Consider the following 72,089-nt stretch of genomic DNA (forward strand, 5'->3'; position numbering starts at 1 on the left):
CAACGGATCCATATCCAATTGAGGTAGAGTTAATTCCTCTCCAAAACATGGTTGGAAACAAGAACCTTTTAATGTAGTATAAACAGATTGGATAAACGGGGGCTCCACTTGTTTGGTAGGAGCTGTTAGTGCAAACCTTGTGTTAGGACGTTGCAAGTTCAAAACCCAATGGTACGGTCTATAACTGGTGGGGGGTCTGCTTAACCCCAGCTTGCCAATCTAAAAAATAATAATAATAAATATATTGGGATTAATCCAAATCTGAATATAGACCCAACCAGGAATATTGATCTGGATCTGATTGTCAAAAAGGAAAGATTGAACCCCATAACTGTGCCCGGTTCAATTACATATACCCATCTTATTTTAAGAACCATATCCAAGAGAACATGTCTGATCCACATCACATTTCTGACTGACTATGGTATGTTTGCCCTATAGTTAGCAAAACTTTGTTTTAAAGATATCAACAAAAGAACTTATTCGTTTGAGAAAACCCAATACTACGGTTGCATGCTGGTGGCAACTCCCAGATTTTTTTAAGAAAATGTGTATTGTAATTTCGTGGTTGCTCGAGTTGTGCTCCATCAAAGTGCATTGAGTGGTGAACCAAATTTCTTAATAGATATCTATGTTAAATGCTTAATGCAATATCCAACATGAAATCTAAGAAAAATGCGGAAGACGACATACTTTAGCCCCGGGTGCCTTCCTAAGATAACAGTCAATTATGTTTTCTCTCCAAACTCATCAAAGTGTATGAATTAGTATTTTAGGAGCTCCAAAAATTAAGCTCATGACTCCTTGGACTCCTTATCTACAACGGCAAATGATACCGAAAACATCTCATCACAAGAATCAATACTATGAGCAGATAACAATATACTTATGTATTTTACTTTTAAAAATGTATTGTCTACCATAAGAACTAGAGGAAACTCTTTTAAAAATACATCAATGCATAGACAGAAGGATAAGAACATGCACTTAAATTGATCTTTGTTATTAGTCTCAATGATCTCTATTGTTCATGTGTTTCTCGTCATCAAATTATCCAAATAGGCAAAAAGCATCTCGAAGGACTCTTCATATGAACCATATGGTTGTTTCTTCGTGTATTCTTGTCTATGTCATGTTTGTTTGCAACTAAACTCCATACTTTCCTCGTGAATGATGACATTGATAATTTTTCTTATAGTCATCTTCGGGTTATTGTGCAGACATTTACGAATAACACCCGCAATCTACATGACAAACACTTTTTTCACTCAAAGGTTGCCCAATGATCCACCACATATATGCTCTCTTTCATACTTCTTCACTTGAAAAAATGTTGCTCATTTTGTGTAATCGATTTTCTAGGAGAAATCACCCATAGTTTGTGAGTTTTTTCTCATGTACACGACAGTGACTCTATTTTTGCAAATCTTTAAAAAAAATATTTATAGTCTTTATTGATCACATAATCTTTCAAAAGTGCTTTAGATCATTAAACTTTTAGTCGACAGCAATATCTTTATCATTTGAGCTTGTTGTTAGCCATTGAAAAAAATCTTGATCATTAAGTTTTTTATTATGCAACTCGTCAATCAACTACGATGACTATGCTTCAATGATCTTCATTATATGAGAATTCATTCAATGAGAACATATTCAACCATGTCTCATTAGTATAAAAACTGAAAACAATTCTATTGCCTAAAAAATGTTCATATAACTTGTATAACATACCATGAGTTTGACTTTTCAATTGTCATGTGTGCATCATTTGCATCCTCCATTAATTGTTTTATCATAAGTGTCTTGGTCATCTCTTAGAGTTTCTATGTCATCCTCATCTGATATGGTATAGTTATCAGCATCATCTGATTCTTCACATTGCTACAACTAATTGATTGTTCAAATACACAAACTAAATAAAAAATCTTTGTATTTATCACTTCATTTACTTTTGTGCATGCAACATTCTTGCATTTTCAAATTTCATGATTAACCATAAAAATTAAACATACATCTCCAACATAAATTACAAAGTTCAACAACTTGTACCTAGTTATGTCATCTACACTATTATACAAATTATTACAACAAAGATCAATAGCATTGCTTTGCTAATGCAGTTTCACATCCTTTGCAGTGATCGTTCAATCATATATTACATCAATTAATTATGAAAGTTCTTTATTATTTTTATGTCGAACATATATATATCTCCAATTAGTTTAAACAACTGCATGCCCTCTACATGGATGTTAAGAACATTAATCTTGTTCATTGTTTGAGACAGTTAGATGTTCGCCAAAGAACTGAGCTCAATAGATGGTGTCAAAGCAAGTACTCTTTATTTAACTTTGCAAGCATTCAAGTAAATATCATCACTAAATAACATCGCTTCTATATCATCATCATTCAAAACATATATTCAGATTTGTTAGTTATCTACGTTTGAAAAATAACTATATCGGAGGCTCAATAACTCTTCCGCACATCCAATTTCATGAGACATCAAAACTATAAATTCCTTAAAGCTATTGTTTTTTTAGACCACTACAAATCTTTAATTAGGGTGATCAGTGTTATGATAGTGCAGTTTAACATTTTCACAAACCATCATTAATTGTCTATACCAAGCATACAACATATTATTCATTTAATAGAAATGGCATGTGACAAACAGGACATCCATATATTCTTCATACATTCAATTAACAAAACTACCTACAACTACTTATAAAAAACCTAACCCATATTGAATGTTTGTGCACACTCAATCCCAACCCCATCATATCAATTGAATGCTTGTACACAGTCAACCTTAACACAAAATCATCAAATATTAAATAAAAGACAAGAAAACAAACATAAATAACCTACAACACCAACAAATATATATATATATATATATATATATATATATATATATATATATATATATATATATATATATATATATATATATATCCTAAACAGAAAATTCAGTGTTAAATTTTATATAAAATATAAGAAACATAAACATACATAAATCATCAATGACAACAACCAAACATAAATATTATAAGGTCGTATTATATATATATATATATATATATATATATATATATATATATATATATATATATATATATATATATATATATATATAAACTTATAACATGAATATGAGAAAGTAGACCAAAAGGATGTTACAACCTCGCCAGAATGTTGCATGATTTCACAGGAATCATCGCAAAGGGAGAGGAAAAAAGGTTAGGGTTCTAACGAGAAACAAATAAAATAATAAAAAAAATGATCATAATGACTTTATATAACTTTATATATGAATCAGCAAGCATGAAAAGGTACAACATTTGCAACATGTATTTGTGAATGTCAGCACCCATTTGCGAACATACGTTAGGAGTATTTAGTTAAAGGATTTGTGAATGTCAGAACACATAAATCAACACACATTTGTGGGGTTTCTTCACTAGGGTTGTACTATATTTGGAAAGTTATTACTATATTTGTGGAGCTCTAATCAGAGTGTGAATATCTGGGACATTCACAACAAGTATTTGTGAATGTCAGTAGACATTTATGGGTGTACATGAGGAGTATTTAGTTAAAAGACATTCACAGGTTTTCTTTGCAAAGGTTATCCTATATTTGAGAAGGTGGTATTGTATTTGCACAGGTCGAATCAGAGTGTGAATGTTAGGTACATTTGCAATAGGTGACTACGAATGTCAACACACATTTGTGGAGCTCCTTAAGGAGTATTTACTTAAGGGAGGTTCGCAAGGCATTTTCGTGAAGGTTGTACTATATTTCAGAAGGTATTAGTATATTTGTGAAGCTCCACATGTGATCTCCTTTTTATTGAAGGGTGTGAACATCCTACAACGTAACTATATATCGTGTGAACCTCAATAAGTTCTTATTTGTGAAGGGCAAAAATGTCCTACAATAGTCAAGAATCAAATATTTTGTATGTGGCGATTTTATCAAATTACTCGGCATTTTCAAAAGTGCACCATTTTGCAAGGATAATACAGTCTTTTCTATTATAAATTTATCTAACGATGACGTAGATGGTACTCACTTTTGGCACCATTCCTTGATTTGGCTTAGACTAGAGAAATATGTCAAACATGGCAAATTCACTACTCAAAATATGTCAAAAACGGCTACTTGATTTTTGCTGATGATTTTACCCTTTTGTCATCTAAAAAATTAGACGCCTTGATTAACCACTTGTCTAAGTTGTTGCTTGAAAAAATCAGACACCATGTAAGCGTCACTGGAAAAAATTAGGTGCCATGTAAATTGTCTCCTATATAATCATATGCCTAAATTTTCATGCAACAAAGTGCAAAAGTATCAAGTAAACAATAAATTGGTCATGGTTGTTATATTTTTTAGCTTGCAGTTAGTATTGACATTTCTAATAAAAGTAAGGACCATCAACATAATTACCTATTAATTTATTGAATAAGAAAACTGTCAGATGATATACAATAAGTTGTTTAATAAAAAAGATAAAGTTAAATGTAATTTTATGATACAAACCCACTTTTTGCTTGAAATTTTATGTTAGATGTCACGTTTTCTAAAAATCTTGATATAGTTTTAAGTTTTTCTAATAGTGGTCAAATAAGGACCTTGAGTTTATGTAATACCTGACCTAGCCAGTCAAGTGGGATCGAGCCCACATGGCTTGACTGGGTCAAAGAGGAGGGTGCCCTTTCCTCTCCCACGCTAATGTGGTGGGAAAAAGAAAAAAAGCCCCCACATTAGAAGCTTTATTGAGGGGACCCTTCCCCTCCTCCACACATGGAATAATGGAGGAGAGAGAAATGTTCCTCGTTAATGAAGGGGGGGGGGGGGGGGGGGAATGAAACCCCAATACCATGAACCTATAAAATCCCATGGGTTCCCTCTCTCATTTCCCCCATTTGTTGTGAAGTGAGAGAGAGAGAGAGAGAGAAACGGATAGGGAAGGAGAGTGGGTGTGAGAGAGGAGGCTCAATCAGACTGTGGAAAGTGACTTTGGTAAGTCGCCTCTCTTTTTTTCATTTTTATTTTCTATTCTTTTTCTTTTTGTTTGAGAGAAAGACAGCAAAACAGAGAAGAGCTCTTTGTCTCAGCCATTATGCTTGTGGCTTGACTGACTCGGTCTAGGTTAACCCTAACCGACTCGGTTTGGGTTAACCCAAACTGAGTTCAACTACACTAGAAGCAAGACCGAAAGATGCCACTCTCTATCTTGGCTACTTGTGAACCGGCTGCCAAGCCAACTCGATCTGGGTACCGAGAGATGTCTCTCTCTATCTGGGCTAGTTGTGAGTTGGCCGTCGAGACAACTTGGTCTGGGAAAACCCAGACCGAGCCCAGCCAATGCAGTAGTGAGACAGAGAGTCAGACCTTCTCTGTCTCAATCTATGGTGGGGTGGCCATCAGGCTGACCCAGTCTAGTTGAGACCAGATCAGACCCTGTCTAGTCAAAAGCTAGGACAAAGAGCTGAGGCGCCCTATCTCAGTTGACCAACACCCAGCCGACTCAGACTGGGTGAACCTAGACTGAGCCCGACTGGGAATAGAGGGAAAGAGAGATAGAGAGTTGTGCTCTCTATCTTAAAGTAGTATGGTGCCAGACCGACTCAGTCTAGGTTCGCCCAGACTGAGCTTGGTCACTGGTACAAGGCGAGACAGAGAAGCTAATGCTCTGTCTCACAAACCGACTCGGTATGGGTAGTTTGGTCATTTAGAAGCTCTTTGTCTCAGCCAGTTAGCAAAATGAGTTTGGTCAGTTTTGGGGCGAGACAGACAGCATGTTAGCAAACTGACTCAGTCTAGTTAAAACCAAATTGAATCTGGTCATTTCAGGGTTGAGAGCTCTCTGTCTCAACCTGTTAGCATATTGATTTGGTCTGGTTAAAACCAAACTGAGTATGGTCATTTTAGGGGTGAGAAACTCGTTGTCTCAATCAGTTAGTCGACCAACTCGGTTTAGTTAAAACTAGACCGAGTCTGATCAATTCAGGAGAGCTAGACAATGAGTGAAGGCTTTTTGTCTCAGTCTACTCACAGACTGACTACCAAATCAAGTATGGCCAAATGAGGGAACGAGACAGAGAGATTTTCTCTTTGTCTCGGCCTGTTTTAATAGGAACTTAGATGACTTGGTCTGGGTCTGAACTGAACCAAGTCAGGCGGATATCTCGGTCCGAGTATGGTCAAGAGGTTTTAAAAATAATAATAATAATAATATAATATAATATAATATAATATATATGTTTATATATATAGGTATGGGGGGAAATTGAGTCAATGACTGTCTCAATGTTTTCCTATCATGAACTGGATTCAGATTTGGGTCTAGATTGGATCGAATTTGGACTAAGTAGGGTTTGGGTCCAGATTGGACTAAACCAATGGTAAATCTGGGTTTGGATTCAGTCAGACCAAATCGAGTTCGGGTCTAGATTAGATCATACCCAGAACTGAATCAAGTTTTGGACCTAATTGGACCAAACAACTAAGTATTATAAGTAAATGGAGCTCGGTTGTTCAATCATTTGATAACCAGAGTCATTCTTTGATAAATTATCACTATGAGTCAGTATGATTAAGGTTTTGGTCCAGTTTGGACCAAACCCATACTGGATTAGGTTTGGGTTTATTTGCTACCAAACCCGAATCGAATTGGATCTAGATTAATTATACCAAACTGGATCTGGATTCAGTTTGATTTACCTATGTATGAGACACAAACCAGATCTCAGTGAATTCAAAAACATGAGTGAGTAAAGAAAAACAAAAAAATATATTTATGAGAGGGTGGGGGATAGGATTTGAACTCTCAACCTCTCATAAGAAGGGAACTACTCCTAACCAATAGGCCAACCTAGCTCTGTTGGTTAGGAGTAGCAAATTAATTTTACATATACCTATTTTCGATTGGAATTGTGGGATATGGATCCGGGTTAGATCATTTCCATAATTAGAAAAATAAACTCTAAGGGTCGGATGGAACCCTCATAGTTCTGTTATTCAGATTTAGACTGTTGGATAGGTGAAAAGATTGTTTTGCCCTTGTTATACCCAATCAATAAATTGAGCATAACTCTTTACTCTGATATCATATTCGAGTGATTTTTTTATCCCTGAACTTATCTTCTTGAGGGGGGGTCCATTAGCATAGGACAACATGGCAAACTCTAAGAGTTTGACATCAGAGTTTGGCAAAATCTTAAGGGTGTTTACATAATTTTATACAAGCAGGGACTGTAATGATATTTTTAGTGATTATTGAGATTTTTGCTTATTTCATATCAGGATTTTCAGAAAGACTAAGGTTGATCCTTAGTTTGAGATTCGGGTGATTCGAAGCAAGTGAACATTTACAAATAACTCCCTAGATAAATAAGATACATGCTTTTTCATAAATTGCATCATATTATGTGATTCTATATGCTTTAAAAGTATACTGAGTATTTCATGTATATGAATAGATCGATTGGATTGCATGATTAATAATCTATATTTTTTTTATTTCAATAAGATGCACGTGGATTATGATATATATTACGTGTTTATCTTAATACTTGATCATGCCATAATGTTAGCAGATGATATGACTTGTATCATGTTTATGCTTGTTATGGAAATGAAGATATTGGTTGGATACATGTATATGTTGTACAAAGTAAAAAGTTATGATAGACTTTGAGAAAAATGAAGTAGAGTTTCAGGGTTCTCAGAAAATTGATTTATTTTGAGAATGTCACGCTTATACCTTGGGAAGAGTATTGTAAGTGTTGTGGCATGAGTGATGTGTCTTTGTGATAGATTATTATCCCTAGAACTATATAGCATGTATATGGGATTACATGTTGAATATTAGTTAGTGAACATATATTTGCAACTGTATAATACACTAACACTGGGAAAGAAAATGAAAGAAAATAAATAATGCACCTAGGGTAACAACACGGAGAGTGATAAAGAACTCTACTATGAAAGACACGATCTAGGGCTTTGTTGGAGCTAGGTGTACCTCGTTTGTGTTTGAGATTTTTTAGAATTTCCTTTGTAACCCTTAGGAGTTAAAAACATTGTCTATTAGACACATATAAGAAATAGCATAAACCACAAACCTTGGGGATAGGTATAACGCCTCTGACACCTTAGGGTAGATATATCCATTCGAGCTCTTCGGCTAGCTACCAATGGGCATATTGGGTTCTCCAACTTGCAACCGGTGAGAAAAGCTGCAATAATTGAAAGTCCATAATCTGGATTGGTTTGAATTATGTTGTTGTGGAGTGGTTAGTATGTATGGTCAACACTCATAGACTCTGGAGTTGTCTATATGGGTTGCTACGTACTAGGAGTTTATTTCCAAAATAGTTGATTAGTTTAGAGGACGACATTGAGAAATATTTACTCTAGAAATAAGGAATGGTTTAGAAAATGTAAGGAAAATGGTAAAAAGGAAGAATAAAATATGTAAACAATATGTGTACTTGTTAAAAAAATGAACTCAGATTTGGAACTTAGAATTCACTACAGTTGTAATGGTCGTGTCTTATATTTGTAAATTGCTTGGTTACAACTATAGGATCGGGAAGCACTGCGATGAAGAGGATGTGACTTGTGGACTCAGACACAGCTACTATTGACCTTGAAGTATTTGGGAGTACTTTACTTGATTTAAAGAATTTTCATATTTTGAACTTGTATCTAAATTGTTTAGTATTGATAAAAATAGATGGTTGGCATGTAATGTTGGATGATAAATTTGATATTCATATAGACCTTGTTATATGTTAAAAAAAATGGCTTTTTTTAGGTTATTTTAGTAATTTTTCTCTAGAAACTAACATCCACGAACGCGGGCTCTAGAGGCCCCGATTCGGATTCTTTACAGTTTACCTCCCTCACACACAACAGTAGGAAATGTTTTATAGTATTCTAAAATCTCCATTTTACACTTATTAAAACATCCACCTTACCTTTAAATATTAGAATAACTAAAATGGATATGAGTTCTGACCCAAGTCCAAAATTAACCAAACCCATTTTTTTGTTTTTGGGTGTCATATATCCATATTTGGGGACAAATCTATGATAAATATATTCAACTAAAGTATTTAAAGATACTTAACTCAAGTTAACTAGTTGAGAACAAAGTAGAAGGTTATTTTTGGTATCTTACAATATTTAACTCAAGTTAGCTAAGTGAGGGTAAAGGTAGGTTAAAGTAGGTCCTTATTTGACTATTCTTGGCAAAACATAAGACTCCATCAGCAATTTAAGAAAAGGAAATTTAAGTTAAAGGTGGGACTCAATAAATAAATTAGGAAAATTTTCAGTTTCAGGCCAACCTTTTGCTCCTAATTCCTAATATGGGCCACACATTTTTGAAATTTCAAATATAGCCTAAACTGTTTTTGAAAACTGTTAGATAGTGAGCTCAAGTAGACACTTGGAAAACGTAAGTTCTTTTTTATTTCTTGTATTGTCCTTTTGAAACTAAAAAGTACTTATCCTCATAAAAATAAAAATAAAAAGTAAACAATGCGAACTTTTAATGATGAAGGTCACTGTTATAATTTTTGACTTATGATTTTAAGTGAGTTAAAGGACAATAATAAATGCACGGCTTTGTTTGGTAGTTTTCAGGAAAAGTTTGTCCTGCATTTGACATTTCTGAAACGTGTGACTTATACTTGAAATTAGGACAAAGGTTGGTCGTAAATGAAATTTTCCCATGAAATTACCCTAAGATTATCCATTTAAAACTTGTGGCAAGCATTTAAAATGCCTTCACATAGAATAGTTGGTTAAATGTAATAACCCAAATGTTGGGTGGCCTTTTATAAACAATTGATTATATGACTTGTGCTTTTACTTGGCGTACGTTTTCAAGATTTTGATACTCAAAATATTCATCATACACGTAAGCGTTATGCGGTTAAAAAGTGCATTTTCAGTATTAAATAAGTTTATTTAAATATAGATGCCAAGGTACGGTGAATTTACATATAGCAAGCTCAGTTTTCTCACGTATTTAAGAAAAATGCCCTTTTCAAGAAATTGTTCGGACATGCCCGGCCTATTTCCTAATGGGTCGGGTTTCGGCTTGGTTCTTTAATGGGCTCGGGTTTGAAGAAAATCTCATGACCTTGACCATTGGCTCAAAGGGACAATGTGATGTCTGGCCTTATCCAATCTTAAAATGCATAAATGCTTGACTGAAATTATGGGTTAATGAGAGAATAGCAAGTTCTCATGCAACTAATTCTTAATTAGTGTAACTAATTCTTAATTAGTGTAATTAATTAGATAAAAATAATAACTAACAAATAGCAAGTTTTCATGCAACTAATTAGGTAAATAATAATTATTCAAGTAACTATGTAATAGTTAATTTTTAAAAAATTTATATTATTACAAAAATTAATAAATAACTCAGGCCAACTCGATATATAGCCTACGAGTCGGCCCGAGCCTGGCCCACTATATAATGGGTCAGGTTTTGGCCAGGTACCTAACGAGCCCGAGCTTAAAATTATAACTCAAACCCAGCCCATGGCGAACCGCCCGGCTGGTTGCCCACTTGTGTTGTTTTTGCCTTTTAAAATAAATTACTTGCCCTCAAAAAAAAAAAAAAAAAACGGGTTAAATGTGTCATTTTTAAGAGTTAAATAGAGTTACATGATATAAAAGGTAACTTGATCAATTTTTTGAAAAGCAGGTTCCTATCTTATTTGAGCAATTAGATGAAGAGGTAAGCACTTGTCTATTTGAAAAGTGAGGCTAATAAACCTATATTTTTCTTACAGGTATTTTTTTTATTTCCAAGACAAATCTCGTGGCTCACTAAGTTCATTTGGGAGCAAGAGAAGAGATGAGAGGAGTGATGAAAGTGGAGATGAAAAAATGAGAGATGAGGTTGGAGTTGTCAACAAAAGTTTTTTTTTTTTTTATGTAGTTGAAAATGCATGGCCCATCTCCACCTTCAACATTAACCTCATCTCACAAAACACCTGTGACAGCAAGTGGTATTAATTAATTATACCCTCATTACCAACGGGTGCCTCGGCTTGTATGAATACAGCCACGAGTATTGCAACTTCGAATCCCAATGGTATCATTATAGCAGCTTGCCTATTATAAATCTCCTCTCAAACAGCGCCTATTATAAATCTCCAAATCCCCCTTAAACGCCAGCATAGTGGCAAAACGGCAAAATATGGGCAGCCAAAAACTTGTGAGAAATAAATAAAATTTGTGTTAATTTTCAGCAAAATATTGGTAATAAAAATAATTTAAAATATAAAAAAAATAAGTTTTTATAAAAATACAAATAAAATATTTAAAAATAAAAGCATGGCTTTTTACGATAAGTAGCCAACAAAATACAAGTGTTTTAAAATGCGATATTTATTTTTCTAAAAAAATCTTGATATTTTGAAAATATTGCAAAAAATTAAGTTTTAAAACTTTCAAATGATTTCTAGCAAAATTTTGGCATGCATGGATCACGTGATATTTGTCACATTAGCCACCACATAATACACCTCAGCTTTGGTTTTTACAGCAAAGGACACATGATCGGCTGCAAGGGGGTTTGGCCTTGTGGGGTGGGGTCTTGGCTGCTATACAGTCCATCAAGGTTCGATTTTCAATGCATAGCATAGTCCCCCGGCGGCTAAGACAGATGAACCGGTTACACATACACTACACTTAGGGGTGTCAATTGGTTGGGTTTGACCAGACACGACCAGGACCAAACCCTATAGGGTAAGGGTTTAATAATAAAGGAGGTTCGGTTATAAACCTGTTTAGAGTCAAAGGGTCCGATTAGTACATGGAGCTGGGTATTATTTGTGAAGTTTCATACCAGACACGAGTCTGACCCAAATTCCGATTGAGAGACCATGACTTTTTAATATAAGAAAAAATGAAAATTGTTATTTTACGTGTATGGACCGGGTCTGATTCATGTAATCCTTATAAAAGTTAGGTATGGTTTTTCTTGACGCAGACTTGTTCAGACCCAGGTTCGAACCCAATATCAGCAGTAGGGGTGTCAATGGGTCAGGTTTACCCAGACCCGATCCAAACCAAACCCTATAGAGTTTGGGTATGGTGACAAATAAAACGACCCTATTAAGACCCATGTCTGGATCTGAAGGTTCAATTAATACATGGATCCGGGTATAGTTTGTGAAATTTTATACTAGACCCAGGCCCAACCTGAGTTTCAATTAAGACCCGCAATTTTTCAATGTAAAATGATAAAAAATATTATTTTACCGGGTATGATCTGGGTCTGGTTCATAGAATTCTTATCAGGTCTGAGTATGGTTTTTCTTATAGTAGACCAGATTAGACCTAGGTCCGGACTCGATACCATACCCGAAAAAATGGTTCAAGGCTGGTTCCACCTGAGTCCGAACCAAACCCGACCGGATCCGGGTTGGCCTGAACCACGTCCTCCACGTTGACACCCGTACCTGCACTGCACTAAAGGGGTTGTCGGTGGCGGGTGGTGTTGGCTGTCGTCATGCAGAGTGAACCCCTGGACTTTCCCTCCGTCTCACATGCAAGAGAGAGAGAATGAATGCCCATATTTTTACTTTCCAAGTTTGCAACGCGGATCAATTAAAAAACTTGCAAAAAGATGACAAAGTTGTGGGGTAACGCAAACTCTCTGCTGTCAAAACAAGGATTTCCAATCATAAACATCACATTCACAATGGTTTTGTTACCACCCCACAAAACCATTAAGGCAAAAACAAGGAGAGACTAGATTGGTGTTTCTGTGGTTCCTCTTTCCACGTTGGGTTTCCTTTCACAAGAAGGTCCGGTTTTTAGTCTCAGATCTTGGTATTGCCAGTGATCCATTTCCTTTTGAGGTGTTTCGAGTCAAATTCCAATGGCTAGGAGGCCAGACGATGAGTATGACTACTTGTTCAAGTTGGTATTGGTTGGGGACTCTGGAGTTGGGAAATCAAACATCCTTTCCAGATTCACAAGGGATGAGTTTTCTTTGGAGTCAAAATCCACAATTGGAGTTGAGTTTGCAACTAGGACCATTCAGGTGGGTGTTTTTTTCTCCTTTGTTATTGGTTTCCTATGAAAAAAAAATTATTGATGCAGGGGGATATGGTTCTTTTGATTGTTGGGTTTGATGGTGTTCTGTTTTCCATGGAATTTGGTTGAGAAACTATGCAGGTTCCTGTTAGGTTCTTGTTTTGGGATTTCTTTTGTGAGATCTACTGCAATTTGTGCGTGCTTGCTTGTTTTCTAGTTCTGGTATTTGATGGATCTGTTGAATTTCCATGATCCGATGGGTGTTGTGGATTCTTGCTTTGAAATCTATTCCTTGGTAACATTGAAATGTGGATGTGTTTGTTGTTGGATGGGTGTTGGCTTTTTGAAGATTAGAGTGGGGATATCTCTGGGAACTGTGATGATATGATCTATTAATTTGAACATTGTCTTCTTTCAAAAAAATATAAATTTGAACATTTTCAGTATGGGATATATGATTCTCACTGGTGTGAGTTGTTGAATTCTTATTGCCTCTTTGATGGCATTTGAATCGAGTTTGTGTTGGTGACTTTATTCTTGTTAATTTTGATTATGAAAGTGAGTTGAATTTCGTTAGATTCCTGTTACATTTTTATTAAGTTTTCAGTTTCGGAATTGCTGCCATGTGATTCCTTGATTGGACTTTTCTGTGGAGCTTCCATTGTTGGCTGGCTTGTTTTTCTTGATTTACTGATCCTTGAGTTGTGATTGAATTTTGTTGGGTCTTTGCTTAGAGATCTCTTCCTTGGCATAAGATGTGATTTGATAATCCTAATGTGAGAACCTAATGGAATTCTTTGTTTTGAATTAGTTGGGAAAACTTGGCGGGCTTTGTGTGCTTTTCTATTGTGAGATTTGAACTGTGCATATTGTCATGTAATAGTAAATCTAGATCTGCCAACAGTAGACAATTTTCTCAGGCTATAACCAGATTTTGAAGAATTGGTTATGCAGTTAAGGGCTTTTGTCAATTCTTGGTAGGCATTTTTTCCTGTCTTGTTTCTATTGAACAAGATTAGAATATCTAGAGTGTCTAGATATTGCTCAAAATTCAAAAAATGTTTAATATCTTGTAGTTTTAGCTTGTGCTATCCCTATTGTATTGGCATTAGCAGGTCTTGAAAATCTGTGAGGATCTCAATTCAGATTTGTGAACATCCATCTCATTGTTGTGTATTTGTTGTTGGATGTGTGGAATCTGATTTAGAACTTTAGAATTGGAGACATTTGCAACTCTCAAATCTGCTTAAATGGGATCCTTGAAAACTTTGGATTGAGATCCACAATGAAATCAATGCCCAACTGTTATGTGTTCTGCTTCCTTTTTTGGGGATTGGGAATGCAGGGGTATGGTCCGTTTGTTTAGTCAACACAACTCCACATGCTAGAACCTTTCAATTCTTCCTTTTTTTTCATTTATTCTGTAGCCAAGCTAGTCATTACTTTTAGTGTTCAACTAACAATTCTCTGTTGCTTACAAATACTTTGCTTCTGTTTCTTGTGTTTCTGCATTTAGACTTTCATAGATTGACTTTCTGCCTGTTCTCTTACAAAACTGATGTTCACATTTAGCCCCTGTTTTATGTGTTTTTTGTCATTACACTGAAATGGCTAAAAAACTTTTGAACTTGACAGAACTTTTGTTTTTTCTTTAAATTTAGGGATTTTAGTTTCTCATGTTTGGTATGTGGAGAATTCTTAAAACTCTACATCGTGCATAATTTGAGGATGGTTTATTTTCTCCATCTAGATTGGTACTAGAGCCCATCTTAATATCGGACTACTTTACATGGATTTCATGAATTCTGAATATGTGCTATTTTGTATTTCTACTTTCTGGCTCCTCTTTCTCCACAGCAACATAATCATATGAAGGTTTTCCTTTAGTGGATTTAGAAATGCTTTCACCAGTAGTACAAGTAGAATAATATAACCAACACACAAGCTTTTTTCTCAACAATATTTTATTCTTGTGATCATAGTATATTTAGATAGTTTTTGTCATGTCAGTATTTCTAGAAAATTCACTATTCAGCTTCACTAATTAGCAACAATGACTGAAAGTCTTGGTGGATGAACTAAAACTCTTGGCCGGGATAACCAGATAGCCCACTTGCATTGAGGCCAAGTCACAATTGGTTTCATATTCCCTGGTAAATAGATTCTATTAGCTGTATGTCACTATTGAAAGAAATGTAACTAACCAGATTGAAACTTAGCACATCATGTCACCACATTTTTATTGATATTAAATAATTAAGTTCAGAGAATAATTTACACATTCTATAATCTTGAAATTTTCAACATCACCTTTTCCAAAAAAGAGCCCATGTAGAAATAGTGCTTATGCCCTTAATTAGCATTAAAATGTTGAAAACTAAAAAATAAAAACCATTAATTTATGAGACACAATATGGTTACAACTAACTTTACGAGTAACTCAAACTGCATTTTCCTCCAACTAACAAATCATCCATTTTATTAGCCTTCATATCACTATAGGGCACCTGATTCTTTTCTGATGTGCTACAGCCTACATTCTATCTTTAGCCCTCAATTTCCTGCTTACTGAAGTGCTGATCTTTTTCATATGTTGGTGCTTCTTTGCAAGAATATATATACAAGCGACTGTAAGGAGCTTTTATTAGAGGTTAGTAGTAGTACTGTACTGATTATCCCTATCATCATTGTTATCCTGAAGTTGTCTTCAATCTAATCCAACCTTTTTGATGATGCATTCTGCAAGTAGTTTTTCATTATCACTAGGCAGCATATCCTATGAAGTTCTGCATAATGCTGTGCCAAATAACCATCTCTTGAGATCATCACGATAAGCACTAATCCAGGTTTTTGTGGTCTTAATGATTCTGTTTGATGATTATGTGATTGCTTGAATTTTGAAAGCAATCAAAGGTATATCACAGTTGGCCTTATATTTGCTTTAGTATCTATACACATATTGGCCAAGCTGGTTCTACCCCATCAAAATTTTTAAGATGACCACATTAGAGATTTTCTGGTTGAGTTCATTAGTGTCTTGATTCACCACTCTTGCGAAAGGCTTAAGCCAAGCCCATTCATCCTGTCGAGTTGCACAGACCTCTTGCCTGAAAATAGAATTCTATTTACTGAAACCTTATGTGAGTGATCACTGATGTCTTCTTAAGATTCTCTGTTTATACCGTGTCCATATTTGTGAAGTTTCTTTGTGTTTGGAGTTCTTTGTGTAGCTCATCATGAAGGGTAGGCTTGTGTCAGGAGACTGGCTATGAAGTTCTTTCATTCATGTTGGCCTTGTTCTCTCTGCTTCTTATGGACAATTCTCTTATGTTTCTCTTCCTCTTGTTTTTTATGGTTGGTACTCCCTATTAGGTTGACGGGAAGATCATAAAAGCACAAATCTGGGATACAGCAGGGCAAGAGAGATATCGAGCTATAACAAGTGCATATTACCGTGGAGCGGTAGGTGCACTTCTGGTTTATGACATAACAAAGCCATCAACTTTTGAGAACGTCGGTAGGTGGCTGAAGGAACTCCGAGAACATGCCGATGCAAATATAGTCATAATGCTAATTGGAAACAAGTCTGATCTCCACCATCTAAGAGCTGTTTCAACTGAGAATGGCCAGAGATATGCTCAGAAAGAGGTTTTATCTTTCCTTGAGACTTCTGCACTTGATGCAACAAATGTAGATAAGGCATTCCAGACAATCCTATCTGAGATTCACCGGATAGTTAGCAAGAAATCACTTGCTTCTGAGGAATCAGCAGTGAATGGCATCAAAGAAGGGGAAACTATTCTGATCAATCAGCCAGATACTTCTTCAAAGTCTTGTTGCAGTTGAGAGGCGGAGAGACTGTTCTTTTATCCTTTTTGTTTATTTGTTGTCTGGTTTTATGGGTCAGCTTGCTTGCCTTCTAGGTTTCTAGCCTATATTAAATGTCTAAAAATGTTTATTTTCTTTTTGGTTTCTATGTCTTCCAATAGATTTATTCTCTTTATCATCAGACTGTAGTTGACATTAGCTATTGAATTTCATTTATTTTTCAGCATATCCTTAAGATGGTATACAAGCTCTCTCTCTCTCTCTCTCTCTCTCTCTCTCTCTCTCTCTCTCTCTCTCTCTCTCAATAAACACTAGTCTTCAAACTCTCGTTAGATTCTAGTCTTTAAGGGCCCGCTTGTTTCCTCGTTTTCCTGTGGTTGGTGAAACAAACTCCTGTCAAGGAAAAACAAAAGGCCCCATGCGGGGGAGACCTGATCAGGTGCAGTCATATTGCACAAAAATGTGTGCTGCTGCACCTGACCGCCTGCTATCTGTCTAATACAGCCAGTAGGTTCCACACGCTTTAACGGGTTCGTTGCCGTTTTTGTGGGGCCCAAAAATAGGTGCAGCGGCACATTATTGTTGTACAATGTGATTGCACCTGAACTGTTGATCCCAATCCAATTGCCCCCCTTCTTTAAGCTGAACTGTAAAACTATTTTTAACTAAATTAAATACCAATTAAATGCAAGATTTGCCCTCGGCCCAGTAACTCAGCTGAATCATAGTCAAATTCCTTGATCTCACCCGAAGTAACAACGGAGTACCGGGCCTAGTCATAGTGTCTTTAATTTTAATCCATTAAAACTTGAATCAGTAAATAACTATTCATCTTTCATCTTGAAACACTGATTATATAAATAGCATCATCATTTATGGACTCAGTTTATAGACTTTGTGAATCCCAATAAGATGTCATAAGAGTCAAACTCTGGTGAAGTATTATGGGATTCCCCATCTCTGCTATCAGAAAATTTTAGTAATAAAACATCACATCATTTTTTGGAAAATAATTCTACTAATTTAAATAAAGGAACATCTTGAATGCTCAACTGTTTGAATCGGTTTACTTTGTTAATAATAATGACTCCAACCAAATAGCTCGTAACTAATCTTATTCACTGCATGAACTATCCCAGAAGAAACATTTGCCATCTTCCCTCCCTAGTTTCTACCAGAGCATGAGTTCAGGATACTCACCATACTTCTCCAAATAAGACTTCTCAAAATATCAGCTATGTCCTTGTAGGAAACCTCGAGCCCAGTCAATGCAATCAGCTCCTTCAAGGAGACATCCTCTTGAGGTTGGGCATCTTCTGCTAAGAATGGCCCACTGAGATTAATAGAGAAACCCAGCAAAAGATACTTGACATGGCAGGTCTCACCTAAAACCCTTAGTAGGCCATTGTTGAGCCCCAACTGTTCATTGATTGTAAATGTAGACTTCTCTTAACTTGGGCATGCTCCTCAAAGATAACTTGGTCATGTTTCCTTGATCTTCTTGAGGTATGGTGCAGAAATCTGACATCCCTCCAACAAAGACTCAAGGCAATCAACAATGCTCATTCTCTTCATTCTATTGGCTACAATGTGATGGTTTGCACTGGTTATATCACCAAAGCAAACAACATTCTGTAGTGTCAGATACAATGAAGTAGGGTTGGGATCATGTTGCTAAACGGAAACAACTTCTAGTACAACTGTTTTTAGATTGCAGCGTGCATAGAGATCAAAGGAGGGATCAATGATGCAGTTGCAAAGGATTTATATAGAGTTCACATGAAAATACGGATCCGAGCAGAGCAGATGACACCGATGATCGATGTCTCCCCACTTGGACATTCAAAGATCAACCAGTACATTCAGTGGTCGAACCATCATAGTTTTCCTGTCGAGTTCTGATGAAACAGCTTGGCATGTAGACTAACCTCAATGGATTGTATGAACATATGTGGAGATCATGGTTTTCAGTGATTGGATCAGTTGGGACTAGTGAGGACTTTGATCTCTATCTGGGTCTTCGGTTGGGATCTTTTATAGTACTATTGGTCAAAATATGAAATTGACTCCGAAGAAATGGAGACTCTCTCTCTCTCTCTCTCTCTCTCTCTCTCTCTCTCTCTCTCTCTCTCTCTCTCTCTCTCTCTCTCTCGTATAATAAGCAGCTGCCGAAGCTTAGTCTGGAAATTCTTACTCTTATTTACTATTCAATGCTGCTAAGCTTGGATGTAAGTAGAACCAAATCCACTAAAATTAGATTCCCAGTTTTATCCAATAGCTCCTAAAATTATTGGACGCAATACATGCAAAAAACAATGCAGTTGGCTTGAGGTCTTAGATATTTACCAGTTTTGTGTGACGATCTCCTAAGAGATTATTAGATTTGTTGTATGTGTAACAAACTCAACTTTCCAACCAAGCAAACTTGGTTTGGTCAGGCAACCCACTCAGACCCGATATCCTCATGTCTTTGTTTTGTAGAACAATCTCTACTGCAGCAATTATTGCAGCTGGAACCTGCAATTGGAAACAAAGAGCAGCCCCAGCTTTTAGGCACCCCAACTGCCATGACACCGCAATTAACAAGAGCTCTCTTCTTTGCAAAGGTTGTCAAGGGGGCATTTGATTGTGCAGACAACAGCATCCGCCGGTCACTGCTGTTTGCACCCTACAAAAAAAACAGACGCTTGAGATGCGTGGAACACGACATCCCACACATTTCGTGGGATACTTTTTAGGTGTTCCACCCCTCTCCATAGAGCAGTGGTGCCCAGAACACCTTGGACAAAAACCAAAAAAAAAAGCAGAATTATTGGGACAAAAACTCAGCTTATCCAAAACACCTCTATGCTTGACCAGCAATGTCTAGATAAATCTGTTCTACACAGTTCTGTTCGAGCAATCAAACACCCCCAAAATGATCAAGTCTAGGCAGCACCTAGGTAGCCTACATTTGGCGACAAGCACAACCAGACTCCATTATCTATGAACCAATTATTGGATCTTAGCTTGAATCCTCCTTGTGAAATCAAACCTGATAAAATAGGTCAAATTCCTATCAAATTTAACCATTTCATTTTGTTGTCAAAGGAAAACTAAACATCCAGAACAGGCAGAATCAAAACCAAATCCATCTCAGATATGCAACCAGAACAGTGCCCTCTTCTCAACCTGTTTCTCTGAGGACCACCTGTTTAAAGTGTGGCCGTGCAAGAGAGATTTCATAAAAAACACATGAAACTCGATGGCTCCATGAGAAAATGCTTTCCCCAGATAAGGGATTGCAACCCCATTTAATACAAAAAGATCCGTGAGAAACAAACAGATCCGTGAGAACCATAAACTCTTTTTCCCTTTGATTCATATGAAAACAACAGAATTTACCACTCCAACAGGATTGCCATTGTTAAATGGCATTAGCAAGCTTTGTTAGAACAATCAAGCATAATTTAAAGCAGCTTGTACTTGCTAACGCATACCAATTTCGTGTTTGATGTGTGCCAAATGACACAAGAAACAAAAAATATACATAACATGCACACTTTTCACTTTGCAATACCAAACTTCCACCACTTTCATGATTCAGGCAGAGACACAGCATTGATATCTTCAAATAAAAAAGAAATGAAGTATACAAAATGAGAAATGATCAAGTTCTGGAATGATCAAAGAAAGAGGAGCCGGGTTCAATTTGATCTTTCTTGTGCCGCGAGGTCCAAATAGCTTCGATTTTGTGGAAGCACCCCAATGGCTTCGTCTGAACATAAAATACAATGCATCAGATCAACATCTTAATTTTAAGAGTACAGGAAATGAAAACTTGATGCATCCTTACGAGTTTGCCGTTATAAAACTCCTTCCAATTCTTCTTCGAGGTCATCTCCTGATTGATGTCATCCAAGCAGGCTATGATTTCTCGAAATGATGGCCTCTCAGCAGGCTTCTCATCCCAACATCTTACTATTAATCTGCCAATAACCTCTTATTAGATTCCTCCGAAAAAAAAACTCCTATTAGAACATTTGTGCAAGCATCAATAATGAAAAGCTTCAACCCATGTCAAAGAACATACTCTTTAAGACCATGTGGGTAAAGCTTTCCCGGACCTCTGAAAGGGGGCCTTTCTTTGCGAGCATAAGCTTTTGGAACCTCGTCTTCTTGCTTCCCAAGAAGCGGTGGGCATCCTTCTATCATCTGAGAATGTCAAAAAGATGATGAAATTTCTTTGCAGAAAATTGAACCGAGCAAAATTCTACTTATTCTAGTTGGTAATAACAAGAGGAATCCAAGGGATGCAAAAGAATTTCATTCTCCCCTACTAATTATTGTGATTAGCACACTAATTAGAAGTTCTCATTAACACAAATTTGCAACATGAAACACTAAATATGTACGTAAGGGCCTCTGGTTATCCATCATTAGGAAAGCAAGAATTAAGTCCATTTTCAGCAAACTTGCATAAAGAAAATCGGATGAAGTAGCTTCAGTAGAAGACTTCAGAAGGTAGCATTGGTCACTTGCATGTTAAATCTTCAAACATTTTTCTATGTCAAAACTACCAAGATTGAACATATTTTCTATCAATTGCATCATCGTGATCATTGTCCATAGCACCTCTCTACACCGAATGAAGGTCCCAATTACAAAGAATTTAAGAGCTACATCATATCAAAAGGATCTGAAACGCAAAGCAAGACAAAAACATGGATAACATTCATTTGAGAAAAAAAAAGGGTCTTATTTTATATATAAAAGATAACCTTGATAGGGATATGCATAAGCATCAATTATCCAAGGATTCAAGGGATAAGTGGCGTATAAGAAATAAAAATAACTTTGAGGCACATTAGTTACACAAATTTTATCTATAAACTATGAGAGAAAATTATGGTTCATCTTGCTTCTATCTTCATTAACAGCACATACTCGTGCCTTTAGCCAGGAAAAAAAAAATGGCGGGTACTGTATAAACAAAAAGCCCAGTCTGCTAGAGAACCACAAGTACGCAGACAGGAACTTCCATGTTCTGGTTTACCTACATGTGAGCAACAACATATAATTGTAGAAACAGTTGGTAATCTTGGAGGAAAGGAGAAAAAAAGACACAGAGCTTATATTACCTCTTGTAGAATAAGAGCAAACGAGAAAACATCCACCTTAGTATCATATTCTTCATTTAAAAAAACCTCTGGAGCTACATATCTACCTGTCCATTTAATAAATTTGCTTCAGAAAATAGGAAACACAAAAACAAGAAATAATGCAACCATGGGAAAACAATTAGATCACAAGCTAATAGAAGAGTCATAACAATTTGAGCTGTCTCAAAAAAACAAAAGAAAGCCCATAAATAATTCATATCCTTAGACCTTCATTTCGCAGATGTAGCTTAGTGTTACAACAAGGGTAATGTGTTGCAAGCCCTTTGCCCTATATTCTACTGAATATTTGACAAGAAAATATACAGATTATGTCATACGCAGGCGATGACTTCAAAGAGACACCTCCAAACTTTTTTTTTTGGAACTATTAGCACATATATATGAGTTGCTAAGCTCAAAATGGTGTATTTCTGGGTCAAAATCATACCCAACCACGAGACAGTTAATATATATATATATATATATATATATATATATATATATATATATATATATATATATATATATATATATATTCAGTTTTGTAATAGCTAATGCCCATTAGGGGCATTTGTCTTTTCACATATGTAATAAATAATTGTTTTTATAAAACTGCTATTTCTTTTTATTTATTTTATTTTATTGTAATTAATAAAGCCATTGAGGGCTCTATGGTCATAAGACCATAGAGACATTGGTGCTCCCTAATGGTCACAAACGTGACCGTTGGGGGCTGCCAATGTCTTTATGTGGGAGCCTCCAATGGCCCCCCACTCTCCCTTTTTGTTGTATAAATAGGGGTGTTTCCTCCTATTCCCTTATGCTTTTTACTAAAGCATTTACTCAATAAATTGAATACATTTTTTATTCTTTTGTGTTGCCCTTTGTTGGCTAATGTATTGTCCCTTAGTGGACTTGTGCTTGTGCACATTGTGATTGTGATCTTGTAAGCCCTTAGTGGCATTCATTACATGGTATCAGAGCCATAGTGCTCTTGGTCTTATGAGAAGCATCATCAAAGTGTTTGCGGTGCTCATGGTGACTCAAGTGGAAATATTCTTTCAGGATCTTTGTTCTCTTTTTTCCTCCTCTCTCTTCTATCACTCAAGATGGAGCATGAACAAAAGATTGATTTATCCTTCAAGCTAAATGGCTCCAACAAAATAGTGTGGGCATCCGCAATGAAAAATAACCTCAAAGGCAAAAAACTTTGGAGATATGTGATGGACTAGATCCCGGAACAACAACTCAAGCTCACCAAAAGAGAAGGAGATCAAGAGAAAGCCTTGGAAGATGACGCACGTATGAAAGCTATTCAAGATCACCAAACTAAGGTAGAGGATTGAGAAAGTAACCAAGTTAAGATTCTTGCATAGTTTATGAACAATGTTGAGCTCAAGATATGGGTCAATATTGCCAAATTTCGTAAAGTCAATCAGGCTTGGTTCTTTATGAAGGGAATGTATACCTAAAAGGACCGTGCAAGACAATTTTTCTTGCAAGAAAAAATGTGAACCATCAAACAAGGTGAAATGAGTGTTCATGATTATTTTAGTTCTCTAGGTCCGCTATGGGATGAATTAAGTCTTATTAAACCCAAACCAGATGCTAGCGAAGACGTAGAATTAAGAAAAGAACAAATAGAAAAGAATATTTTTTTCAATTTTTACGTAAACTTAGGCCCGAATTTGAGCAAGTTAGATCCTCCATTCTTCGTAGATTTAAACTTGTTCCCTTGGAAGATGCAGTTGCAAGGTTTGCCAAGAGAAAACTCGTTTTGGTATGGTTAAAGGGGAAGATGAAGTGTTAGCCATCTCTAAACCCAACAACCATGTGAAACCTTATAAGCCTCCACACTTTGGGAGGCAAAATAATATAATGGTAGATATAGGAAAGATATTTACCACCATTGCCATGAACCGAGACACATGAAGCCTAATTTCCCCAAGCTCAATAAAATCTCCAAAAACAATGTAGCTTCCGTTGAAGAGACCACACCAAAGAAAGAAAAATTCACTAGAAAAGGAAAAGACACTTTTTCACTTACTCAACTATCGGAGGCACTCCAACAACTACTCTAATCTCTATCAACTTTGGGGGCCACGATGGCATCATCCTCTCCTTCCGGTATGTGCTCTTGAATCCTTGACTCCACATAAAAATTATCTATCTAATTTATGCACTAATTGAAAAAAAAATTATGTCTTCACCGCCGATGGAACATCCTTGCAAATTAAAAGTATTGGAACTTTAGATTCTTCTCAAATTTTCATGTTTCAAATATTAGAGTTGTTCCAAAATTAAATTTAAATCTTTTTTTGGTTTCTCAAATAACTGGTCATGAATGTGAAATTTCTTTCTCATCTAAGGGTTGCTTTCTACAGAATCTTCGGTCCGAGAAGCGGATTGAGAAAGGCCATAGAAGAGGAGATCTTTGTAATGAAAAGAGGCGGAAGCACCAATAGAGCAAAAGTCACTCTTTAAGAGCGACTACTAGAGCCAAGAACACAAACACCAAATGTGCACACACAAAACTCTCAAATATAGAAAATGACTTAAAGTCATAAGTTGGATAATTATTGAAGAAAGGAAGAGAAGGGTGAAAAACCCATACTACAAGAGGAGAACACCTCCTCTATTTATAGAGGAGGGAGGCTCAAAGAAGGGACTACAAGGGGGCCCCAACGACTACAAGAGTGGGGCCCCTTGTGGTCATCCAAAAGAAAGAAAATAAAAAGAAAAAAATAAAAAAGGAAAAAGGAAAAAAGGAAAAAGGTAAAAGGTAAAAATAAAAAGTACATTGGTTGATTTACAAGAATACCCCTATCAGGTATTTCAATAAAAGAGAATACGTATATATATACATATATGTATATATATACTTATATATATACGAATGTATATATATATATAAGTATATGTATATATATATACATATTTTAACACGCCCCCTCAAACTTTACGGGGAGAAGACCGAAAGTTTGCTAAGGAGAAACATAAATCGTGGAGTTGGGAGCGCCTTGGTGAAGAAGTCAGCTAGTTGATACTCTGAAGTAACATATGGTAATGAGATAGTCCCTCTGAGGTATTCGTCTCGAACATAATGGCAATCCATTTCGATATGCTTGGTCTGCTTATGAAAGGTGTGATTGTTGGCAATGTATATCGCACTTTTGTTATCACAGCAGAGCTTGGTGGGAGTGGAAATGGGGACGCCCATGTCAGCAAGGAGACTTCTGAGTCATACGATTTTCATAGTTGTCATTGTCATGGCCCGATATTCAGCTTCAGTGGATGACAGTGAAACCTTCTGTTGCTTCTTGCATCTCCACGAAATGAGGGATTCACCTAAAAAATACAAAGACCCGTTATTGAGATACGATCATTGGGATTTCCTCCCCAGTCAGCATGAGTAAAAGCAGTTAAGTCAAGAGATGAGGAAGAGGATAAGAAGAGTCCCTTGGATATAGTATTTTTGATATATCGCACAATTTTCATTACGGCTGCCATATGAACCGAAGTAGGTGCATGCTGAAACTGGCTTGCTGCATGAACCGCATGAGCTATGTCTGGACGTGTGATGGATAAATAGGTGAGAGATCCGATTAATTGACGGTAAGGGGTTGGATCCTCAAGTAGAACACCATCTTCAAGTCTCAGTTTTGCATTAATAACTTCGGGAGTCTCAACTTTCTTTTCATCAGATATTCCTGACTTGGTACAAATTTCTGCAGCTAATTTCATTTAAGATAGGATATATCCTCGCGGGGAATAAACCACTTTAATCCCTAAAAAATATCTCAAATAACCAAGGTCAGACATATCAAAAGTTTCTTTTAACATGGACTTTACATCATTTACTCCCTTTTTGTCATTCCCAGTAATGATCATATCATCAACATATAGTAGAAGCATAATAATGGAGTCACCTGTCCTTTTAATAAAAAGAGCAGTGTCAGTATAGCAAGAAGAAAATCCTAAATTGATTAATACGTTACTAAACCTATCATACCAAGCTTTAGGAGCTTGCTTAAGTCCATATAAAGCCTTTTTTATTTTCAAAATTTTTCCATTTAAATTCATACCTGGAGGCGGTTCCATATAAACTTCTTCATTTAAATTACCATTCAAAAAAGCATTTTTGACGTCAAGTTGAAATATTGGTCATTTTTTACTGAGGCTATAGCAATAAGAGCTTGAACACTAGTCATTCGAGCAACTGGGGCAAAAGTTTCATCATAATCTACCCTACTCTTGGGCATATCCCTTGGCTACCAACCTAGCCTTATATATTTCCAATGAACCATCACTCTTAGTTTTTACTTTAAAAACCCATCTACATCCAATGGGTTTCTTGCCATTGGGAGGATCAATGATTTCCCAAGTTTGTGCCTTTTTAAGAGCATTAAGTTCTAGTTCCATAGCTTCATTCCAATGAGCATATTGCTTAGCATCATTGTAATGAGATGGTTCATGAAAGGAGTGAAGAGCAAGTAGGCATGCTCGAAAGTTAGGAGAAAAGGAATCATAAGAAACAAATCTATTTAGTATTTTGGAAATCCGATTTGATCTTCTTTGAGAGGTCTCATCGATGGACTCACTTTGGGAAAAATTTTCAAGGGCACAAGGAGGATTTCTTTCATTCCTTCTAGAGTAGACTTGAATTTGTCTTGAAACATTTTCTTCTAAGTTTTGATCATCACTCGGATGTTCAAAAAGATCTTCACTAAGGGATTCACTAGGATCAATATGATCATCTATGATGTTTTCTTTAGGCAACAAGTCAAATAGAAAGGAATAATCAATATTCTCATTTGGTTGGTGCAAAAAACCATTTTCCTCTTCAAGGAATGTGACATCTTTAGAGATATAAAGCTTGTTTTTAAGTATGTCAAAACATCGATAACCTTTTTGTTTTTTGCCATATCCCAAAAAGATACATTCAATAGCCCTAGGAGAAAGTTTATCATTCTTGTGAGTTAGAACAAAACATTTACATCCAAAAATTCTTAGTCTTTTATAATCGGGAGACATATTGTAAAGTTTTTCAAATGGAGAAAGATTTTTCAAAGAGGATAAAGGAGTTCTATTGATAAGATATGTAGAGGTTAGAACCGGTTCGGCCCAAAAGGATTTTGGAATATTTCTTGAAATTAATAACGTTCTTGTAGTTTCTATTATGTGTCTATGCTTTCTTTCCGCAAGACCATTTTGTTGCGGAGTGTTGGGGCAAGAACGTTGATGACAAATTTCATTTTCTTTTAAATAGTTTTGAAAATCATTGGACATATATTCGCCCCCTGAATCGGACCTAAGAATAGATAGATTTCCTAAAAATTGATTTTTGACCATTGCATGAAATTCTTTAAAGAAGGAGAAAATTTCGGATTTGCGACTTAGGAAGTAAATCCACGTAAATCGAGTGAAGTCATCAATAAAGACCACGTAATACGAAAAAACTCCTTTAGACAAAATAGGGGAAGGTCCCCACACATCGGAATGAATAAGTTCAAATGGCCGAGTGGTAAAGTAACTTCTTTGAGGAAATGGAGTAGCTTTAGATTTCCCAAAAATGCAATCTTTACAAGTCATGTGATTGTCTTTACAAGTATTGTTCAAAAACGGAAAAAGAGACATTTTTACAAAATTTGGATGACCAAGTCTCTCATGCCATATTCCAATACTTTTGTCTTTTACAAGATTGCAAGATGACTTAGATGGAAGAGTCAAAAAATCCATAAAGTAGAGGTCACCCCTTCTATGGCCTTGCCCAATCAGCTTCCTTGACTGGAGATCCTGCACGGTGCAATCTTTAGGTGAGAAAGAGACTTGGCATCCATGATCGGTGATTTGAGATACGGAAAAAAGGTTTAAATTAATTTTAGGAACGATTCTTACTTTAGGAACGACAAAGTTTTTAAAATCAAGTGATCAAATACTTTCAATTTTTAATGATGTACCATCGGCCCTTGAAACACAAGAGGATATGGGTTCGGAAAAAACAATTTGAAAGAGAGTTTTTATGAGATGTCATATGAAAAGAAGCACCGGAGTCTAGTATCCACATATCTGGAGGTGATGAAGAGTAGGCGATGGCGGCCCCGGATGTTGAAGGAGAAGTCTTGAGAAGATGTTGGAGAACTTCGGAGATGTGATTTAGAGTTTCTTTGAGATCTCCTTCTTTGGTACTTTCTTCCTTCTTTGGAGAATTTTCCCCAACCGCGGCTACCTTTCCTTTGAGTTTTGGACAAACCGGTCTAATGTGTCTCGGTTCATTACAATAATGGCATATTATTCCCTTTCTAGGCCCATTACTATTTTTGTTAAAATGGGGAGGTCTATATGCTTTAACATTCGATCTGAGCCTAGTAACGGCACTCTTAATGCTCAAGCCAAGTCGAGTTTCTTCTTGACATATTTCGGCAAGGTCATCTTCAATAGGTAGGGCTTTGCTTCTATGGAGAAGAGATGCCCTTACTTGTTCAAATTCCGGGCGAAGACCATGAAGAAATTGAAAAAAATGTTCCTTTTCAATTTGTTCCCTCCTTAATTCAATATCTTCCGGAGCCACCCACTTAGGCTCAAGAAGAGCAAGTTCATCCCAAAGAGGAGTTAAAGAGCTAAAATAGTCCTGGACACTCATGTCCATTTGTTTGGTGGAACGAATTTTTTCTTGACAAAAAAATTGTCGAGAAAGATTCTTTTGGGTATACATACCTTTAAGGAAAAACCAAGCCTCATTGGCCCTTCTAAATTTGGCAATATTAGCACAATTTTTAAGGTCAACATTGTTCATAAACCATGCCAAAATTTTGGCATGGTTACTTTCCCAATCCTCAATTTTGGATTGATGATCATTAATGGTTTTGATGCGCTCATCGCCATCTAAAGCTTTTTCAACTTCATTTTCGATTTTGGTGAGAACAAGAGAGGGTTCGGGAGTAGTTCCCATAACAAAACCCCAAAGTTTCTTACCTCTAAGATGATTTTCCATGGCGGAGGCCCACATGAGATAGTTGGACCCATTTAGCTTAAAAGAAAGCTCCACTTTAGAGTCACGTTCCATCGGCACCAAAAAGTCCTTCCTTTCTTCAAAAAATGAGAGTCACACGTTCCAAAGAAAAACCCAATCACCAACCGAGCTCTGATACCATGTAATGAAAAGAGGCGGAAGCACCAATAGAGCAAAAGTCACTCTTTAAGAGCGACTACTAGAGCCAAGAACACAAACACCAAATGTGCACACACAAAACTCTCAAATATAGAAAATGACTTAAAGTCATAAGTTGGATAATTATTGAAGAAAGGAAGAGAAGGGTGAAAAACCCATACTACAAGAGGAGAACACCTCCTCTATTTATAGAGGAGGGAGGCTCAAAGAAGGGACTACAAGGGGGCTCCCTTGTAGTCGTTGGGAGCTCCAACGGTCAGAAATCTGACCGTTGGGGCCCCAACGACTACAAGAGTGGGGCCCCTTGTAGTCATCCAAAAGAAAGAAAATAAAAAGAAAAAAATAAAAAAGGAAAAAGGTAAAAATAAAAAGTACATTGGCTGATTTACAAGAATACCCCTATCGGGCATTTCAATAAAAGAGAATACGTATATATATACATATATGTATATATATACTTATATATATACGAATGTATATATATATATATATATATATAAGTATATGTATATATATACATATTTTAACAATCTTTACTTCATGGACTCTTTGAATCTTCCATCATAAGTATTTTGCAATTATGTCCAAGATAAAGACATTGAAACTTGGCACAAAAAAGTGTAAGTTATTCAAAGACGTATCTTTTCTCTTTGGGGGAAAATTTTTGTAACGAGAAAGATTTAATTTGCAAAAATTATATTTTTGAAAAAATGAAAGCTATTCAATTTTCAAATCAAACATTTGTCTCTAAAAGACCTCTTGAATTAGTGCATTCAGGGGCTTTCCCCAGTCATATCAAAAGGAGGATATTCATATCATGTTACATTTATTGATGAATTCACTAGATATGTATAGATTTACTTCCTTAATCTCAAATCTAATATATTTTTTTACTTTAAAGAATTTCATATGATTATTAAAAATCAATTTCAAAGCAATATTTTCATCCTTAGATCTGACTCGAGTGGTAAATACTTATCAAATGAATTTCAAAATTTATTTAAAACAAAATGGTATTTGTCATCAAAAATCATGTCTAATGACTCCTCAACAAAACGGACTAGTCGAAAGAAAATATAGACATATTATAGAAACCGCTAGGACCTTACTTATCTCTAAAAATGTTTCAAAGAGTTTTTGGGCCGAGGTCGTTCTAACATCAACTTATTTGATAAATAAAATGCCCTTATCATCTCTTCAAAATGTTTCTCCATATGAAAAACTATTTGAAAGAACTCTCGATTATAAACATTTGAGAATCTTCGGTTGCAAATGTTTTGTCGTTTTGCATAAGAAAGATAAATTATCTCCAAAAGCCATTGAATGTGCCTTCATGAGTTATGGAGAAAATAAAAAAGATTTTAATGTTTTGACTTTAAGAATAACAAACTTTATATTTCTAAGGACATGACGTTTTTAGAAAATGAAAATGGACTTGAGATGACTAAGAAAAAATAGGAAGTAAATTACAACTTATTTGATTTCTTACCACAAGAAGAATTCACCTTTTATGATGTTTCTTCAAATGGTAATTCTTTGAGTGATAATGGTGATAATGATGGGCATTCTAATATTGAAAATGCCGAATCAAGTAATGATAATATTATTGATAAACCAATACAGTGTATACCTGGAGTGAGCAAAGAAACCCTCCAAGTGCCTTAGAAAAATATATTTATGATTCCTCTATGGAAGAAACCCCACTTAGAAGATCCAATCATGTCTCTATTCCTCTTAGTAGGTTTGTATCATATGATGCTTTGACACCAAATTATAGAGCTTGTTTGATAGCCTTACATTCCTATAATGAAGATAAAAATCTTCCACAATGGGTTAAAGCAATGAAGGTAGAATTAGATGCTCTCAAAAAAGCAAAACCTTGGGAGATAACTTTCTTACCCTTAAAAAAGATGGATGGGTTTTTAAGGTTAAAACCAAGAGTGATGGGACCCTAGAAAGATATAAAGCTAGGTTAATTGCCAAAAGATATTCCCAGGAATATATAATTGATTATGAGAAAACCTTTGCACCAGTGTTAGGGCCCTCATAGCAGTTGCATCTATTCAAAAATGGCCCATATATCAACTTGATGTTAAAAATATTTTTCTTAATGGAAAATTAAATAAGGAGGTTTATATGGATCTTTCGCCGAGATTTAGTATTGAAAATGGAAAAGTTCTTAGACTTAAAAAAGCTTTGTATGGTCTTAAAGAGACTCTAAAAGCCTGATATGATAGATTTAGAAGTACAAAAGACTAGATGGTTTCATAGATTTTTTCCCTCTATTGATAAACAAGTTCCAGGTATCCACAAAGGAAATGAAAACCTAGACCCATTGGCTAATGTGTAATTCTACCTTTCTGCCTATCTTACTTTACCACAATTGGTCAACTCATATGTTTAGCATTAAACATGGGGTCATAAATTTATCAGCATCATGTAAAATCAAATGCCAAGTCACCAGTATATGGACGACAGGGTTGCACACACACTTAACTCAGGTTCGACACTTCTAGTCAAATTATTGTGTGCAACATTCTTTATGTTTTCTCTGTAAAAATATAGTACATACTACATAGAAATGCCTATGCAATCAAATTTTGAGTCTCAACTTTCTGCATAAGCAAATAAACTAGGACCTTGTTCCAAATAGTGACTTAGGACTAGGTGACACCCATGTCAATTTCCATCTAACAGTATGACTTACAAAAAGACATTTTGAACGCAATCTATGAACGTAGAGGGGATGTTCCACAATTTATGCCTATTTAAGCCATGATGTAGAAATTATGACTTAATGAGGCAATTTTGTGCACATTCTTGCAATTTATGTGGGATGCACTTGATGAAATGCTATGTAATAATTGAAACCATTTGTCACATGCTTGAAAATTATTTAAACATTATATCCATATAAATTTACAAGTTACACGACAGCAATGTTGGACATAATAATGTGAGATATCAGAATACAAAACCTGCTAGTTATGCATATATTGGTGGTTAATATACATTTATCCTCTTATCTATTATGCAATATGCATGTGTTTTGTGGTCCCACTAATACAATAGGTTTGTTACGCATCTTTTAGCAGTTACATGTCAAATATATACTCTTTAAGCACATTAAGTTTTTAGCAAGGACACTGCAAGCAAAAGACATTGCCTTACAACAAAAGTCAAAATAAAAAGGTGCTAAAGGTGCAAGTGGTGAAATTTTGGGAGGCTCAGGTTCGAGTATTGGAAACAAGCCATGGTGCTTACTCCAGGTAATGGTATTGAAGCACAGAATTGGTTGAAGATGACACAAGGCACTTCAATTAAGAAAACTTTCATTTTGAATTGTTCTGAATTGAGTTTGTGAATTCTTAGGGTTGTCATGGGGAGAGAAAGTCAAAGCAACAAATTCGTCCAAGATGATATTGCCATAGCTTCGAGATTGGAGGCCTAAGATGCAATTAGCCATTGAAAAGTCATCAATCTAACTGAAGGACCCTTCTCCAAATTGCTTTTCAGAGAAAAGGAAAGCCACCAGTTCAAGAATTGAATGAGAATCAAAATAAAACACAAATAAAAACTAAAATAAAAGTGACATACTAAATTTCATGATTTTTTAGTGTAAGAATTAAATTTTTAACAAAATCTAAAAATGATAAGTACCAATCTAGCGAAAGCACGTGAAAGTGAGTGAGAAGAGTTAGAGAAAACACATAAAAAACATGAAAAGTTGAGTAAGAGAACATATAATAAGAATAAATGAAGCTTGTGGAAAGCATAGGAGAAGCGTGGGGGAATCGAGGTTCTCATCAAGTTTCGGAAGCGAGGAGTATCGTGCTTCCGAAGCGAGCTTCCCACCTATCTAAGAAGCTTCCGGTAACTCTGGTTTGGAGTACACAGGTTACATAGACTACCAACAACAAATCAACTGGAAAGCCTAGAAGGCTAGAACAAAAGGATCAAGATTCACCAGAACAAAAGGATCATCTCAGCCAAAGTAAGTTGAGTAACAACCATTACTACACCCAGCCTAGAAAATATATAAAATGCCGCAGAAGAAGAATGAAAAAGGAATCTGAAGAAACCCTTAGCAAGGCAAACATTGCCCAAAACCAGCAAGTCAATGATTAAAATAACCCAAATTTTGGCAACAAACAGAGAGAAAATCTTTAATACTACTCACAGGAGTCTTGGCACATTAGAGGTCTATCTTCCTTTACAGTATTTCTCATTTTCAGCATCTTGCTTACTCCAAAGTCTGCAACTTTCAGATGCCCAGAATCATCCCGCAGAATATTTCTGTTGTCTTACTCGCAATAGCCAGTGCAAGAGAGCAATGATCAGATATGTTGGTTAGCTAATATATAAACGCGCAACTATTCAAGTTCCATTTCACTTACGAAGGCTCGAGGTCACGATGAATAATGGCCTCTGGCTTGTGCTCGTGCAAGTAATTCATCCCCCTGAGAGTGTAGAAGGGAATGAGATTTGACCCAGAAACCCACAATCACAAACAATGCTTACAACCATATGATGTCACATCATCAAATGAGAGAGAGCGAGAGAATAAGCCAGTGCTTTCAACAGACCTAGCAATATCTAGCGCAAATTTTATTGCCATCAATGGTCTTAAGGCCCCTTTCCTGTTCAAGTATTCACGAAGGTCCCCCTGTGAAATGTAATCAATTAAAGAGTCAGGACTTTGGACTACTAACATAGGATACCCAAATTGTGATATTTTGGAAATACCAAGATATTATTGTGATACATTGGCGGAAAAGGCAAAATATCAAGTTGCTTTTGATATCTCACAATGTTAAAAAAACTTAATCATGCAATTCAAGTATATTATGATAATTTTGTGGTTCTTTCACGCAATTCTAAATCTTTATTTTCTTATGCAACTTATATGTGGTTTCTTTTGTTCTATTTGCCTTTCCTACATCTTAATAACTTTCAATCTAAGTCACACGGACTCGGATAAAAGGTCAACGCACCCGCGTCGCCTGTACCTGACACGGGGCGGATGTGGTCAACCAAGTGTTGGACTCGGTCAATGCATTGGGACCGAGTCCGTCCACATTTTGGACTCGGTCAACTTTGACCGAGTCTATTTTTGTCTATTTTTTAGGGCAAAAGACATATAAAAACTAAACAAAAAATGATCTTTATATATATATATATATATAGCTGAGTCTTATTATTGTTATATATATATATATATAGCCGTGACCCCTAATGGGCACAACTTTGACCGAGTCTTATATATATATATATAGCAGTATCCCCGTGTCCAAAAAATTTGAAATTGCTCAGCACCCGTGTCGCACCTGCACCCATGTGACATAGCTTTCAATCTTTCATATATTATAAAAGAAATTTTTCAAAAATTCAATCTTTCTTTCATACCCTTCATTCAATGAGATTGATATTGCTATCTTTCTTCTTAAAAATATTCATTTGACCACCATAAGTTTTTTAAAAGACCTAGTTACCTGGAGAAGTGGCAATAGCTGGGACTGCATTGTCTATTGGATGAAAAGTTTGCCTGAATTCTATTAGTACATGTGAAAATTACAAAGTGACTTCTACAAAGAAACCTGAGAAAATTCTTGTTAACAAAACACCAAAACTTTCAATTTAATAATTAATAACAACCAGGTATACATATAATCTTAGCATAAAAAATTTTGAAAACCCACAAGAGAATGATTTGTAAAAAGAAAAAACTAAATACACAAAGCTACAACAGAAATAAAATCGTATATTTCATGAAATAAACAAAAAAAAAATGTTAGGTTTCACAAAAGTATTCCAAGATGATGGAAATAAAATATAGCCTTGCTGCGACAGAGACATACCAGCAGCATAAGTTGTAGCAAAGAGGAGAAAATCATCCTGATCTATGCAAAGAGAAATTGCCAATCATATTTATCATGAGTTTTATTGCTCTCAACTGTTATCTTACATCTTCTGAAAAAGCATTACATGCTTTGTTCTTATCTATGTGGTTTTATATCGCGGAGGAAAATTGAAAGTTTCACCAGGAGAAGTGTAGGACGCATGGTTGCCCCTTGAGCCCATCAAACATGGGAAATATTTAAAAGGTAAAGTGTCTAACAAAGGACCTTTTGCTTGGGAAATTTTCCCAGCAGAGGACATGTGACAATTTTATTCGATAAAAGTGTCATCAATTCCCAGAGAGATGGGGAGAGAGAGTCAAATTTATCCATTAACACATCAAATAAAGTGAAATTTGTGTACAGTCAAAAGGTCTAGGAGAAAAGGGTCTTTAAGGAAAATGTCATAAGAAAACACACATCCTTAGTTGTCAAAGGCGGGCGCTCCTTAGTTGTCAAAGGTGGAGCCGCCTAGGCATCCTAGGCGATCTAGGCGCAGCCCCACCGCCTGGGCGACTAGGTCTGGGCGATGGGGCCCTATTTTAGCACCTAGGCTCCGCCTAGTCTTAAGCCTAGGTTGGTCCTTTTTTTTTACGTTGACCTTAAACCCATATAAAAAAGAAAATGGGGGCCCCAATCTGCCCCTTTTTCACTCTCTCCTCTCTCTCTCAGGTTTTGGAAAGAAGAAGAAGAAAAGGAGGTACCGGGTACTCTCTCTCTCTCTCTCTCTCTCTCTCTCTCTCTCTCTCTCTCTCTCTCTCTCTCTCTCTCTCTCTCTTTCTTTCTCGGTTCACAAAAACTTTTTTTTCCTTTTCCTTTCATTTTCATTTTCTCCATCTTGTTTTTCCTTCCTATTTCTTTTTTTCTTTTTCTTCCTGTTATTTATATTGTATTTCAGCATATAATACAGCATTATATGCTGAATGACAGTATTATTAATATTGCATTTCAGCATATATATTATATTATGCTGAAATATAGTATTATTAATATTGTATATCAGCATATTATATATTATATACTGCATTTATATATAAATATATCTGTGTATGTACTGTAAATTATATATAATCTGTTTGTAATTTAATATAATCTGTTTATGGTTGATGCTTCTGAGTTATGTTTGTGTCTTTGTGAGTTATATTTCCGAGTTATATATCTGTGTGATTGTGTGTACTTCATATATGATCTGTTTTACAGTTCTTTTTCAGAAATCACACTTCATCTTCACCCACAGTCCACACACACACACACACACACACACACACACACACACACACACATATATATATATATATATATATATATATATATATATATATATATATATATATATATATATATATATGTTTTCAATGTAAATATATATAATTATATATTTTAACAACTAAGAAGAGATGCTTGGCTTTCAGCACTTCTTCCAGCAAAGAAGAGATGTTTGGCTTTCAGGAAGGCATTTTGTCATACATATTTTCTTCTACAATATCACAGTAGCTCTCCCTCAAAGAATCAGACATATAGAAGTACGATGTAACAAAGCATAGGAAGCAAGCCAAAGCTGCAAGTGAAGGCCTCCATTGTCTTTGGAACAGTAATCTTGTGATTTATTTTCTTTTCTGCAATTTAAGACTCAGATCTTTAGGATCAAACTATATCAGGTTTTCCATGGTCTATAGATTGCTAAAGAGAACCCATTTTCATGTACGCTGCAACTAGGAGAGACAGCCACTAAATGATAAGATGGACTAAATAAATATCAACTCGACAAGATACAAGATAACAAAGCCTGATATTCTAGGTTATTACCATCTTACTTAATGTTATCTCAATATCCTAGGCATGGGAGACAAAAAAAAACCTTTGGCAGATATTCTGTGACAATCATCATTGGGCTGCTTTGAGTTACAGCACCCAAAAACTGGACAACATTGGGATGCCGTAATTTCTGCAGCAATGTCAGCTCATCTCGGAATGCCCTCCTGTAGAATCAACCTGAGATCAGAATGGGCAAGGCTGGTAACCACTCAGCTCATGAAAAAGAATGGTCCATACATATCGATCACCAAAAAGTACAAAATTTACATTTAGCTGAAAAACAAATAACAAACATTTATTAAGTTACTTACACTTTCTCCTCATCAGTAATAAAATCCTCATCAAGCTTCTTTACAGCAACTTTAATTCCTCTCCATGATGCAATGCTGAAGGTTCCCTGCAAAAGTAAGCAGAATTACAAGTTAATCCATGAGAATAAGCATCCTAACAAATTTTATTTTTCTACCATTTTAGAGGAAAGATATTCTAAAGCTTTATTGCCGCTGACACTTTCAAGTTGCCAGCCACCAAAAAAAAAACTTATACCACACTATTCTGTTCCCATTTGGCACAGAACCTTAATTCATACATATTCCAATTACATACATCTGTTAAGTAATACAGACAGTTATAGGGCAGGCACTGGCACCGTAAAAATCTATGGGTACATGATATGCCAACTGCTAAGCAAGTACCAACTAACCTATTAGATCTCTCTGTTGATGGTGAAAATAATTTGTTCATTGCTATCCATTATGTCAATGTAAAGTCATGTTTAGTTTGACACTGTCATCTATGATTATTTATTATGCAACATTTGTTTGCAAAAAGTTTCTGATAATTGCATACTTCTTGTTCATTAACCTTGAGAGTTGAATAGTAGATGTTACTGTCTATGAATTGCTTTAACTTAGTAATTTGCTTCAGTTTAGTCATATGACACTGTTACGCCACATTTTCCAACAGATGTAATGCAATGGAGGCACCACAAGCAAGGTTTGACAGGCTGATAGTGCTACTGTTACACGATCAGATGGGAAGTCAAGAGGAGCAGAGACATTGCTTGACTCACCTTTACTTAAAGCCTTAATGCATGCACTTGCACACATGCATAAAAATATATACAAACAAATAAAATATCTCGCATATAAAGAAAAACACGAATTGGATATCATGTACAAGGAGAAAAAGAGAGCTACAAGACAAATAGGCCTTCAGTAAAAAGGCTGATTGTCCAATAGTCCGACATGACAGGACCTTCTCTACTTCATTATGCATAAGTATTACATACTACCAATGTGACAAATTTTGTTATTCAGATTTCTTTGGCAAGGAAAATCATGTAATACTTTAAGATCAGTGTTTTCAAAAGAAAATATAAGAAAACCTAAGAAAAATTAGAAAATATAAGAAAACCTAAGAAAAAAATTAAGCCATCAAAAATAAAGAAATAAGGAAATAGAAGAATAAAAACGATAAATTTGCAAGGAAATGGAAGCCGGCCAAAGCCTAGACATCTACTCTTGACTAATAATCTAGTTAGTCTCCCAACATCAACAAAACTCCTTTTTTGTTTAAGAAGATTAGTTTCCATCTCAGACATCTTTTCAAAATCAACTAATATACATGACCAGCCAATGATACGGTAAACATAACTGAGAGTCATATATCAAATATGTTCTCTTTTTATTTTCCCACTAGGTCAGACCCAGTTTCTGTGAATGTTAAAAGTGATCGAATAACCTACAGAATAAAACAAAACCAGAACAAAATTTGTGAAGCAATTGCTGAGAAACCAACAAGTACCTTTGTGAGAGGAATGCTGTTAGTGAAGTCAAGCTGTTTTGGATCAATTTCATATTCTGGAACTTCCCGAACATTTCGGACATGCATGGGGGCCATCTTCTAATAGCAAAAACCACTAGTAAGTATGGTTGATGATCCTTAATGAATAGAACAGAAAATTCCAGGCTTATAATCTGATAGAAAACAATTAAATTATGACATGAAAAAGTATACCAATGGTTTTGCTCCATATTTCTCCATAAGCTTGCACACGTCATGGTATTTATAAAAGAGTGCATCTGCAAGAGGCTGTTTGAAGGAAAAATAATTAATTTCAGTGCAACACTCTCACTGGTCCTTGGTCAGGTCAGTGTGGCATTAGTCAATCTATTGACATATCAAGGGTCAAAATACATGCACAAAGATTCCAAAGAGAAATGTTTGTTTCCATTACCTTGTTCCCCAAAGTTACAATCCCAGTTCCATATTCAATAGTGCAAGTATCAAGGTAGCCAAGAATGGAAATGGAAATGGGAAACAAGACTTTTTTAGGTTAATCTGAAACCAGAAACATGTGTGTATAAACTCTCCATGGGAGCCTTCTCCTGGAGAGAGAGAGAGAGAGAGAGAGAGAGATGCATGAACGCACTCACACGCTCACACATGAGGCACAGGAGCCTACATAAGCCAAGCACCCCATGTTCGTGCCCGGCTTACTAACCTTAACATGCAGCTGATCTCATTATCCCAGCCTAGTGATGAATCAACATTTAAAAGCATTTTGCTTCTGCAACCTTGATCAACATATGTATGGAAGTGGAAGGATTTGTTTGGCAAGTGATAAGTAACTTCAGAGGTTCAATGCAAAAACACAGAGAAATAGGGAAAAAATGGTTTTGCAAGGTCCCAAATAATTGGCCTATTAGAAATACCTCAGTGTTCTTCAGATCTCTAACACTATTGTGTAGCTTCACGATTTCATTCAAGAACAATGCAATTCATACTTGTGGGAAAATAGAAAGACTTCTTCAAAGAGCACTTCATTTCACATGGCATAGTGGTAATGGTTTTGATGGGAAAATCTATCCGTTCAGCTAAAGCTAAGAAAGTATTGAACCACATGAATACATTCTCTTGTAGTTTTATACGTTTATAATCATGTACGAAACAAAATTTATAGCTATCTCAGACTTTGTGAAAATCTATGCATGTATTAAAAGGAAAAATTGATATCATTTCACGTTTTCACAAGTAAAAAACTGAGGAAAAGAAAACCACCCAAATAAAAATGCGCAGAATGCAAAAACAACACTTGCCCACTACCAATGGTTCTTACCGTGCTTCCCCAGCGGTCCTGGACATCAACTTTGGCACCTCGCTGAAGCAGCAATTCAACAACATCCACTCTACCTTGGCACGCAGCAACATGGAGGGCGGTCCGCCCATCAATATCTCTAAAGTTCACATCCGTTCTGGCATCAAGAAGCTCCTGAATCCCTTGCATATCGCCCTCGTTTGCCAAATACATCAGCCTGAGCGTCGGATCGATCTCCTCCGGGATTACCAAGTCCATAGGTACTTCGGCAACCATAGTCTCTGGAGCAAGAGAAGATTGCCTCCCCAGACCAAACCTCCTAGGAGCCTTTTCCTCCATTAAGGAGAGACCACGACCAAAAACAAGAAACAAAAAGGATCAAAAAGGAAATAAGATCCAATTTTTTGGTACGCCGAATGTGCGAAGGTTTTCGAAAACCCTGAATCACAAAATTTCAGAATCAATGACAGCATTACTAAGCCCCTGATTCGAGCAAAGGAAGCGATCGCAGTTTAACTCAGTATCATTGCCAAAATTATTTAAATTAAATTGAACTATTCCAGGTTTTAAGGAGTAGATCTGAGTGGAATTCAACCACAATTATTGAAGCTAACGAGAAAAGGCAATTGAACTATAGACCAATAACATAACTTCAACAAAAAAAAAAACAAGACGAACTCCAATGCTAATACGCAAACGCAGGAACAATTTTAGATCAGCAAACAGCCAAAAAAAAAAAAAGGAAATCAACCTAACATTCCCAAATCTCCTAAACCCTTCAAGTGCAAAAGAACCATTCAAAAACCATAAACCCCAATTCCACCAAAACCCTTGGACTGAACTAGACTTCACACTTAACACCCAAGATTCAAAACAGAAAAACCCCCACCAATTACGCCGAATCCGAACGACGACACAGATTTGCAGCAGACGCACCAGAGAATAAGAAGACAAAACCCTAAAAGTATACAACCCTAGAGGGGATTTCTTCCCTCTACAGAGAGAATTTCGGTCTAGCACCAAGAAATGATAGAATTGGGAATCGAAAAACCAACTTGTCGTTACCTTTGTAGCGAGAAGGAGCAAGGGATCAGGGCGTTCTCCGCGTTGCGAGGTAATGGAATCTTCTGACGAAGGGGAAGAAGACCGTGGAAGCTTCTGTGGTCGAATGATAGAAAACGCAGAGAAGGAAAGGGAGGGCAGAGAAACAGAAAGGCAGGAATCAGATTTTCCAAGTGAAAAAGAAAAAGGGGTAAAGAAAAACGGTGATAATGTGGGCCCGCCAGGGCTCGGAAAGTGATTAAAGTGGATTGATTTTTTTCTTTTTTACGTGAGAAACGGAAAAAAAAAATCACGCTAGTCTGGAGTAACGGTAAGAGACCTGGTTGCTTTGGAATAAGCCTGCTAATATACTGTCACTTCTCCGATAGTATAAAGGTAAGCCCTCGGAGTTTCATGCGGACAGGACAGCGACCATAAGTAAGTAGGCTGAGCCAACACGGGTAGGTCTAGGGATGGGAGTTGACCGGTGGAAAACGGGATCCCACCCCCCCACCTCATCCCGTTTGGACCACCGGGAGTAGAGGACATGAAATGGGAATGGATTTATGCTTTTCTCTGCCCCGTCCTATCCCATCCCCCGATCCCTGTTTGTACAACAACAACTACCCCTTCGTCCCAAAACAATTGGGGTTGGTGATATGAACCAAAAAAAAAAAATCATTTTGGGTCTTCGACATGAATTGTTCTCCTTCAATCATTTCTATCCAATGTCATGTCCTCGGTGAGGTTTAAAGCATTCATATCATTTCCTATCATCTCAAACCAAGTCTTTTTAAGCCTACCCTGACCTCTTTTAAATAATATATTTTTTCATTTCTTAACTGAAGTATTATTAGGCCTTCACCGAATATGTCTAAACCTCGATCCCTGTTAGTAAAATACTAAAATACTTTTTATGGATGACAGTGGACTGAAGGAAAATGGGGTTCCTCCCGCCTCACCCCGTTTGGACCAAGGATGGAGGAGAACATGAAACGGGGATAAAGTCGGGGATGGAGGTTAAAATCAAAACTTGTGCAAACGGACAAGGATAGAGACCTTGTCCCCTGCTCCCGTCGACTGTCGTCCTTATCTAGGTCTTTGCGCTTGGGGCGATTTCTTTGAGTAAAAATAAATAAATAAAACTGCCACTTACCCTTTTGCTCTCAAAGAGTCTACTCGCCTTTACTTGCACGAGAGGCAACACCAATGAGATTTGAACCTAGACCTCCTCTTGTCTATCGGACTAGGCCCCATTGAGGCTTGATTTATCTCAATATTCATAGAGTGGGAAGGACTAAAACGTGATCACCACTTTCATAGTTTGGTTTACTTTCTTAGTAGAGCTGAGAAAGGAGACCCCGCAGCTGGAGGGTTGGCTTATCTCCAACACCCTCGCTCCCTCTGTTGTACCCTACTATTGTTGGTGCTTTGGGTAAGCTTAGAAAATGAGTGGTGCTGGTTTTGTTGGCAAAGTGACAAACATCACGAGGTTTGAACATCGCTAAAAAATTCAATATTTGGTAAAAGTAAACAAGTTTTTATAAAAATCGTAATATTTTTTAAATATAGGAATGTTCTTATAAAAAATTTCTCGAAAAAACAACACCCTTCATTGCTTATTGTTTATTTTTTTTCTTTTCCATTTTTATTTTAAAATCTTTAAATTTGTGTATTTTGTTACAATATTTTGATAAAAAAAAAAATCAAGAAACATGTGGCTTTTGATAAAACTCTAGAGAATTTTCATGGCATAGTAAATTCCGTTTTGAGCTTTTGTCACTATGTAAGAAGGTAGAAGATATTTGTGTACATTAATTTGGCGTATTTTAATATTTGCCAAATTACCAGGCATCATTTTGTGGGGACACTTTCTCATGAGGTACATCATTAAGTAAAATTTGCAGGAAGTAATAATAGAACAGCTTGCATTATGGCAGTTGAGCCCACCGTGTCCCGCCGCTATAACAAATCCAAAAAAGTAGTGTCCTCTCAAAACTATGAAAAAATGATCATCCTTTTGAAAAACTGCCTGTCCTTTCAAAACTATGGAAAAAATTATCACCTTTTTTTTTTAAACTTTCTTGTTTAGACATGGAAGTAGCTCTGGATCATCACTTAGTTTTCAAACTCATTGCTTAGTCATAAAATGATAGTCAGGTCCAAAAAAACAAGCTATCGATTACACATTGGCAGGCTTTTATTTGGTAAAATCTTTGAGGTTTCTCCGGTTAGAATGGCAAAAAACTCATTTGTACGAGAGTCTAAATCTCATAAGACTCAACCAAACAAGCTCTTTTGTGTTTAGAACTAATAATTCTTGTGGGCTTTAATTTTGCATCTCTAATGGGACTGTGTTGTCAACCTTAGTTGTCAAAGGTGATAGGCAGAGAGAGATTAGGCGAACAAATTGGTACTCCAATTAAAAAGATGAAAAGCACACAAAATATGTAAATAAACTGCTGAAATTAATAACAAACATGTATACAATATAAAATCAATTAATAATAAGCATATGTATGTTTGAGTGTATGAGTATTTTATAAAAGATACATACATGATATATATATATATATATATATATTCTGTTTCAGTTATATATATAGTTAAAAAATATAAACTAAAAGAAAGAAAAAATGAAAACAAGATTTTGAAGAAAAAACATGGGAAGAAGAACGGAAAAGAAAAAAAAATGAGGATAAAGAGAAAAGGAAGAAGAAAATGGATGGAGGAAGGCGAGAGTTCAAAAGAAGAAAAAAAAAGGAAAAAAGAAAGAAAAAAATTGCTAACGAAAGAGGGATGGAGAGAGCAAACCGAGAGAGAGTGTATATGAGAAATTGGGAGAGAGAGTGTGTATGAGAAATCAAGAGAGGTGAGAAACCAAGATAGAGAGTACTGCTTCTTTTTCTAGCTCCAACAAACCAAGAGAGGGAGACCGAGAACGAATAGAGAGAGAGAGATTTCTCTTTTACCTTGTCCTTGGTAGGGATGGCAGTAGACCGGGGGAAAGGGGGGGGGGGGGCTCGCCCCGTTTGGACCGGGGATGAAACGGGGATGGAGGTTAAAATCCATCCTCATTCGAGGATGGATGTACCCTTTTCTCCATCACGTCCCCGCCTCATCCCCCCCCCCCCCCCTCCCCTGCCCCGCCTCGCCCCGTTTGGACCGGGGATGAAGGGTATGAAACGGGGATGGAGGCGGGGATGAAGGTTAAAATCCATCCTCGTTCGGGAATGAACATACCCTTTTCCCCGTCCCGTCCCCGCTTCATCCCCACCCCGCCCCGTCTCATCCCCGTTTGAACCGGGGATGGAGGACATGAAACGGGGATGAAGGTGGGGGTGGAGGTTAAAATCCATCCCCGCCGGGGATGGAGGTTCTAATCTTGAGGCGGGGCGGGGGTAGAGCCCTTGTCCCCTGCCCTGCCCCACTGCCATCCCTAGTCCTTGGAACTCTTGACGAAGAAGAAGAAAAGAAACATATTTGTCTCACACCAAGTCGATAGGGGCTTACACGACGGCTAGACAAGTTGGGAGGTAAAAAAAATATCCCATCACCCAAACCCATAGCCTGGGCCTAGTTCGCTTAGACTCCGCCTTTGACAACTAAGATACCAACATGGTTGAATTCCAGCAAAGTTGGATTTGATTCAAACCATCTAAAAAAAAAATTAATGCTTAATGCTGAAAAAAAGTGGTGAAAATCTTTTTTAAAATCTAAAGTAGCCCATAAGTTGCGTCATATTCCCAAACCTACTCCGTCTATAGCCTTGAATGCCAAGGATACGCTTGACATTTAAAAAGCTCATTATCACAAACACATATATTTGAAAATAAGCAATATACAAAAGTCAAACTTTGTCAGGTCTAATGGATTGTCAGTTTGTGACTCTAGAGTTGAGACATAAACGGATAATTATGGGCGTGTTGAGCCTTTTTAAAGTAGAAGTCCGTAATGCAAGGAAGAGGAAGGCTCCAAGTATTAAGAAATGAAGATTGATTTAAAAATAGGCATTAGAATATTCTTCCCCTCAACTAGGGAAGGCTTTTAATGATGATCCACATGAATGAAAATGAATCGGATCTACGCAAGATCATGGAAGATCCAGACCTGGTTCTAACTCTTGACAATGACTCCATGCATGTAGATAAACCTCTGGAAATTGGCATATTAATGTCAGTAAAGATAAAAATGAAGCTGAAAACAAGTCCTTTGCATGTGAACGATGTGAAAGTGTGAACTCTGGCATTACTGTGATTCAAACTTACCTAAAAAAGAATCCAGTTGGTCAATGTTCAAGAGCATGTGTTGGATTCGGGTTGGAGGTCTGACCAGTTCCTACCCATTTTCACCCCTATATTTATGGACTATTTAGTAAAAAGATAATGCATACATGAAGTCAACAATCAAGGTGGAAAATTCTTATAATATAAGGAAGCATTTTGGGCATTGTTTGGAACCTGGCCCGTTTGCCTAGACCAGTTTTTCTTATTACATTTTTGTTCATGAACTTTGGCCTTTGGTCATATCATATCTACAAAGTGCAAAACACAAAAAACATACCTCAGCTGAAACAGGCTGATATCACATGAACAAATTAATCAGGTCCCATGATTTAAAATCTCTATATTTGAAAATCCAAGCATTTTTTTCCGGCCATGAAGTACCGGAAAACCACCCTCGGGATCAGAGACCTAGTCACGCTGACTAAGCCTACCGTATTTACGATCACTTTTTCAACAGTATAAACCCATGGTGCACCCCTTGTCTACTATGGGAATTTGACTTCATAACCCTCGGGGTGTGCATTTGATAGCCCTAAAAATCCTTGGATCTGGTGCCTCGATGTTAGATTTGGCATGGTCTTCTCTAAATCTGATTCACAAAGAATGGGGGATCTCAAATTAAACCTCCCAATTGGAACAGTGATCCAAGTATTTGAAATCCTAGGATATCAATCCCTAGGTTTGGTGATCTCCTTAAATTTAAGATTTGAGACAATCAAACACGCCTTCAATCGAGGCACTTGAGGATCTCAAATTCATGGACATAAGAACCGCTTGTTACGGGGTCAGCTTTTGAATCCAAAATTATCAAACAACACCAAAGAAAGCCAGGATCCAAGGTGTTTGAAGCATAGTTACTAGGAAACCAAGTAGATAGGAAAAGCAATGAGTGAAGCCGAAGCAGAGAAGTTGAATGTTAAAAATAGTAGTACGAAGAATGATATGCAAGTGCATGAAAAATGAAAAAGAAACACATAGAAAGCAATACAAAGCAAGAAAGAAAGCAAATAAGAAATGACATGAACACAAATATAAAATCATATAAAACCTAACATGCAATCTTGTTATAAAAAAATTATTATTTTGAAATATGAAAAACATATATAGTTAGGGTGAAACTAGTGAAAAGTGACAAGAAGTGATAGAAAAACTTAAATAAAGCAAAAGAGAATAGATTTGGGAAACAAGGAAGAAGTAGGTTTCTCACTAAAGGGAATCAAGTTTCTCATATTTTGAAAAAGGGTTTCTCAAAACTTTCGCTTCTTTCAACGAAGAAAGGAGTTTCATGCTTTTGAAGCGAGCTTCTAAGAAAATGTGCTTCCCATGTAACAAACAAGAAGCTGATGATAACTATGGTTTGAAGTTTGAACGGTTTTGTTAATTCAAACTCATGAGTTTTCTAAGATCATCCCAACCACTAAATTGAATTTATTCAAGTGTTGATCTTTTGCCAAATGGATATCTTCATTGACTTGGGATAAGGAATGATGATAATGATTTTTTCATGGAATAGGTATTGTACCACTTGATTCCACTTGTCCTCTGTATTAAGTGTGCACACACAGGACCTTTGGCTGCTGGTGGTTGAGTTGTTAGATGGTTAATGAATGAAGACAAGTTATGAGAAAGCGATGTCCCTCTCTTTGTCTACGTTGGCAACATGTTATGACCTTTTGCATTGCACCTAGTCACAAATATCGGCACTGTTTTTGAAAAATATCGCTCTGTAATTTTTAAAACCGATTAATCTTGAAAAAATCATGTTATTTTTATAATTTTGCTAATCTTGAAAATATAATGATTTTATTTCAATATTAACGTGACATTAATGCTATTTAATAAATTCAAATTTTAGTTGTTTATAAGTTTACGTCTTCTTATATTCTTTAAGTTTTTTATATGCCAGTATTTTGCAGCGAACCTAAAAATAAATTTTTAATTTATCACTAGATTTTCCTCAACACGCCTGACATTCCGTGCATATCCAAACACGCGCATGGTTCATAAAGACCCGCGTGCGTTGCAGGATCAAGACATTGACTAAATGATTTAAAATTGGAGCATATATGTCTAAGTTTGCACCCGATCCGGACTCTACGCAGATGATCACACACGCACATGACCCTGTTTCTTTGAATGACACCTGTCAACTTCAACACAAGAATCAGTTTTTTTTTTTCTGTGAGGCCCACCGTCCGTGTCCAATGGGAGCCACTCGAGGGGATGAGGCTGAACGAACCTAGCTTAAAGTGTTCAAGCTTCACTCATTCTTGTGGCGAGCTAAGCAGAGCTTGAGCTCACAATGAGCCCAAAGTATATGAGAGCCGAGTTCAAACTAAATTGTTTATAGAAAAAAAATATATTTTTTTAAATCTGCAAGAAGTTTGTACGATTATAAAAATATGTATATAATATATGTAAAATATATCTAAAATATATTTCTTGCTACCTAACGAGCTTCTAAGAGTCAAGCTGTCAGCTAGCCCAACATGACAGCTCAAGTTTTTTCCCAGCCAAAAAATGATTGTACTATACGAAAAAATTACATATTTTTAAAAATACTCCACAATTTATCAAATTCGTGAGACAATATTGCAGGTTCTCAATTTTTTATGAATGCTTTTATCCCTCGCAAATGCAATTTTTTTATTTTTCGTGTCTTATGACTCTAAAATAATATACCTACGAAACTCATCGACAAAATCGCATCGGAGGTTGCGATATTCTAAAAATCATTACGAAATTCTAAAAAATTTACAATACTTGTAACAAGTTTCGCGCGATCACCTGCGAAAATCATAAAATTTGCAAGAGTCTGATAATTGCAAAATTGTGGATAAGTATCGTAAGGCACGTTATAAAAATCCAAGGTATTGCGAAACTTCATACCTTGCAAAATTTTGAATGAGTATCGCATGAAGTATTGTAAAATTTTGAAATATTTATGAAATTCTGGTATTGTGAAAGTGCGACGAGTATCACACATTGTGTTGCGAAAATACATTTAAGTGTTGTGAAAGTTTGTAACTTGCAAAATTTTGAAAGATTATTGCATGACGTATTGTGAAATTATGAAAAATTTATGAAAGTCTGATATTGTGAAAGTTCTTATTCGCATCATACAGGTATTGCAAAAAAAAAATCTTGCAACATTATGTCTCATATAAATGTGTGTTTATGTTTTTTTTCCTCATATGTATTTGAAAAGAGCGGTAACCACAATCCTCCTCCCTTTAGGACTCCAACCCTTCTAGCGATTGTGAAATTTTGAAATATTTGTGAAAGTTTGGTATTGTAAAATTTCTTATTCGCATCATACAAGTATTGCAAATTTTTTTTGTCTTGCAACATTATGTCTCACATAAATGCACATTTATATTTTTTTCTCGTATGTATTTGAAAAGAGTGGTAACTACAATCCTCCTACCTTTAGACCTCCAACCTTCCAGCAATTCTCATGAAAGTTGTTTGCTCCACTTCATGCAAGGTTACGGTATCCTTCAAATCTAATTCGTCGGTTAGCTATTAAGATGAGTTTTATACAATGTATCTATTGTTGTGTTGTTATTTTTTTCTTTACAATATAGTTTTCTCTTCTTTTTGTTTGATTGTTGTTGTGGACTTATTGTGTATGTTTTGTTGTTGTGGATGTTACCCTATGTAAAAATATAATATTTGTCATTGGATTTACCATTTAGGGTTTACAATCTTTAGGGATTTTTGCTTATAATTACTTAATTTTGTTTATTTTTTATCAATATTTAATGGTTTAGTCAGTATTTATCTATGTTTGATTGGGGCAAGGGTTGACTGCGCGGAAGCATTCAATTAGTTAGAAGTGTTTGGGGTTGACTATACACAAGCATTGAATAAGGGTTGTAGGGATATTGTGGTTTATTCTAAGTTGTTGGTTTTTAGACCTGTTAACTGAGTGATACATTGTGTGGTTATGATGGCTACTGAAATGATATTTGTAAATTACTGTAGCATTGAGCAACTCCTTTGGAGATCTATAATGGCCTCTAAAAAGCAACTATAAGGAATTTGTATTATTAATGTCTCGCAGAACCAAATATATGAAAGAGTTAATAGTCCTTCGATATAAATGCACTCCAAAATTAGATGATAAAGATATATGGATATATCTCTTGGATGACAATGATGTATAGTCAATGTTATATAGGGACAACATTTACTTCGTTGCTAGTAAAGCTACACGAATTGACAATGTTTGTGAAGTTAAACAAGAAGTTTGATGATGCATAGTTAAACATTGAGTGGCACTCCGAAGTGATATACACGACTTGGTCGAAAGTGATGTATAAGAATAAAATGATGAAAATCTTATAGATAATGTGCATCCATCTCAGCCACCAGCTATTGAGCTTACTCCCCTGGCAAACATCTCATTGTTCTCATCAGTTAAGGATGAGATGATTAATGCAAACGATGTGGAACCACTTAGATAAACCAGTGTTGATGATCTTTATTGCAGGATGTTGTATGACATCCAGCCTTTCAATGCAGATTACAAATCTAGGTAAAGATTGATGATCTTTCAAATTTATGCTTGAACTAGAGGTGTCATTTTTTGGTTGATCTTGAAAGTTTGGAATACAAGAATGTTGCATTTCTTAAAGCAAAGATAGCCATAAATACAATGAGTTTTGATTTACTTTGTGCAGTCAATCAGTCATTTTATGCCAGCAGTAATGAAAGGCACAGTGCATAATCAGATGATAGTGATGATTCTGAGTATATCATGTTGATTGAGTAGTACTCAGAATCGATAACAGGTGACCAAATTAATGACAATTTATAACAAGTACTAATGGGTGAGAACGATGCGCTAATGATATTTGAGAAATCAACCCCTTGGTTCTCAATAGATGAATTCTCATTCAATGAAGAGCAATTTAAAATAATTGATGCAGAGTCTTCTCAGTTGTATGATGAGTTGCTTAACAAAAAACTTAACGAATGCAAACAGTTTCAGTGGCTATCAACAGAGTCGAACGATCATAAAATTGATTATGGCAAACGGTTTACTAATCTTGAGTAATGTCACAAGTTTCTTATAGATCATGTGATTAGGAATAACTTTAAAACAAAATTTATAAAGAGTTGCAATAACAAAGTCATTGTTTCATGTACGAAAAAAACCCCACAAACTACGGTAGATTGCCTCTGAAAGATCTATTGCACAAATATGCATGAAATAAAGTTCTTTAAAGTGAAGAGGTATCAAAGTGAGCATACATGTGGTGGATCAATAGGCAACCTTGTTGTAAGAAAAAAATACAGACGTCTGCATGATAAGTGAAAGATTGACTCTAAGAGAAATCATGAACGACCTTAATCGCAATGTAGGTGTAGAGGTTTCTTACAAATAAGCATGGTGTGGATGTGAATTGACTAGGCTAATGTTATATGATTCATTCAAGGAGTAATCCATGATGCTTACCGCTTATTCTCATCATTTGATGATGGCTAACCCTAGAATGGTAGTGTTCACTGGGACTGATACAAATAGTAGATTTAAGTGCATATTTTTACCCTTCTGGCTATGCATTGATGGGTTTGTCAAAGGATGCCCTCTACTTCTTATGGCAGTTGTCACATTCCTAAAAGAAAAATACATGGCTATTTTGTTGTCTACTCACACTATTGATGCTTATAGTGGTATGTTTCATATAGCATTTAGAATAATGGATAGAAAGTTGAAGAAGTTATGGAAATGATTTTTGGGGCATATGTAAAATCAAATCAATATTTATGATAATGATAAGCTCAAAGTTAAATAACATTTCATAGTTATCTCAAATAGGCACAAAAGGCTTCTATATATTATCCCTCGCACATGGCGTAAATGTCATTATGAATTTTTCATGAAGCGCTTGACTGATAACATTTTAAAAAATTTGGTGCACCACTTAGTGCATACTAGTGGTGTAAAACCTGAGATTTCTAACTTGAAAAATTCAAGAAAAAATTTTTAAAAAAAATTGACGATGTAAAATGGGGTTATAACACAGTATAAAATCATTTGGTTGATCTAAGTTAGCAAATCCTAGGGCTGGTTATAGAAAAAAGGTGAATTGCATTGGCTTGGATCCTACTCCTCTTATAGGTTTGGATTCGGGTCTAACAATGAGGATTCTATTTAGAATCCAACCTCTTTATTTTTTAAACAAATCAGAGTAATTAAAAAGTACGAGAGTAAAACAATCTAATCAAAACATGTATAACATTCCAAAAAATGTATAAGATAAACTTTCCAAATCCAGAGTTTATGAACAGTAACATGTTTATCAAAATATATAAAATGGAGCCAAAATATAAAAAATAAACTGAGACAAAAAGTCTTGGTCTGTCATCCCTGCCTCGCATCCTGGCTTATTCTATGCAGCTGTCACTGCACACCATAAAAATGGGTCAGACTGGTAAAAGCCTGATAAATATATGCACCAAATTTACACAGAACTACGTAACATTCAGGATATATACTCTCATACAATTCCTCTATTTAGATCACAATACATCGGTTTAGATGTCCAATAAAAACAATTTTGGAATGTTAATAATGAAAATAGTACAAGATGCTGATGTTCAATATGACCTCAGTCATAGGATAACTTTCTTGAAGCTCATAGTTTCGAGTACAACTTACTTGAAGCTCGTACGTGTCTTAATCTGTTTAGACTAACTGATTTGTTTTCAATACAAGGTTGTGTAATTTGTATAAACTTTGTTTTTCTTGATCTGAAGGCTCCCTCTGGTATTTGAGGAACATGACATCGAAATAAAATAGAATACTTCGGGTGTTTATTATGCTATGATATTTTAAATTGCCCAAAGGTCTTTTTGCACAGGAGTCCAAGTGGGCGGCCTGTGGGCAGGAGGTAGTTCTCACTTGACACTTGTAAGACAAGAAATATAATGCATCTTAAACTAATTACAGTAGTTGGGCACTATCACGTAGGACACATTGATAGCCCTGGTCTCCTAACCCTCGAGTGAATAGAGACTCACCAGGATGCCTTACTCCCATACCATTCCAAGAAGATACATGAATCTAAAGGGGGTCACTTGAGGTTTGTACCACCTATCATCTCCAAGATAACGCTTGAAGACGTAATGGTTATGAAGGTTGTCTATCTTATAACCATCCATTTTTACTTTGGTGCCTAAACCATTTGAGTGTCTCGCTAGTGACAACATTATTATTTATTTAGGTGTGCATGGTTAACATGTTTGTTTTTGCATTCAGAAGGGTTTATTAAAACCCCTAAGTTTGTTGCAAAGCCATCAGTAGTGCATGCATGTATTACATGCCTTACAATACCCAGACACATGCTACATCCTATAGTTATCAAGACCTCGGTCTGGTTCCTTAAATCATATGCTCCATATGGACTAGAAACATTTTGTTTATATCTCAATATAAATATATCCTTTACTCGGGGTCATATCATCTTCTACTCGCATTTAGGGTCAAAGGAGTTGTCTTTTCAATGTTAGGGGTGGACTCATCCAACTCCAGAGTTGACTCATAATATTTGTTTTAAATAGTTAATTTTCAACCTACAAGGATTGACTCTTGCCTCAAAAGAGTCGACTCTTATTCACAAGAGTTGATACACATGGTATAAAGGTTGATTCTACTATTAGTTAAGTTAATTCTCATGTATTTAAGTCTTGGTATGGGTAAGAGTCTAGCCCTAGGAAGCAGAGGTTGTCCCATTAACAAGGGTCAACTTACTATTGTGCAGGGGTTGACCCTTCAAAAGCATGGGTCGACCCTTCTTGGGTTTTCTTCAAGTAGGGGTTGACCCATAAGAGTCTTATGCAATTTTTATGTGTAGGGGTCGACCCATCAAGATCAAGGGTCGACTCATGGGTCAGGATCCAAAACTATAGGTAAAACAGTGGGCAGAGGGTTGACCCTTTTCTAGGTCTAGGTTGTTGTATAATAGAAACTTAGCAGGGGTCAACCCTTCAAAGTGAGGGTGGACCCTTAATGGGTCATATTTGAGTAAGGGTCAACCCGAATCAAGGGTCAACTCACTATGGTACAACCTGTGTATAACTGTTTAGTTATACGTTGCCGGTCCCAAGCCCGGATAAAGGAGGAGGGTTATGGTAGGCCAGTGACAGCCAACATAAAAACTTAGTCATACCCTATGAATATGAACCAATATGAGAATTTCGTTGTGGCGTTCTCTACTGAGCGACGCATTGTACTCTATAGGCCTGGAATCAGTGATAAATGGGCAAGGGTTGTGAGGTCGTTGCCCGAAAGCGGTGTGTCACACCGGCGCCCGGGTGTGGTGTCAAATAGGCAAGGGTTCCCTCACTTTGTTGGACGGGTGGGGGTAGGGGTGGCAATCGTGTCGGGTTGGCGGGTTGGTGGGTCGACTCGAGGGGTTGGCGGGTCAGCATACCTAAACCCGAATCCGACCCGTTTATTAAACGGGTCGGCTGTGGCAAACACGAACCCGTCTCGTTTAATAAACGGGTAACCCGACACGACCCACCAACCCATTTAATAAATGGGTTGGGTCGGGTAAACGGGTTCTCAAGTTCGCGGGTTAGGTTGGTGGGTTGGGTTGGCGGGTTGACCCACCCGCCTAACCTGTTTATTAAACCGGTCAGCCGGGTTGGCGGGTTGGCATACCCCTAACACGAACCCGACCCGTTTAATAAACGGGTTAGGCGGGTCGACCTGTTTATTAAACGGGTTCATTTTTTCCAAACCCGAACCCACTTAAGAGGCGGGTCGGGTTGGCGGGTCGTGTCAGGTTTTGCCACCCCTAGGTGGGGGTAAAAAAGTTAGTCCAAGACCATAAAATTAGATTAGCCACTTGGAACATAGGGTCTTTAACTGGTAAGTTGGTAGAGTTAGTAGATGTTATGTGTAGGAGAAAGATTGATATTTTATGTCTACAAGAGACCAAATGGGTAGGTGAGAAGGCAAAAGTGATAGAACCTTGGGGATATAAGATTTGGTATACAGGAATAAATAAAAATAGGAATGGAGTAGGGATTGTTATGAGTCGTGAGTTTATAGATAATGTAGTTGAGGTCCGTAGGAAGGGTGATAGGATTTTACTTATTAAATTAGTATTAGGTACAAATATTATTAATATTATTAGTGTTTTTGCACCTCAAGTAGGTTTAGATGATTCCATTAAGCATCAATTTTGGAAAGATTTAGATGGAGTAGTACAAGGGATATCTTATGGAGAAAAGTTTTTCATCGGCGGTGACCTTAATGGACATATAGGCATTAGTAGGGATGGATTTGAGAGTATCCATGGAGGCTATGGTATAGGAGAAAGAAACAAAAGTGGAGAAAGGATTTTAGATTTTGGTTTGTCCTATGGTATGATCTTAGCAAATACTTGGTTTAGGAAGAGGGAGTCTCACCTAGTAACATTTAAAAGTGGGATTAATACGAGTTAGATAGATTTTTTCCTACTTAGAAAGAGAGATAGGGGTTGTTGCATCGATTGTAAGGTTATAGCGGGAGAAACTGTAGCTACACAACATAGAATCTTGATTTTAGATTTTAAAATTAGACAATGTCGTAAAGTGGATAGACATAGGATAGATCCTAGAATTAAGTGGTGGGCACTGAAAGGAGCTAAAGAAGGAATGTTTGTAGAGCAGATAGTTAAGGAAGTTGATTGGTGTCTCGAGGAGGATTCAGAATCAATGTGTAATAAGATAGCGGGTGGCATGAGAAATGTGGCTAAGGAGGTATTAGGTGAGTCTAAAGGCAATGCATCGCTAGATAAGGATACATCATGCTGGAACGAGGATGTCAAATTAGCTATTAAGGTTAAAAGAGAGTGTTGTAGAAATCTAAGAGTCGTGATAATGAGAAATTGAAAAAGTATATGATAGCAAAGAAGGAAGCTAAAAAAGTAGTTCAAAATGCGAGGGATAAGGTATATAAGGAGGTTTATGACAAGTTGGATACCAAAGAGGGCGAGAAGAATATTTATAGGCTTACAAAGATGGGAGATAGGAAATCGAGGGATCTAGGTATGGTTAGATGTATCAAAGATGAAACACAAAGGGTTTTAGTCAAAGATGAGGAGATTAAGGAGAGACGAAAAGATTATTTTGATAAGCTATTTAATGGAAGTCATGCTCAGGATCTTGGAGACTTGTCCATTCCTTTTCATGAGATGAATCGTGACTTCATGTGCAAGATTCAAAAGAAAGAAATTGCAGATGCTTTGAAGAAAATTAAATCAAGAAGGGCAGTTGGCCTAGATGGTATACCTATCGAGGCTTGGAAATGCTTGGGAGATAAAGGTTTAGAATGGTTGACAAATCTTTTTAACAAGATTTGGCGGACAAATAAGATGCCTAATGAGTGGATGAAGAGTACTTTGGTGCCTCTATATAAGAATAAGGGTGATATACAATATTGCACAAACTATCGTGGTATAAAACTCATGAGTCATATTATGAAACTTTGAGAGAGGGTGATTGAGTCTAAGTTGAAGAAGGTTGTCATGATATCAAAAAATCAATTTGGTTTTATGCCTGGAAGATCAACTATGGAAGCTATACATCTTCTTAGACAACTTATTGAGAGAAATAGAGAGAGGAACAAAGATTTGCATATGGTTTTTATTGATTTGGAGAAGGCACACAATAGTGTACCTAGGGACGTTCTCTGGTGGACAATGATGAAGAAAGGTGTTTCTCTCAAGTACATTAGTATAATTAAGGATATGTATGAAGGAGTAGTAACCAATGTCCGCACTTGTGGAGGGGTGACAACCAATTTTCCTATAACGGTTGGGTTACATCAAGGATCTGCTTTAAGCCCTTTCCTATTTGCTATACTGATAGATGAGCTTACGAGATCAATTCAAGAAAATGTGTCATGGTGTATGTTGTTTGCTGATGATATTGTTTTAATTGATGAGTCTAGAGCTGGGGTTAATAATAGGTTAGAATTATGGAGATAGACATTGGAAGCAAGAGGTTTTAAGTTGAGTAAGAGTAAGACAGAATATATGGAATGTCGGTTTAGTAAGTAACGAAGTAGTGATGGGACTGTAGTGAAGCTTGGTGAGCACGAAATACCGATGGATGATTGTTTCAAAGATTTGGGATCTATCATTCAAAGGTATGGAAAATTTGATGGAGATGTAAATCATAGGATAAAGGTTGGGTGGATGAAATGGAAAAGTGCAACTGGAGTGTTGTGTGATCGTAGAATGTCATTGCATTTGAAGGAAAAGTTTTATAGGACGACTATTAGGCCCGCTGTACTATATGGTACGGAATGTTGGGCTGCCAAGAGACATTATATTCAAAAAATGAGTGTAGCTAAGATGTGTATGCTTAGATGGATGTGTGGAAATGCAATAAAAGATAAGATTCAGAACGAGGAGATACGTATGAAGGTAGGCGTTGCACCCATTGAAAATAAGATGAGAGAGAATCGTATTCGGCGAAAAAAATCAATTTTCATCAAAATTTTGATACAAGCATAACCGTAAATCAAAAATCACAAAATATACTTCAGAATTTCCTTTGTATTTCAATTAAATATTCATCCAAATTCTCAGATATTACAGGAGCACTGCCAAAGCACCTAGGAGACAATATTGTTATTTTTATATTTCAAAGATTCATGAGTAATGTAAAAAAGCATATGAATGTGTTATTGATAAGGTAAAACTGATACATTTGGTTAACAATCATTTTTTTGCTAGAAAGTACAGGTGCTTAACCTCTAATATAGCAGAGTGCTTTAATTCATAAATTTTCCTCATACGTGACAAGCCTATATCCCACTTATTGAGAAGTTTCATCTAATATTGACGAAACTTTACGACTAAAGAAAGATTAACAGGAAGAAAATGATTGGCATTGTAGTGCCTAAGGTAATTACAAAGATTAAAAAGCATTAGATAAAAGCATAAAAGATATGTGTGCAAGTAGTGCATTGCCTCCACCATGTTATGAAGCCCATGAATGGCAATGCGGCTACAATGTTGATCTAGAGAGTATGAAATGCTCTTGTGGAGAATGACAAGTTAGCAGGATTCCTTGTGATCATGTCATCACATGCATTTTGCACTGCATAAGGGTAATCATTCATATAATTACTTTGACAAGTTCTATACAGTTGAATTGTATCGATCACACATATTTGATGCATTACCTAAGAAAGATCATAGTAAGACTTAGTATTTTTCACAGCAAAATATGGCAGAAGGATACGATTTGCCAAAGAACATATCTATGTATTTCATTGTTAGTCTATAAAATAATGTTCAGTTTCTTTTCTTCCTTCTAATAAAGACTAATCAATAAACATTGAAATGCATAGCAAACGCTCAAAACTCCCTTGCATTGAGACAGGGCATGTCCATCTTGGAGCCTAACCATGTGTTGTATATGTTCTATGAATGTGAAAAGGTATACACTTATATAACATAAAATTTGAATTACACAACTACCTTAAAAATTGATTTATATTGCATTTCTTGATTCATGTAAACCGGAGCAATTATCACTGGATTCTTTGGGAGATGAATATGGAAGTGAAGGAGTTAAGGTTGTACAATTCGATGAAGACTACAAAACATGCTTATAGGAATGTTGTAAATACGCCATGTAATGTTATTAACTATTCAATAGTGTGCTTCTTTTGTTCAAGTATTCATTTGGTTTAATGTTGTGTTGTATGTTCATTTTTTTATTGAATGAAATGGTTACGATATTTATGCAGAATAGTCGGTCATTGTTGTATGCCTCTAAGCAATCAAACTAGTAATTACTTTTGTACATGTTTGTTTATTTGGTATATAAATATTATAGGTATGATTGTAGAATATATGTTCTTTTGTATATGTAATACTTGGGATTAGGCAAACCATTAAATTTTACACAGGTAAACCATGTTGTTGATCATGTTTTGTTTTTTTCTATGATATTTGTCACATGTTTATTAGGTGACCTTTTTTTAGAATCATGTAACTGCAGTTAAGCATCGAATGATAAAGTTCTATAAATGTGAAAGGAAGATCGTCCGTGAAGAGTGGAAGAAAATAAGGGATGAGCTTACAACAATAAAAGTTGATGAAGAGTTTAAGTCAAATGTTGCACTTATGTTTTTAGATATAGAGACGACAATTGACAATGAAGTGCCGACATGTGATGAGAGTTTACAGAAGCTATGGGCATTCATGGGTATTGTTTGTTGATGGTTGTGTATATAATAAGAACTTTATAATTTTGACAGAATGAACAATGAACAAATTTTATGAAATTCATATTAACTATAAATATGATATATTAACTAAATTTTATATTGATGACTATGCAAATTTTAGACTATAAATGTGGACATGGTATTATGTATTGACTCTGGATGTGAAAAATTACACATAAAATTTTAAATTTATATGGTTGACTATGCAAATTTTTTATAATGCAAAGTTGAGAATTTCACACGTGCCCTACGATTTTTTTTTCTAATTTAAAAAGAATGAATTTAAATTTGCATATACCTTGTTACACAATTTATTCTCATAAACAAATCAATCACCTGTTACGTACGCAACACATAAACAAATCAATCACCTATTATCTAAATAATTTATTTTACTCAAAAAACAAACAATTTTATTCCCTATTATATACATAATTTATTCTCAAAATACAAGAATCAAACAACTTCATTTCAGGATATATACACGATTCATTTACAGACAATTTTATAACCTCCCACACACATTTATTAATTTATACATAACATAACAAAGTTCAATTAATGTACGTAACAAAATTCAATAATATACAAAGTTCAATTAATGTACACAACAAAATTTAATAATATATAAAGTTTAATTATGTATACAAAAAAATCATTGTCAAGATACAAATCATTGTTTATATTGTTTTAGGTGGTCTAATAGTCCACCAAAATATTCGCTTGAATGTCATTGAAATGTCACGGAAATGTCTTCGAAAGGATTGGGAACCACAAGAACCCCATAGATGTAAAAAAGAGGTTGAGAAACAAAACATCATTTACGTGGGATGAAAATTCTCAAGAAAAAAAAATTGCAATACTAGTGTGATGCGAAAAGAACTTTTGCAATATCAGACTTTCACAAAATTTTCATAATTTTGCAATATGCCGTGTGATACTCTTTCGAAATTTCACAAATTGTGGACTTTCGCAACACTTAAAGCTATTGTAACAGGATGTGTGATACTCGTCACAATTTTGCAATATCAAATTTTTGCAAATATTTCAAAATTTTGCAATACTTTATGTGATGCTCATTCAGAATTTTGCAAGGTATAGACTTTTGCAATACTTAAACTGATTTTTGCAACATGTCGTATGATACTCATCCGCAATTTCACAATTATCATACTTTCACAAATTTTATGTTTTTTGCAGGTAATCGCACGAAACTCATCACAAGTTTTGCAAATATTTTAGAATTTTGCAATCTTTTTTAAATATCGCAACCTTCGATGTGATTTTGTTGACGAGTTTTATGGGTGTATTATTTTAGCTTCATGACGCGTGAAAATCAAAAATTTGCATTTGCAAAGGGTAAAAGCATCCAGAAAAAATTAAGAACATGTGGTATTGTCCATTCAACTGATTTGGTAAATTATAGGATATTTTTTAAAACATGTCATTTTTGGCGTATAGTACAATCATTTTCTGTTTCCAGCCCTAAGTGGGGCAGCGCATTTTTTTGTGCAATCACATCCCAGCCGGTATTAGGGCCTAATTTACATTGAACAAATCCAAATGAATGGTCTGGACATGGACATTGGAGGAGTGTGATAGGGATATTTAAATGGAGTTGGTTGGTTGTAATGGTCAATGAAAACCTACTCGGTAGTTGGTATTATTTTTTTTGGAATAGTAGCTTTCACCAGCCGGATGTTTGCGAATAAAATTCTTAGGCTTCGTTTGTTTCGTTCCTACCAATACTAAAAGACTCTTTGGGAAATGCATACCATGATGGGAAGGTCATCCCATGTGTGAAAAAATCATAGGTAAATCTCTTCATAGGGATGTGATTGTATTTTAAGTATTAAATTCATGGTCAACGTGATAAGAAACCTTTATTAACTATGATCCCCATAAAAAAACGGAGTTATCGTGTTTGTTTTACCTGCGTAGGAAAAATGAGGGGTTTCATATATAAACCACCATTTTTATGTATAAAAATGAGTGAAACAAAGGTGTAGTTTACTCTAAAGGCAACTGTATCATTAAATATGTTATGATTATATGGGCAATTTTCCATCATGATGCTTGGATAGGGATGGCAGTGGACCGGGGGAAAGCGGGGCCCCGCCTCGCCCCGTTTGGACCGGGGATGAAGGGTATGAAACGGGGATGGAGGCGGGGGTGGAGGATAAAATCCATCCCCGTCGCGGAGGCGGGGCGGGGGTGGACGTGCACTTTTCCCCGCCCCGCCCCGTCCCCGCCACGATCCCCGCCTAATCCCCGCCCCAACCCCGCCCCGGCCACTTTTCCCCGCAATATCCCCGCCCCGCCCCGCCTCATCCCCGTTTGGACTGGGGATGAAGGGTATGAAACGGGGATGGAGGCGGGGGTGGAGGATAAAATCCATCCCCGCCGCGGAGGCGGGGCGGGGGTGGAGGATAAAATTTTGAGGCGGGGCGGGGGTGGAAACCTTGTCCCCCGCCCCGCCCCGCCCCACTGCCATCCCTATGCTTGGATGTTTGTTTCATCCACGTTGAGAAAATGAATATCAGCTCAGCCATTTCTTATAAAATCTATCAAAACTGTGGATGCCTTCTTTGTTGGTAGGTTGATTTTTGAACCAAGGGGCATACATACATGCAGGTTCCATCATGTCAAGGGGCTTATTACAACTAACCACTGTAGGGGTTGTCCGCGTGGCCAGCGGGGTGGAGATCAAGAATTTAAAACTTTCATTGCAGCCCTTACCTGGCTGCTCCCAACATTCATAACAAATTTTTCTTCCTCCCCAAGAAAAATGAAATATCTCGTTTATGTTTGGGTCCTCCCCCACAATAAAAGTTTCCGGGTTCGTCCCTGGCGGGGTAGTTGTGAAGGTGTTGAGTTGAAGACCCTGAATCAAACCCCATTGGCACACTGGTGTGTATGGTTGTAGGGCCCCTCGCTTGGGCAAGGGTTCCTGGTCATAAAAAGAAAGGGCTTAATACAACTAGGATACACTTATTGGCATCACATTTTAATACCATACAAGCTCATGCATGTCAATGTCAGGAGTGACAGAATATGAACTTCTTGACCCTCTTGGGCTATACCGTTTAGGACAAAGAGGGTCCCTAGTTATGAATGCTTACAGGCTAAACCTAATCCTCATCTTGGAGGTCAATGTTTAATGCTGAGAAAACATTGGCTATGCTTTAGACTACGGTACTCTCTAGCAGAATCTCACAGGTGCGAGCTTTATTTGGCCAATTGACCCCACGAATGCATTCAGCATGGTTCATTTACTAGGAAATGGACTTTGAATCGGGTAGTTTAGATGTGAAAATATGATTTTCTTAATATTGAAACTTTGAGGCTTGTATATTGTTGAATTTTGTAGCCATCTGCTTATACAACATGAATGGAATATCTAAAAACATGTTTTTTTTTACTAAGCAAGCCATATATATATATATATATATATATATATATATATATCATATCCATAGGGTTTGATTCAGAAAAAAACCAAGAAAATGTGAAGGAATGGATGGTTTGTACTAGAGGGTACAGCGCACTCGAGGGTAGATGTTTGAGACTACTCAAAGTCACATGGTTTGCTCTAGTTATGAATACTTGAATTCTATTCCTATGTCACAAAGATATGGGTATGACCCAATACGGATGTGAGTTCAACTTGAAAGTTCGATTTTTTTTTTAAATGGGATAGGACATGGTTTTTCTTTATTTTTACATTAATAAAAACTATTTTTTGACATTTAAATATATAAAAAAGCATTTCTGTTGAAATGTTATTGTTTCCTCATATAAGAATGTCATATCGTGCTTGTTCATGTCACCAAAGTGGCGTGTCCCTGTGATATAGCTTGAGTCAACTGCCACAGAGGAAATCTCAGCTTTGACTTTCTGCTAGCCAAGGCAGGGAAATGACCTTGGATTCGAACCCGGGACCCTTGGTTAAGATAGTGAAGCTCCAACATCCTTGCTCCAACGATCATACCAAATTGTGTTTGGTTTTGTCGGGTCCTTGCATAAGTGTGACTCATTCAATTGAACTACTGGTTTTGAGCATGCCTAGGATTTGAATGCATCACTTGGGTTTGAAAAATCAATTGGATGTGGCCTAGTTGACTAACACAATCTTATCTTTTTTTTTATGACAATGATGATTACACTAACATGCGTATGAAAATGGATAGGAAATGGATTTTTGATGCAGTACCGTACCAATATATATGGTTTTTTTTTTTTTGTTGGGAGTGGGGGAGAGGAAAGATAGTCAAAGGGAAAAACCCATCCATCACGGACCCCATATTGGCTGACCTACAATAGGTCTCCCAGCCCATTAAGGAGTACACCTAACTTCAACCTTGCGGCAAGAGACACCATACGTACCAAATATGATTATTGTGCATCTTAGTCAATATATAAAATGCATCTTGATCATATCCAGCTCAAGCAGGTGTTGGTTGACCTAGATATAGTGGGATTGAGAATTAGTAAGAACTGGGTTAGTTGCCTATTTAAACAATATCATCAAAGATAAGAAAGGTTATACTGATCTTACTATGTCATCAAAGATAAAAAAAGGTTGTACTAATCTCACTGCTTCTAAAGACGAGGGAGGGGCATTGATGCGTCAAAATAGTTTGCTTTAGAAACATTTTAAATATTATACGATCGTTTTATTGGGTTATATGTCATTTTCAAATTGTCAAGTTTTTTGTCATAGTGCCCTGGTCACGCACAAGAGAGAAAATCAATGGGGCCTTAGAGGAGAGAGCGAGAGAGAGAGTATAGGATTGTTACCTAAGAAGGAGAGTAGAAAAATCCTATCAAAGTTAGTAAAGTTAAATTTAGGACTATTTACCAAAACAGACCCAGTTTTTTCTATAATTCAGATTCATACAAGAAAAAATCTACATTTTTTCAAATACATACCTATTTTTATCCCATCTTATTCAAATGCATATTTGTGCTTACTATCCTCAATCTAACTATAGTTAATAATCTTTTTTTACCCATTTTTACCCTTATTAATTTTATAATTCTCTCTTTATTTAACGTGCCCACCCACTGTTTCCCCAATCCTCTTCATTTACTATGCTCACCTATGGACTCTCTCTCCCTCTCTCTCTCTCAAAATAAATAAATAAAACTATATCGCTGCAAATGGAATGGACCATGCAGACTTAAGAGTGGATCCATGGAGGGTCATGCAGGTGAGTGATCTTACATGGAATTTTAGAAGTTGAAAATAAATAAATAAAGACAATGATAAAAGAAATGAAAGAAATAGGGATACAATTGTCAAGGGTAAAAATGATTTTTTTTTTAATTATGAGGGTAAACTGAAGATTTAGGGATGAAAATATGAACCATCACCGTTGGTATGATTTTGGTTAATTATATAATAAGTGAATTCTGTATTGAAAATTTTTTGCACTTACGGAGGGGTGACAACCAATTTTTCTATAATGGTTGGGTTACATCAAGGATAAGTCATTTCCTATTTGCTATAGTGATGGATGAGCTTATGAGATCAATTCAAGAAAATGTGTTGTGGTGTATGTTGTTTGCTGATGATATTGTTTTGATTGATGAGTCTAGAGCTGGGGTTAATGCTAAGTTAGAATTATGGAGACAGACATTGAAAGCAAGAGGTTTTAAGCTGAGTAAGAGTAAAACAGGATATATGGAATGTCGGTTTAGTAAGCAACGAAGTAGTGATGGGAGTGTAGTGAAGCATTGGTGAGCAAGAAATACCGATGGATGATTGTTTCAAATATTTAGGATTTATCATTCAAAAGTATGAAGAAATTGATGGAGATGTAAATCATAGGATAAAGGTAGGATGGATGAAATGAAAAAGTCCAACTGAAATGTTGTGCGATCGTAGAATGTCATTGTGGTTGAAGGAAAAGTTTTATACGATGACAATTAAGCTCGCTTTACTATATGGTATGGAATGTTGGGCTGTCAAGAGACATCATATTCAAAAAATGAGTGTAGCTGAGATGCGTATGCTTAGATGGATGTGTGAAAATACAATGAAAGATAAGATTCGAAATGAGGAGATACGTAAGAAGGTAGGTGTTGCATCCATTGAAAATAAGATGAGAGAGAATCGTTTACGGTGGTTTGGACATATTCGGTGAAGGTCTAATGATGCTTCAGTTAGAAGGATTGAGAAATAAGAAAATATATTAGTTAAAAGAGGTCGGGGTAGGCCTAAGAAGACTTGGATAGAGATGATAAGAAAGGATATGAATGCTTTGAACCTCACCGAGGACATGACATTGGATAGAAATGATTGAAGGAGAAGGATTCATGTGGAAGACCTAGAATGATTTTATTTTTTTGGTTCATATAGCTGACCCCAATTGTTTTGGGATGAAGGCGTAGTTGTAGTTGTTTTTGTTGTTTGTTGTTGTATTGGAAATACCAGTTTTGGAACTTGAATTATAGACCAAAAACGGTGTATGTTTTCATAAATAACCCTCAAATTTTAGAAATAGGTATGTATTTTAGAACTTTTCTGTTAATTCATATGCTCATCAAAAGTTTGAGAGTTTTGCAAATTCACACTAAAGTTTATACATGGGTTAATCAAATTGTCTCAATCATCAAGCAACATTGTCTTGTTCTTGGGTTAGCACTAACTCATATTTTAAAGTTACCATTTTACCCCCATACCATCTTAGATGTCTGGACAAAGTTTAACAGTAGTCAGCAGATTCAATGTAAAAAGGGTTTATTTTTTACAATGATACTTGAACTCCCTAACATGAAACAAAACACTAACCACTATACCAAATAGCTAACAAATTTTAGAAAAAAATTATGCAATCATGTTTAAATTTCAGCAACCCAATAATGACCCGACCCACTGATAGCACAACATGGTCAATGTTTGGTATGCATGAAGTTTCAAGTTTTCAAATTCGAACTTAGTTGTGCTATCAGTGGGTCGGATCATTGTAATGTTGATTGGCTTTAGAGCCGTCAACCGTGGGTACCTGACCCATCAAGGTAATACCCAAACCCCAAACCGACCAAATAATAAATTGCAAGGTTTGGGTTTTGCCGGGTCACAAAAATGGAAACCCAAACCAAAACCTGCATAATTTTATAAATTTATTTGTATTAAACATATAATAGGTCAAGTATTCGATAAAAATGACGGGATTGGGACAGCTAGACAAAAATCATGTCCCAAACCCAGCCCACATATTGCTTGGATTAGCGTTTTTTCATGCCTATACCCAGGAATTCAGGTTCGGGTTGAGTCAGGTACACGATACAAACCCGACCCATTAATAGTCATAGAATTTATACTTAGTTATGTAGGCCAAAAAGTTTTGGGGGTATTTGAAAATTTTCCTAAAAGTAAATTTATGAAATTATGCAGGTTTGGGTTTGGGATTCCATTTTTGTGACTCAACAAAACCCCCACTCGACAATTTGTTATTTGGTTGGGTTTGGGTATATATTGATGGATAGGGTACCCAACCCATTTACAGCCTTAAAGCTAATCAACATAGCAATGACCCAGCCAACTGGTAGTACAACCAAGTTTGTGTTTGGAAGCTTGAAACTTCATGCGTGCCAAACACATATCCTTTTGTGCTATCAGCGGGTCTCGCATTATTGGGTTGATTGGCTGGTTGGATTTTAAACATGGTTGTATAGAATTTTTTCTAAAAATTGTTAACAACTAGTTATTTGTTGTAATGGTTAGTTTTTTGTTGTATGTTGAGGAAGTCAAGAGTTCAAGTATCATTTTTGTTTTTTTATATTTACATAGGCAAACCACCCACAGGATTAGAGACCTAACCACGTTGGATTTGTCTGGCATACTTAGAATCTCTGTCCTGACAACTAAAACTCTGTGGGCTTACCCCAGGGAGTCATCATGCTTCGGCTTGCTCAAGGGTGATGCCCATGGAATTTGAACCTAGACCGCCTGCCTAAAGGCGTAGGCCCCATCCCACTACGCAAAACCCCTTTGAGAATTCAAGTATCATTTTAAACAATGAACTTTTCTACCTTAAATACATTTTGTTGACAGCTCTTATTGTCAAACTTTATTCAGACATCCACAAACTAATAATTTTATCTCACAAGTTATAGGGTTAAATAGTAACTTCAAAACATGAGGTATCGTTAATTAAGCCAAGAACAAAATTTGCAAACTCTCAAAAATTTTGTGTACGTATGAGCTAGAGGAAAAAGTTCGGGGGATATTTTAAAATTCCCTTAAATCTACCTACTTATTAAGAGTTACCCAGAGTTAAATTATACATAATTTTTAATGTTACCATATAGATGGAGAGATACTAGAAAATCCTATAGACGTGGGAATATATATTTTATATTCTAAAAATTAGCCAAATTAAATAAATTATACTAAAATTTAAAAACTACCAAATTCCAATGCCCAAAAAAGCATGGGATACATTTGGCTCATTCTAAATCTTATTTGTTAAGAGTCATACCTATAATCAAATTTATTATTCTTGTGAGGATTTCATATCTTGGGTCATTGAGGAGGAGATTACTTAGGACAGCCATTAAAAAATAAAAAGTTTGCTCTTGTCATAGTTACACCCTGGTCTACTTTCTTGAGACTTAGATGGGATGAGAGGTGGCAGAATCGGTTACAGTGACCAAATAGTGAATCCTTCATTTTTGGAGCATGGAAGAACATGGAAGTTTTATATCTTTTTTCTTAAGTTTTATATGTAGTAAATTAAGTTTTAGATTACTTGTCTGGTAGGAGCAGCTACTGCACATCACCTTGTGTTGGTACGTTGCAAAGTTCGAAACCCAATGGTGTAGTTGTATAACTGGTAGGGGTCTGCTAACCCCAGCTTGCCTTCAAAGAAAAAATAAGTTTTGGATTTCATAATCATCCCTCCTGATTTGAATTGAAAGTCATTTTATCTTTAGAGACAGGCCGTTGATATAGAGACATAATATATATTCATTGTAAAGATGAACACCCTACTAGAATATATATATATATATATATATATATATATATATATATATATATATAGAGAGAGAGAGAGAGAGAGAGAGAGTTCTAGCACGTATCGCAAGCACCTATATATGGAGTTCAAGCAGGTATTGCAACCTATGCTCTACTATATATCTCTGTGTGTGTGTGTGTGTGTGTGTGTGTGTGTGTGTGTCATGCAGTATACCCTACTAGTACTAGTTACGGTTAGAACCTGATCCTGCCTGGGTCTGGTAAGGAGTATCCACTAGCCATTTGGCTGTAGGAACTTCGGCATGAGATGACCTGATAATAGACAGGCCAGGTTTAGGTCTGGCTTCATATCAAACCAGGTCACGGGTTGCGACCCATGACCGCCTGTTTGACCTACTATATATGCAAGGTAATCTGGCTCATAAGAACCAAAAGCCCTTGCAAAAACTATTTGAAATAATAAATTGTTTTATTTTATATTAATGGGATATCGGATCGGGCCTTCAGCTGGCATCCTGCATGATATTCAATGGGCTTGGTTTTAGCCCAAGTTATATCAGAGTTTATCCAACACACCTAACCCACATCAGCCCAAGATGGTCTCTCTTCCCTGGCCTGTTGAGCCATGCAACCCAATTCGCAGCCCTGTATGTGGTCATTGAAAATACTAGTGAAATAAGAAACCAAGATGCTGATCACCTGTTTGGATCCGAACCCATGATCAATTCTCACTGGGATTATACCCGTGAAATGGTTTGTATATATGCCTTTGTGGGCTAGGCTAGGAATGGCAAGCGGTTTGGATCCAGCTTGGATCTATGCTGAACCGTTACAGATCGAGATTTCCATGAGTGGCCTGGTTCTGGATCTGGATCCGACTCGGACCACATGGTAGAGTTCCAGATCTGGATGTGATCCAACCAACTTTGACACTGGATCAACCCAAAAAATGCCAAATATACAAGTTTTCTTATAAAATATGCAAAAGGGGTCAGGTTGGAATGGGGTCTGACCCAGTTCCCACCTACATCCAACATCAGGCAAAATTACATGTTTAGAATCTGATCTCCGTTTTATAAAAATGAACCTGTTTTGTGTTTCATATCCACCTAATTTCCATTCAGTCAGGTCAGAATCGAATAAAGATTTGAACCATTTGCAACTGTAGCTAGGCCGGGTTCTAAGGCAGGTTCCTCTTCATAAAACCAAAAAAGAAAAAGGGAAAAAAAAGAATTGAATCGAGATTATATCCAACTCAAGCAACTGCAGTTTGAGCAATGACAATATCCAAGTAAGCCCAAACTAATCCATATCCAGCCTGTTTTCAGTCCCAGTACCTTCCAGTGGCCATCAATATGGCAGGCTTGAAACATACCGAGGGATTAATTAAGCTTGTTTAAGCTTTAGATTCAAGTAGCTCCACTGAACTTACAAAATGTTGACTTCACCTAGTTTGCAAAATTAAGATACAAGGAACCAACGGTGGTTCCGCTTGTCTGGTAGGAGCAACTGGTGCACGTCACCTTGTGTTGGGACGGTGCAAGTTCGAATCCCAATGGTATCGTTGTATAACTGATAAGGGTCTGCCTAACCCCAGCTTTCTCTGTCTGCAAAAAAAAATTGTGTTTGATGCATTCGCTTATCCAGAATTTTTTCTGGAAATTTGAGGTGCGTGAACACTCCCAAATAGTCAATAGGCATGTTTACATCACAAAAAATCAGAAAATTTTAATTTGTCACGAGTATAGACCCCAGAGAAAATTCTGATACCATGATTTGTGTTGGGTTATGGTGCATTCATTCATTCAGAAATTTGGAATATGCTAGGATATCATACATATTTGCTTATCTCAGTCTTTTTGGATAATTGAGGTGCATCAACACCCCCACAATAGGCAGGTTTACATTCCTCACCAAAGGAATCAAAAGCTTCGCAGCATAAGGACATGCTATTGAGGGACCCGTGTCATTGCAACACAGCACGGCAAGTCGGCATGAAACACATGTTATGGCACGTATCGATAAATTATATTATTTTTAATAATTTTTAAATATTTTTACTTATATTTAAGAAAATATAAAGTAGTTATGTATTATAATACCGTATGGTGGTACACACTCTTGTTTGTATGGATATACATAGTTTATTTACTATGTTACAAGGTTTTATCATGTCTAATACTTCATATAAGATTCTGTTTTGAGACGGTGAAATTCCTCCACTCACAATTCACCAAAACTAGAGCGGTCATGAAAATAGTAAATATAACATGTTAAAGATGATCCAAATGTTAGATTTTGCATTTGGAGCTTAGGTGTATGTAAATCAAGTGTGCACCACTGCAAGATATTGTACAAAGCACCTTTTATATTTTGAGTAAAAATATATTTTTGTATATATTAGATTATCAAAAGAATTAATAAAACAAAGTTTTTTATAAAAAATTTGTATCCTCAAATCCTAATTTTAAAAAACATTTGTCAACTATCGTCTTGTACTCATTCGTATCTGTGTCTTCATGACATGGCCTCAGGTTCATTCAGATTCGGACCCATAAAGGCATCACTTCCTCTAGGCTTTGCAGTTTGGAGGAAAGCCTATCAAACTCAGGGCCTTAAAAATTTGCAAAACCGCATGAGCCGAATGCTCGTATGTCACAGCTTAAGGTGCGTTTTCACACTAAGCCCTTCGATGTCTACCTCGCCAGATGCTCGAGCAACTACCTCTCCTTTCTTTCACCATTCACTGTTCTACAGGTAATCCAATGTAAAACCTGTTGGAGTTCTTTTAAACAAAATTGGAATGTGAAAGAAACAATACATACCAGTAGACGCCATGGATGATGTGACGTGCGGGTACTCAGCATTCTCCTTAGCCTATCGATGCTCATAATGAGCTCAAGTTGTCTAATCGATGGTGAGCAGAACCCTGAACTCAAATGAGAAATGAGGACACTTTGGTTGCTCTCATCAAGCAGTTATGCCTCAATTTATAGTGGAAGGAAAGTGAGGGGCTACATATATGGCATTCATGTATGTGAACCCTTCACATGCCATATTGAATGTGAACCCTTTTATATTCGCGTAACCCCTTTCCCACTAATGCCCCACTAATACCTTCATTAGTGTTAAACAGAGTCACACGTATGGTTGGACCCAATTTGACACGTCCCACAAAATCGAGGTTCATACCGTTATCTCGACTTAGTTTTTCATGTGGGTTCATATGTTATCTGGTATCACAAGAATGAATCATATGAGTCATAGAGATGAACACCTCTTTATAAAATATCATATTTTTGTGTACTACAATATAATTCATTTTTAGTGTTTTATCATGTTAAGATTAACTTTATGAATAGGTTGGTTTTTAACCCATTCTATTGGTCATTTAATATTGTTATTATGTTATTCTCTCTGACCAAATGAGAGATCCTTTATGCAAAATCAACAATACATAAAGTCATAGAGAATCAATTTAGTTTTACAATCGTGATCACATATAACCATAATGTATTGTCATATATGAGAAGGAATTAAACAAACACATCCCCTTTACATGTTGAAAATACAATTCCAATGCTAACCCATTAGTAAGAGGATTCACAGTCATTTCCTTCGTACCGATTATATCAATACATACCAAATGATTTTCAATCATTTTTTTAACAACAAAGTACTTTAACTCTATGTGTCGACACGAGGTTAAGCTCATGTTATTCGAGAAAGACATAGTTACTTCATTATTATAAAAGATTTTTAGTAGTCTCTCAATAGGCTCACTATCATAAGACCCATAATGAAGTTTCTTATCCAAATGACCTAAGATGAAGTCTCGTATAGAGCAATGAATTCTACTTTCATGGTATGAGCAGTAGTTGTAGATTATTTTTTGCTTCTCCATAAGACGACACCACCTGCTAATAAGAAGATCTATCCAGTAGTAGGCTTTCTACTATTGAGACATCCTCTCAAGTTCGCATCAGAGTATCTAATGACCTCTAAGTGGTCAATTTTTCTGTAGGTCAATATATAGTCTTTTGTTCCTTGTAAATAGTGTATGACCTTCTTTGCTGCCTTTCAGTGTACAATGCCTAGATTTGACTGATATCTACCAAGCATTCCTACAACAAATATGATATTAGGTCATGTGCAGGTCTGTGCAAACTGCAAACTCTCAACTGCTGAAGCATATGAGACAGTTGCCATCTGAGCATTTTCATTATCATCTCGAGGATAGTCCTTAATTGCTCAAATGATACTCGTATTGAAAAGGAAAAAACTAAAACTTTTTATTATTTACCTTTTCTGAGACAAGCATAATTGGGTCATTATTGTTCCACTTTGGTGAAAATGATAATACTCATAGTTATTTCGTCTCCTCAATTCACAAGGAATTGACTTTAATTTGTGAAACTAGCAGATCATGTAACAAGAGACAATTCAGCACTATACCTTTGGGTATGAACATGCTTTATGGGCTAGTATA

General features: G+C 36.2%; 2 protein-coding genes across 2 annotated transcripts; one reads left to right on the forward strand and one right to left on the reverse strand.

Annotated features, from left to right (window-relative positions):
- The first annotated feature begins 12,804 nt into the window (after positions 1–12,804).
- Positions 12,805–17,140, forward strand: LOC149836936 (ras-related protein RABA2a-like). The gene is made up of 2 exons (XM_090005674.1): positions 12,805–13,093; positions 16,459–17,140. The coding sequence occupies exons 1-2, from the start codon at positions 12,929–12,931 to the stop codon at positions 16,930–16,932; spliced, it is 639 nt and encodes a 212-aa protein (XP_089861800.1). The 5' UTR covers positions 12,805–12,928; the 3' UTR covers positions 16,933–17,140.
- Positions 17,141–20,293: 3,153 nt separating this feature from the next.
- Positions 20,294–41,266, reverse strand: LOC149836937 (serine/threonine-protein kinase 12-like). The gene is made up of 13 exons (XM_090005675.1): positions 41,104–41,266; positions 40,060–40,371; positions 38,958–39,032; positions 38,745–38,843; positions 37,250–37,335; positions 36,982–37,102; positions 33,813–33,892; positions 33,624–33,686; positions 33,407–33,522; positions 22,035–22,120; positions 20,987–21,108; positions 20,750–20,882; positions 20,294–20,671 (listed from the first exon to the last, which is right to left on the reverse strand). Exons 2-13 carry the CDS (start codon positions 40,312–40,314, stop codon positions 20,564–20,566), a joined length of 1,344 nt encoding a protein of 447 aa, XP_089861801.1. The 5' UTR covers positions 40,315–40,371; positions 41,104–41,266; the 3' UTR covers positions 20,294–20,563.
- Between the last annotated feature and the right edge of the window lie 30,823 nt (positions 41,267–72,089).

This window comes from Nuphar pumila, chromosome 5 (genome assembly GCF_984573655.1).
Source record: "Nuphar pumila chromosome 5, dmNupPumi1.hap1.1, whole genome shotgun sequence".
In the NCBI taxonomy this organism is placed as follows: domain Eukaryota; kingdom Viridiplantae; phylum Streptophyta; class Magnoliopsida; order Nymphaeales; family Nymphaeaceae; genus Nuphar; species Nuphar pumila.

Coding starts and splice junctions, on each gene's coding strand:
- LOC149836936 (XM_090005674.1), top strand. CDS start 12,929: ATGGCTAGGAGGCCAGACGATGAGTATGACTACTTGTTCAAGTTGGTA. Junction 13,094..16,458: donor TTGCAACTAGGACCATTCAG/GTGGGTGTTTTT, acceptor ACTCCCTATTAG/GTTGACGGGAAGATCATAAA.
- LOC149836937 (XM_090005675.1), bottom strand. CDS start 40,314: ATGGTTGCCGAAGTACCTATGGACTTGGTAATCCCGGAGGAGATCGAT. Junction 33,687..33,812: donor TTTGCGCTAGATATTGCTAG/GTCTGTTGAAAG, acceptor CTACACTCTCAG/GGGGATGAATTACTTGCACG. Junction 21,109..22,034: donor TTGCTCTTATTCTACAAGAG/GTAATATAAGCT, acceptor TGACATTCTCAG/ATGATAGAAGGATGCCCACC.